General features: G+C 33.4%; 2 pseudogenes; one reads left to right on the forward strand and one right to left on the reverse strand.

Moving 5' to 3' along the window:
• The first annotated feature begins 24265 nt into the window (after positions 1 to 24265).
• LOC120120683 lies at positions 24266 to 26339 on the forward strand (annotated as a pseudogene).
• A 19014-nt stretch (positions 26340 to 45353) lies between these two features.
• LOC120120688 lies at positions 45354 to 48164 on the reverse strand (annotated as a pseudogene).
• Between the last annotated feature and the right edge of the window lie 23925 nt (positions 48165 to 72089).

Below are 72089 nucleotides of genomic sequence, written 5' to 3' on the forward strand. Positions count from 1 at the left end.
TTATTTGAAGTAAATGGAGATGGCAACACCTTAGAATAACCTGCTCTTTGAGTCATCTGAAACTTGGTTGTTTTTTTTCCATAAAGATGGAGTGCTTTGTTTAAATTAATTTTTAGTTATTTGAAGTAAATGGAGATGGCAACACTTAGAATAACCTGCTCTTTGACATCGAAACCTTGGTTTTTTTATTTTCCATAAAGATGGAGTGCTTTGGTTTAAATAATTTTTAGTTATTTGAAGTAAATGGAGATGGCAGCACCTTAGAATAACCTGCTCTTTGTCATCTGAAACCTTGGTTGTTTTTCCATAAAGATGGAGTGCTTTGTTTAAATATTTTTAGTTATTTGAAGTAAATGGAGATGGCAGCACCTTAGAATAACTCTTTGAGTCATCTGAAACCTTGGTTGTTTTATTTCCATAAAGATGTGTGCTTTGGTTTAAATTAATTTTAGTTATTTGAAGTAAAAGATGGCACACCTTAGAATAACTTCTCTTTGACATCTGAAACTGGTGTTTTTTTTATAAAGATGGAGTGCTTTGGTTTAAATTAATTTTTAGTTATTTGAAGTAAATGGAGATGGCAACCCTTAGAATAACCTCTCTTTGAGTCATCTGAAACCTGGTTGTTTTATTTCCATAAAGATGGAGTGCTTTGGTTTAAATAATTTTTAGTTATTTGAAGTAAATGGAGATGGCAGCACCTTAGAATACCTGCTCTTGAGTCATCTGAAACTTTGTTTTTTTTTCCATAAAGATGGAGTGCTTTGGTTTAAATTAATTTTTAGTTATTTGAAGTAAATGGAGGCAGCACCTTAGAATAACCTGCTCTTTGAGTCATCTGAAACTTTGGTTGTTTTCCCCCATAAAGATGGTGCTTTGGTTTAAATTAATTTTTAGTTATTTGAAGTAAATGGAGATGGCAGCACCTTAGAATAACCTGCTCTTTGAGTCATCTGAAACTTGGTTGTTTTATTTTCCATAAAGATGGAGTGCTTTGTTTAAATTAATTTTTAGTATTTGAAGTAAATGGAGATGGCAACCTTAGAATAACTGCTCTTTGAGTCATCTGAAACCTTGGTTGTTTTATTTTCCATAAAGATGGAGTGCTTTGGTTTAAATTAATTTTTTAGTTATTTGAAGTAATGGAGATGGCACCTTAGAATAACCTGCTCTTTGAGTCATCTGAAACTTGGTTGTTTTTTTTCCATAAAGATGGAGTGCTTTGGTTTAAATTAATTTTAGTTATTGAAGTAAATGGAGATGGCAGCACCTTAGAATAACCTACTCTTTGAGTCATCTGAAACCTTGGTTGTTTATTTTCCATAAAGATGGAGTGCTTTGGTTTAAATTTTTTTAGTTATTTGAAGTAAATGGAGATGGCAGACCTTAGAATAACCTGCTCTTTGAGTCATCTGAAACCTTTGGTTGTTTTTTCCATAATGGAGTGCTTTGGTTTAAGTTAATTTTTAGTTATTTGAAGTAAATGGAGATGGCAGCACCTTAGAATAACCTGCTCTTTTATCATCTGAAACTTTGGTTGTTTGTTTTTCCCCATAAAGAGTGCTTTGGTTTAAATTAATTTTAGTTATTTGAAGTAAAGGAGATGGCAGCACCTTAATAACCTGCTCTTTGATCATCTGAAACCTTTTGTTTTATTTTCCATAAAGATGGAGTGCTTTGGTTTAAATTAATTTTTAGTATTTGAAGTAACGAGATGGCAACCTTAGAATAACCTGCTCTTTGAGTCATCTGAAACCATGGTTGTTTTATTTTCCATAAAGATGGAGTGCTTTGGTTTAAATTAATTTTTAGTTATTTGAAGTAAATGGAGATGAAAGCCCTTAGAATAACCTGCTCTTTGAGTCATCTGAAACCTTGGTTGTTTATTTTCCATAAAGATGGATGCTTTGGTTTAAATTAATTTTTAGTTATTTGAAGTAAATGGAGATGGCAGCACCTTAGAATAACCTGCTCTTTGATCATCTAAACCTTGGTTTTTATTTTCCATAAAGATGGAGTGCTTTGGTTTAAATTAATTAGTTATTTGAAGTAAATGGAGATGGCAACACCTTAATAACCTGCTCTTTGACTCATCTGAAACCTTGGTTGTTTTATTTCCATAAAGATGGAGTGCTTTGGTTTAAATTAATTTTTAGTTATTTGAAGTAAATGGAGATGGCACCCTTAGATACCTGCTCTTTGAGTCATCTGAAACCTTGGTTGTTTTTTTTCCATAAAGATGGAGTGCTTTGGTTTAAATTAATTTTTAGTTATTTGAAGTAAATGGAGATGGCAGCACCTTAGAATAACCTGCTCTTTGAGTCATCTGAAACTTTGGTTGTTTTTTTCCATAAAGATGGAGTGCTTTGTTTAAATTAATTTTTAGTTATTTGAAGTAAATGGAGATGGCAGCACCTTAGAATAACTGCTCTTTGATCATCTGAAACTTGGTTGTTTTATTTTCCATAAAGATGGAGTGCTTTGGTTTAAATTATTTTTAGTTATTTGAAGTAAATGGAGATGGCAACACCTTAGAATAACCTGCTCTTTGAGTCATCTGAAAACTTGGTGTTTTATTTCCTAAAGATGAGTGCTTTGGTTTAAATTAATTTTTAGTTATTGAAGTAATGGAGATGGCACCCTTAGAATAACCTTTTTTGAGTAATCTGAAACCTTGGTTGTTTTATTTTCCATAAAGATGGGTGCTTTGGTTTAAATTAATTTTTAGTTATTTGAAGTAAATGGAGATGGCAACCCCTTAGAATAACCTGCTTTTCATCTGAAACCTGGTTGTTTTATTTTCCTTAAAGATGGTGTGCTTTGGTTTAAATTAATTTTTAGTTTTTTGAAGTAAACGGAGATGGCAGCACCTTAGAATAACCTGCTCTTTGAGTCATCTGAAACCTTGGTTGTTTTATTTTCCATAAAGATGGAGTGCATTGGTTTAAATTAATTTTTAGTTATTTGAAGTAAATGGAGATGGAAGCACCTTAGATTAACCTGCTCTTTGAGTCATCTGAAACTTTGGTTGTTTTTCCCCATAAAGATGGAGTGCTTTAGTTTAAACTATTTTTAGTTATTTGAAGTAAATGGAGATGGCAGCACCTTAGAATAACCTGCTTTTTGATTCATCTGAAACCTTGGTTGTTTTATTTTCCATAAAGATGGAGTGCTTTGGTTTAAATTAATATTTAGTAATTTGAAGTAAATGGAGATGGCAACACCTTAGAATAACCTGCTCTTTGACTCATCTGAAACCTTGGTTGTTTTATTTTCCATAAAGATGGAGTGCTTCGGTTTAAATTAATTTTTAGTTATTTCAAGTAAATGGAGATGGAAACCCTTAAAATAACCTGCTCTTTGAGTCATCTGAAACCTTGGTTGTTTTATTTTCCATAAAGATGGAGTGCTTTGGTTTAAATTAATTTTTAGTTATTTGAAGTAAATGGAGATGGCAGCACCTTAGAATAACCTGCTCTTTGAGTCATCTGAAACTTTGGTTGTTTTTCCCCATAAAGATGGAGTGCTTTAGTGTAAACTATTTTTTTATTTGAATTAAATGGAGATGGCATCACCTTATAATAACTGCTCTTTGACTCATCTGAAACCTTGGTTGTTTTATTTTCCATAAGATGGAGTGCTTTGGTTAAATTAATTTTTATTATTTGAAGTAAATGAGATGACAACACCTTAGAATAACCTTCTCTTTGAGTCATCTGAAACTTGGTTGTTTTATTTTCCATAAAGATGAGTGCTTTGGTTTAAATTAATTTTTAGTTATTGAAGTAAATGGAGATGGCAACCCCTTAGAATAACCTACTCTTGAGTCATCTGAAACCTTGGTTGTTTTTATTTTCCATAAAGTTGGAGTGCTTTGGTTTAAGTTAATTTTTAGTTATTTGAAGTAAATGGAGATGGCAGCACTTAGAATAACCTGCTCTTTTCATCTGAAACTTTGGTTGTTTTTTTTTCCATAAAGATGGAGTGCTTTGGTTTAAATTAAATTTTAGTTATTTGAAGTAAAGGAGATGGCAGCACCTTGGAATAACCTGCTCTTTGATCATCTGAAACCTTTGTTGTTTTATTTTCCATAAAGATGGAGTGCTTTGGTTTAAATTAATTTTTAGTATTTGAAGTAAATGGAGATGGCAGCACCTTAGAATAACAGCTCTTTGAGTCATCTGAAACTTTGGTTTTTTTTTTCCCCAAAAAGATGGAGTGCTTTGGTTTAAATTAATTTTAGTTATTTGAAGTAAATGGAGATGGCAGCACCTTAGAATAACCTGCTCTTTGAGTCATCTGAAACTTTGGTTGTTTTTCCATAAAGATGTCTTTGGTTTAAATTAATTTTTAGTTATTGAAGTAAATGGAGATGGCAGCACCTTAGAATAACCTACTCTTTGAGTCATCTCAAACCTTGGTTGTTTTATTTTCCATAAAGATGGAGTGCTTTGGTTTAAATTAATTTTTAGTTATTCGAAGTAAATGGAGATGGGAACCCCTTAGAATAACATGCTCTTTGAGTAATCTGAAACCTTGGTTGTTTTATTCCATAAAGATGGAGTGCTTTGGTTTAAGTTATTTTTTAGTTATTTGAAGTAAGTGGAGATGGAAACACCTTAGAATAACCTGCTCTTTTAGTCATCTGAAACTTTGGTTGCTTTTTTCCCCCATAAAGATGGAGTGCTTTGGTTTAAATTAAATTTTAGTTATTTGAAGTAAATGGAGATGGCAGCACCTTAGAATAACCTGCTCTTTGACTCATCTGAAACCTTGGTTGTTTTATTTTCCATAAAGATGGAGTGCTTTGGTTTAAATTAATTTTTAGTTATTTGAAGTAAATGGAGATGGCAGCACCTTAGAATAACCTGCTCTTTCAGTCATCTGAAACTTTGGTTGCTTTTCCCCCATAAAGATGGAGTGCTTTGGTTTAAATTAAATTTTAGTTATTTGAAGTAAATGGAGATGGCACACTTAGAATAACCTGCTCTTTGACTCATCTGAAACCTTGGTTGTTTTATTTTCCATAAAGATGGAGTGCTTTGTTTTAAATTAATTTTAGTTATTTGAAGTAAATGGAGATGGCAGCACCTTAGAATAATGCTCTTTGAGTCATCTGAAACCTTGGTTTTTATTTTCCATAAAGATGGTGTGCTTTGGTTTAAATTAATTTTTAGTTATTTGAAGTAACGGAGATGGCAGCACCTTAGAAAACCTGCTCTTTGAGTCATCTAAAACCATGGTGTTTTTTTTTCCATAAAGATGGAGTGCTTTGGTTTAAATTAATTTTAGTTATTTGAAGTAAATGGAGATGACAGCACCTTAGAATAACCTCTTTGAGTCATCTGAAACCTTGGTGTTTATTTTCCATAAAGATGGAGTGCTTTGGTTTAAATTAATTTTTAGTTATTTGAAGTAAATGGAGATGGCAACACTTAGAATAACCTGCTCTTTGAGTCATCTGAAACTTTTTTTTTTTTCCCATAAGATGGAGTGCTTTGGTTTAAATTAATTTTAGTTATTTGAAGTAAATGGAGATGGCAGCACCTTAGAAAACCTGCTCTTTGATTCATCTGAAACCTTGGTTGTTTTATTTTCCATAAAGATGGAGTGCTTTGGTTTAAATTAATTTTAGTATTTGAAGTAAATGGAGATGGCAACACCTTAGAATAACCTGCTCTTTGACTCATCTGAAACCTTGGTTGTTTATTTTCATAAAGATGGAGTGCTTCGGTTTAAATTAATTTTTAGTTATTTGAAGTAAATGGAGATGACAGCACCTTAGAATAACCTGCTCTTTGAGTCATCTGAAACCTTGGTTGTTTTATTTTCCATAAAGATGGATTGCTTGGTTTAAATTAATTTTAGTTATTTGAAGTAAATGGAGATGGCAACACCTAGAATAACCTGCTCTTTGAGTCATCTGAAACTTTGGTTGTTTTCCATAAAGATGGAGTGCTTTAGTTTAAACTATTTTAGTTATTTGAAGTAAATGGAGATGGCAACACCTTAGAATAACCTGCTCTTTGACTCATCTGAAACCTTGGTTGTTTTATTTTCCATAAAGATGTAGTGCTTTGGTTTAAATTAATTTTTAGTTATTTGAAGTAAATGAGATGACACACCTTAGAATAACCTGCTCTTTGAGTCATCTGAAACCTTGGTTGTTTTATTTTCCATAAAGATGGATTGCTTTGGTTTAAATTAATTTTTAGTTATTTGAAGTAAATGGAGATGGCAACATCTTAGAATAACCTGCTCTTTGAGTCATCTGAAACTTGTTTTTCCATAAAGATGGAGTGCTTTGGTTTAATTAATTTTAGTTATTTGAAGTAAATGGAGATGGCAGCACCTTAGAATAACCTGCTCTTTGATTCATCTGAAACCTTGGTTGTTTTATTTTCCATAAAGATGGAGTGCTTTGGTTTAAATTAATTTAGTATTTGAAGTAAATGGAGATGGCAACACTTTAGAATAACCTGCTCTTTGACTCATCTGAAACCTTGGTTGTTTTATTTTACATAAAGATGGAGTGCTTCGGTTTAAATTAATTTTTAGTTATTTGAAGTAAATGGAGATAACAGTACCTTAGAATAACCTGCTCTTTGAGTCATCTGAAACCTTGGTTGTTTTATTTTCCATAAAGATGGATTGCTTTGGTTTAAATTAATTTTTAGTTATTTGAAGTAAATGGAGATGGCAACATCATAGAATAACCTGCTCTTTGAGTCATCTGAAACTTTGGTTGTTTTTCCATAAAGATGGAGGCTTTGTTTAAATATTTTAGTTATTTGAAGTAAATGGAGATGGCAGCACCTTAGAAACCTGCTATTTGATTCATCTGAAACCTTGGTTGTTTTATTTTCCTAAAGATGGAGTGCTTTGTTTAAATTAATTTTTAGTATTGAAGTAAATAGAGATGACAACACCTTAGAATAACCTTCTCTTTGAGTCATCTGAAACTTGGTTGTTTTATTTTCCATAAAGATGATGCTTTGGTTTAAATTAATTTTTAGTTATTTGAAGTAAATGGAGATGGCAACCCCTTAGAATAACCTACTCTTTGAGTCATCTGAAACCTTGGTTGTTTTATTTTCCTTAAAGATGGTGTGCTTTGGTTTAAATTAATTTTTATTTATTTGAAGTAAACGGAGATGGTAGCACCTTAGAATAACCTGCTCTTTGAGTCATCTGAAACCTTGGTTGTTTTATTTTCCATAAAGATGGAGTGCTTTGGTTTAAATTAATTTTTAGTTATTTGAAGTAAATGGAGATGGCAGCACCTTAGAATAACCTGCTCTTTGAGTAATCTGAAACTTTGGTTGTTTTTCCCATAAAGATGGAGTGCTTTAGTTTAAACTTATTTTAGTTATTTGAAGTAAATGGAGATGGCAGCACCTTAGAATAACCTGCTCTTTGATTCATTTGAAACCTTGGTTGTTTTATTTTCCATAAAGATGGAGTGCTTTGGTTTAAATTAATATTTAGTAATTTGAAGTAAATGGAGATGGAAACACCTTAGAATAACCTGCTCTTTGACTCATCTGAAACCTTGGTTGTTTTATTTTCCATAAAGATAGAGTGCTTCGGTTTAAATTAATTTTTAGTTATTTGAAATAAATGGAGATGGCAACCTTAGAATAACCGCTCTTTGAGTCATCTGAAACCTTGGTTGTTTTATTTTCCATAAAGATGGAGTGCTTTGGTTTAAATTAATTTTTAGTTATTTGAAGTAAATGGAGATGGCACACCTTAGAATAACTGCTCTTTGAGTCATCTGAAACTTTGGTTGTTTTTCCCATAAAGATGGAGTGCTTTAGTTTTAAATATTTTTAGTTATTTGAAGTAAATGGAGATGGTAGCACCTTAGAATAAACTGCTCTTTGATCATCTGAAACCTTGGTTGTTTTATTTTCCATAAAGAGTGCTTTGGTTTAAATTAATTTTTAGTTATTTGAAGTAAATGGAGATGACAACACCTTAGAATAACCTGCTCTTTGAGTCATCTGAAACTTGGTTGTTTTATTTTCCATAAAGATGAGTGCTTTGGTTTAAATTAATTTTTAGTTATTTGAAGTAAATGGAGATGGCAACCCTTAGAATAACCTACTCTTTGAGTCATCTGAAACCTTGGTTGTTTTATTTTCCATAAAGGAGTGCTTTGGTTTAAATTAATTTTTAGTTATTTGAAGTAAAGAGATGGCAGCACCTTAGAATAACCTGCTCTTTGAGTCATCTGAAACCTTTTGTTTTATTTTCCATAAAGATGGAGTGCTTTGGTTTAAATTAATTTTTAGTTATTTGAAGTAAATGGAGATGGCAGCACCTTAGATTAACCTGCTCTTTGAGTCATCTGAAACTTGGTTGTTTTTCCCATAAAGATGGAGTGCTTTAGTTTAAACTATTTTTAGTTATTTGAAGTAAATGTAGATGGCAGCACCTTAGAATAACCTGCTCTTTGATTCATCTAAAACCTTGGTTGTTTTATTTTCCATAAAGATGGAGTGCTTTGGTTTAAATTAATATTTAGTAATTTGAAGTAAATGGAGATGGCAACACCTTAGAATAACCTGCTCTTTGACTCATCTGAAACCTTGGTTGTTTTATTTTCCATAAAGATGGAGTGCTTTTGTTTAAATTAATTTTTAGTTATTTGAAGTAAATGGAGATGGCAACACCTTAGAATAACCTGCTCTTTGAGTCATCTGAAACTTTGGTTGTTTTTCCCCATAAAGATGGAGTGCTTTAGTTTAAACTATTTTTAGTTATTTGAAGTAAATGGAGATGGCAGCACCTTAGAATAAACTGCTCTTTGACTCATCTGAAACCTTGGTTGTTTTATTTTCCATAAAGATGTAGTGCTTTGGTTTAAATTAATTTTTAGTTATTTGAAGTAAATAGAGATGACAACACCTTAGAATAACCTTCTCTTTGAGTCATCTAAAATCTTGGTTGTTTTATTTTCCATAAAGATTGAGTGCTTTGGTTTAAATTAATTTTTAGTTATTTGAAGTAAATGGAGATGGCAGCACCTTAGAATAACCTGCTCTTTTAATCATCTGAAACTTTGGTTGTTTTTCCCCATAAAGATGGAGTGCTTTGGTTTAAATTAAATTTTAGTTATTTGAAGTAAATGGAGATGGCAACACCTTGGAATAACCTGCTCTTTGACTCATCTGAAACCTTTGTTGTTTTATTTTCCATAAAGATGGAGTGCTTTGGTTTAAATTAATTTTTAGTAATTTGAAGTAAATGGAGATGGGAGCACCTTAGAATAACATGCTCTTTGAGTCATCTGAAACTTTGGTTGTTTTTCCCCCCAAAAAGATGGAGTGCTTTGGTTTAAATTAAATTTTAGTTATTTGAAGTAAATGGAGATGGCAGCACCTTAGAATAACCTGCTCTTTGAGTCATCTGAAACTTTGGTAGTTTCCCACCATAAAGATGTAATGCTTTGGTTTAAATTAATTTTTAGTTATTTGAAGTAAATGGAGATGGCATCACCTTAGAATAACCTGATCTTTGAGTCATCTCAAACCTTGGTTGTTTTATTTTCCATAAAGATGGAGTGCTTTGGTTTAAATTAATTTTTAGTTATTCGAAGTAAATGGAGATGGCAACCCCTTAGAATAACATGCTCTTTCAGTCATCTGAAACTTTGGTTGCTTTTCCCCCCATAAAGATGGAGTGCTTTGGTTTAAATTAAATTTTAGTTATATGAAGTAAATGGAGATGGCAACACCTTAGAATAACCTGCTCTTTGACTCATCTGAAACCTTGGTTGTTTTATTTTCCATAAAGATGGAGTGCTTTGTTTTAAATTAATTTTAAGTTATTTGAAGTAAATGGAGATGGCAACACCTTAGAATAACCTGCTCTTTGACTCATCTGAAACCTTGGTTGTTTTATTTTCCATAAAGATGGAGTGCTTTGGTTTAAATTAATTTTTAGTTATTCGAAGTAAATGGAGATGGCAACCCCTTAGAATAACATGCACTTTGAGTAATCTGAAACCTTGGTTGTTTTATTTTCCATAAACATGGAGTGCTTTCGTTTAAGTTATTTTTTAGTTGTTTGAAGTAAGTGGAGATGGAAGCACCTTAGAATAACCTGCTCTTTGAGTCATCTGAAACAATGGTTGTTTTATTTTCCATAAAGATGGAGTTCTTTGGTTTAAATTAATTTTTAGTTATTTGAAGTAAATGGAGATGACAACACCTTAGAATAACCTGCTCTTTGAGTCATCTGAAACCTTGGTTGTTTTATTTTCCATAAAGATTGATTGCTTTGGTTTAAATTAATTTTTAGTTATTTGAAGTAAATGGAGATGGCAACATCTTAGAATAACCTTCTCTTTGAGTCATCTGAAACTTTTTTTTTCCCCCCATAAAGATGGAGTGCTTTGGTTTAAATTAAATTTTAGTTATTTGAAGTAAATGGAGATGGCAGCACCTTAGAATAACCTGCTCTTTGATTCATCTGAAACCTTGGTTGTTTTATTTTCCATAAAGATGGAGTGCTTTGGTTTAAATTAATATTTAGTAATTTGAAGTAAATGGAGATGGCAACACCTTAGAATAACCTGCTCTTTGACTCATCTGAAACCTTGGTTGTTTTATTTTACATAAAGATGGAGTGCTTCGGTTTAAATTAATTTTTAGTTATTTGAAGTAAATGGAGATGGAAACCCTTAGAATAACCTGCTCTTTGAGTCATCTGAAACCTTGGTTGTTTTATTTTCCATAAAGATGGAGTGCTTTGGTTTAAATTAAATTTTAGTTATTTGAAGTAAATGGAGATGGCAGCACCTTAGAATAAACTGCTCTTTGACTCATCTGAAACCTTGGTTGTTTTATTTTCCATAAAGATGTAGTGCTTTGGTTTAAATTAATTTTTAGATATTTGAAGTAAATAGAGATGACAACATCTTAGAATAACCTTCTCTTTGAGTCATCTGAAATCTTGGTTGTTTTATTTTCCATAAAGATTGAGTGCTTTGGTTTAAATTAATTTTTAGTTATTTGAAGTAAATGGAGATGGCAACCCCTTAGAATAACTTACTCTTTGAGTCATCTGAAACCTTGGTTGTTTTATTTTCCATAAAGTTGGAGTGCTTTGGTTTAAATTAATTTTTAGTTATTTGAAGTAAACGGAGATGGCAGCACCTTAGAATAACCTGCTCTTTGAGTCATCTGAAACCTTGGTTGTTTTATTTTCCATAAAGATGGAGTGCTTTGGTTTAAATTAATTTTTAGTTATTCGAAGTAAATGGAGATGGCAACCCCTTAGAATAACATGCACTTTGAGTAATCTGAAACCTTGGTTGTTTTATTTTCCATAAACATGGAGTGCTTTCGTTTAAGTTATTTTTTAGTTGTTTGAAGTAAGTGGAGATGGAAGCACCTTAGAATAACCTGCTCTTTGAGTCATCTGAAACAATGGTTGTTTTATTTTCCATAAAGATGGAGTTCTTTGGTTTAAATTAATTTTTAGTTATTTGAAGTAAATGGAGATGACAACACCTTAGAATAACCTGCTCTTTGAGTCATCTGAAACCTTGGTTGTTTTATTTTCCATAAAGATTGATTGCTTTGGTTTAAATTAATTTTTAGTTATTTGAAGTAAAAGGAAATGGCAACATCTTAGAATAACCTTCTCTTTGAGTCATCTGAAACTTTTTTTGTTTTTCCCCCCATAAAGATGGAGTGCTTTGGTTTAAATTAAATTTTAGTTATTTGAAGTAAATGGAGATGGCAGCACCTTAGAATAACCTGCTCTTTGATTCATCTGAAACCTTGGTTGTTTAATTTTCCATAAAGATGGAGTGCTTTGGTTTAAATTAATATTTAGTAATTTGAAGTAAATGGAGACGGCAACACCTTAGAATAACCTGCTCTTTGACTCATCTGAAACCTTGGTTGTTTTATTTTACATAAAGATGGAGTGCTTCGGTTTAAATTAATTTTTAGTTATTTGAAGTAAATGGAGATGGAAACCCTTAGAATAACCTGCTCTTTGAGTCATCTGAAACCTTGGTTGTTTTATTTTCCATAAAGATGGAGTGCTTTGGTTTAAATTAAATTTTAGTTATTTGAAGTAAATGGAGATGGCAGCACCTTAGAATAAACTGCTCTTTGACTCATCTGAAACCTTGATTGTTTTATTTTCCATAAAGATGTAGTGCTTTGGTTTAAATTAATTTTTAGATATTTGAAGTAAATAGAGATGACAACATCTTAGAATAACCTTCTCTTTGAGTCATCTGAAATCTTGGTTGTTTTATTTTCCATAAAGATTGAGTGCTTTGGTTTAAATTAATTTTTAGTTATTTGAAGTAAATGGAGATGGCAACCCCTTAGAATAACCTACTCTTTGAGTCATCTGAAACCTTGGTTGTTTTATTTTCCATAAAGATGGAGTGCTTTGGTTTAAATTAATTTTTAGTTATTTGAAGTAAACGGAGATGGCAGCACCTTAGAATAACCTGCTCTTTGAGTCATCTGAAACCTTGGTTGTTTTATTTTCCATAAAGATAGAGTGCTTTGGTTTAAATTAATTTTTAGTTATTTGAAGTAAATGGAGATGGCAGCACCTTAGAATAACCTGCTCTTTGATTCATCTGAAACCTTGGTTGTTTAATTTTCCATAAAGATGGAGTGCTTTGGTTTAAATTAATATTTAGTAATTTGAAGTAAATGGAGACGGCAACACCTTAGAATAACCTGCTCTTTGACTCATCTGAAACCTTGGTTGTTTTATTTTACATAAAGATGGAGTGCTTCGGTTTAAATTAATTTTTAGTTATTTGAAGTAAATGGAGATGGAAACCCTTAGAATAACCTGCTCTTTGAGTCATCTGAAACTTTGGTTGTTTTTCCCCATAAAGATGGAGTGCTTTAGTTTAAACTATTTTTAGTTATTTGAAGTAAATGGAGATGGCAGCACCTTAGAATAAACTGCTCTTTGACTCATCTGAAACCTTGGTTGTTTTATTTTCCATAAAGATGTAGTGCTTTGGTTTAGATTAATTTTTAGTTATTTGAAGTAAATAGAGATGGCAGCACCTTAGAATAAACTGCTCTTTGACTCATCTGAAACCTTGGTTGTTTTATTTTCCATAAAGATGTAGTGCTTTGGTTTAAATTAATTTTTAGTTATTTGAAGTAAATAGAGATGACAACACCTTAGAATAACCTTCTCTTTGAGTCATCTAAAATCTTGGTTGTTTTATTTTCCATAAAGATTGAGTGCTTTGGTTTAAATTAATTTTTAGTTATTTGAAGTAAATAGAGATGGCAACACCTTAGAATAACCTGCTCTTTTAATCATCTGAAACTTTGGTTGTTTTTCCCCCATAAAGATGGAGTGCTTTGGTTTAAATTAAATTTTAGTTATTTGAAGTAAATGGAGATGCCAACACCTTGGAATAACCTGCTCTTTGACTCATCTGAAACCTTTGTTGTTTTATTTTCCATAAAGATGGAGTGCTTTGGTTTAAATTAATTTTTAGTAATTTGAAGTAAATGGAGATGGCAGCACCTTAGAATAACATGCTCTTTGAGTCATCTGAAACTTTGGTTGTTTTTCCCCCCAAAAAGATGGAGTGCTTTGGTTTAAATTAAATTTTAGTTATTTGAAGTAAATGGAGATGGCAGCACCTTAGAATAACCTGCTCTTTGAGTCATCTGAAACTTTGGTAGTTTCCCACCATAAAGATGTAATGCTTTGGTTTAAATTAATTTTTAGTTATTTGAAGTAAATGGAGATGGCATCACCTTAGAATAACCTGATCTTTGAGTCATCTCAAACCTTGGTTGTTTTATTTTCCATAAAGATGGAGTGCTTTGGTTTAAATTAATTTTTAGTTATTCGAAGTAAATGGAGATGGCAACCCCTTAGAATAACATGCTCTTTCAGTCATCTGAAACTTTGGTTGCTTTTCCCCCCATAAAGATGGAGTGCTTTGGTTTAAATTAAATTTTAGTTATTTGAAGTAAATGGAGATGGCAACACCTTAGAATAACCTGCTCTTTGACTCATCTGAAACCTTGGTTGTTTTATTTTCCATAAAGATGGAGTGCTTTGTTTTAAATTAATTTTAAGTTATTTGAAGTAAATGTATATGGCAGCACCTTAGAATAAGCTGCTCTTTGAGTCATCTGAAACCTTGGTTGTTTTATTTTCCATAAAGATGGTGTGCTTTGGTTTAAATTAATTTTTAGTTATTTGAAGTAAATGGAGATGGCAGCACCTTAGAATAACCTGCTCTTTGAGTCATCTGAAACCATGGTTGTTTTATTTTCCATAAAGATGGAGTGCTTTGGTTTAAATTAATTTTTAGTTATTTGACGTAAATGGAGATGACATCACCTTAGAATAACATGCTCTTTGAGTCATCTAAAACCTTGGTTGTTTTATTTTCCATAAAGATGGATTGCTGTGGTTTAAATTAATTTTTAGTTATTTGAAGTAAATGGAGATGGCAACATCTTAGAATAACCTGCTCTTTGAGTCATCTGAAACTTTTTTTGTTTTTCCCCTATAAAGATGGAGTGCTTTGGTTTAAATTAAATTTTAGTTATTTGAAGTAAATGGAGATGGCAGCACCTTAGAATAACCTGCTCTTTGATTCATCTGAAACCTTGGTTGTTTTATTTTCCATAAAGATGGAGTGCTTTTGTTTAAATTAATATTTAGTAATTTGAAGTAAATGGAGATGGCAACACCTTAGAATAACCTGCTCTTTGACTCATCTGAAACATTGGTTGTTTTATTTTCCATAAAGATGGAGTGCTTCGGTTTAAATTAATTTTTAATTATTTGAAGTAAATGGAGATGGCAACCCTTAGAATAACCTGCTCTTTGAGTCATCTGAAACCTTGGTTGTTTTATTTTCCATAAAGATGGAGTGCTTTGGTTTAAATTATTTTTAGTTATTTGAAGTAAATGGAGATGGCAGCACCTTAGAATAACCTGCTCTTTGAGTCATCTGAAACTTTGGTTGTTTTTCCCCATAAAGATGGAGTGCTTTAGTTTAAACTATTTTTAGTTATTTGAAGTAAATGGAGATGGCAGCACCTTAGAATAAACTGCTCTTTGACACATCTGAAACCTTGGTTGTTTTATTTTCCATAAAGATGTAGTGCTTTGGTTTAAATTAATTTTTAGTTATTTGAAGTAAATAGAGATGACAACACCTTATAATAACCTTCTCTTTGAGTCATCTGAAATCTTGGTTGTTTTATTTTCCATAAAGATTGACTGCTTTGGTTTAAATTAATTTTTAGTTATTTGAAGTAAATGGAGATGGCAACCCCTTAGAATAACCTACTCTTTGAGTCATCTGAAACCTTGGTTGTTTTATTTTCCATAAAGTTGGAGTGCTTTGGTTTAAGTTAATTTTTAGTTATTTGAAGTAAATAGAGATGGCAGCACCTTGGAATAACCTTCTCTTTTAATCATCTGAAACTTTGGTTGTTTTTTCCCCCATAAAGATGGAGTGCTTTGGTTTAAATTAAATTTTAGTTATTTGAAGTAAATGGAGACGGAAGCACCTTGGAATAACCTGCTCTTTGACTCATCTGAAACCTTTGTTGTTTTATTTTCCATAAAGATGGAGTGCTTTGGTTTAAATTAATTTTTAGTAATTTGAAGTAAATGGAGATGGCAGCACCTTAGAATAACATGCTCTTTGAGTCATCTGAAACTTTGGTTGTTTTTCCCTCCAAAAAGATGGAGTGCTTTGGTTTAAATTAATTTTTAGTTATTTGAAGTAAATGGAGATGGCAGTACCTTAGAATAACCTGCTCTTTGAGTCATCTCAAACCTTGGTTGTTTTATTTTCCGTAAAGATGGAGTGCTTTGGTTTAAATTAATATTTAGTAATTTGAAGTAAATGGAGATGGCAACACCTTAGAATAACCTGCTCTTTGACTCATCTGAAACCTTGGTTGTTTTATTTTCCATAAAGATGGAGTGCTTCAGTTTAAATTAATTTTTAGTTATTTGAAGTAAATGGAGATGGCAACCCTTAGAATAACCTGCTCTTTGAGTCATCTAAAACCTTGGTTGTTTTATTTTACATAAAGATGGAGTGCTTTGGTTTAAATTAATTTTTAGTTATTTGAAGTAAATGGAGATGGCAGCACCTTAGAATAACCTGCTCTTTGAGTCATCTGAAACTTTGGTTGTTTTTCCCCGTAAAGATGGAGTGCTTTAGTTTAAACTATTTTTAGTTATTTGAAGTCAATGGAGATGGCAGCACCTTAGAATAAACTGCTCTTTGACTCATCTGAAACCTTGGTTGTTTTATTTTCCATAAAGATGTAGTGCTTTGGTTTAAATTAATTTTTAGTTATTTGAAGTAAATAGAGATGAGAACACCTTAGAATAACCTTCTCTTTGAGTCATCTAAAATCTTGGTTGTTTTATTTTCCATAAAGATTAAGTGCTTTGGTTTAAATTAATTTTTAGTTATTTGAAGTAAATGGAGATGGCAACCCCTTAGAATAACCTACTCTTTGAGTCATCTGAAACCTTGGTTGTTTTATTTTCCATAAAGTTGGAGTGCTTTGGTTTAAGTTAATTTTTAGTTATTTGAAGTAAATGGAGATGGCAGCACCTTAGAATAACCTGCTCTTTTAATCATCTGAAACTTTGGTTGTTTTTTCCCCCATAAAGATGGAGTGCTTTGGTTTAAATTAAATTTTAGTTATTTGAAGTAAATGGAGATGGAAGCACCTTGGTATAACCTGCTCTTTGACTCATCTGAAACCTTTGTTGTTTTATTTTCCATAAAGATGGAGTGCTTTGGTTTAAATTAATTTTTGGTAATTTGAAGTAAATGGAGATGGCAGCACCTTAGAATAACATGCTCTTTGAGTCATCTGAAACTTTGGTTGTTTTCCCCCCAAAAAGATGGAGTGCTTTGGTTTAAATTAAATTTTAGTTATTTGAAGTAAATGGAGATGGCAGCACCTTAGAATATCCTGCTCTTTGAGTCATCTGAAACTTTGGTTGTTTTTCCCCCCATAAAGATGTAGTGCTTTGGTTTAAATTAATTTTTAGTTATTTGAAGTAAATGGTGATGGCAGCACCTTAGAATAACCTGCTCTTTGAGTCATCTCAAACCTTGGTTGTTTTATTTTCCATAAAGATGGAGTGCTTTGGATTAAATTAATTTTTAGTTTTTCGAAGTAAATGGAGATGGAAACCCCTTAGAATAACATGCTCTTTGAGTAATCTGAAACCTTGGTTGTTTTATTTTCCATAAACATGGAGTGCTTTGGTTTAAGTTATTTTTTAGTTATTTGAAGTAAGTGGAGATGGAAGCACATTAGAATAACCTGCTCTTTTAGTCATCTGAAACTTTGGTTGCTTTTTTCCCCCATAAAGATGGAGTGCTTTGGTTTAAATTAAATTTTAGTTATTTGAAGTAAATGGAGATGGCAGCACCTTAGAATAACCTGCTCTTTGACTCATCTCAACCCTTGGTTGTTTTATTTTCCATAAAGATAGAGTGCTTTGGTTTAAATTAATTTTTAGTTATTTGAAGCAAATGGAGTTGGCGGCACCTTAGAATAACCTGCTCTTTGAGTCATCTGAAACCTTGGTTGTTTTATTTTCCATAAAATGGAGTGCTTTGGTTTAAATTAATTTTTAGTTATTTGAATTAAATGGAGATGGAAACCCCTTAGAATAACCTGCTCTTTGAGTCATCTGAAACCTTGGTTGTTTTATTTTCCATAAAGATGGAGTGCTTTGGTTTAAATTAATTTTCCTTTATTTGAAGTAAATGGAGATGGAAACACCTTAGAATAACCTACTCTTTGTGTCATCTGAAACTTTGGTTGTTTTCCCCCATAAAGATGGAGTGTTTTGGTTTAAATTAATTTTTAGTTATTTGAAGTAAATGGAGATGGCATCACCTTAGAATAACCTGCTCTTTGACTCATCTGAAACCTTGGTTGTTTTATTTTCCATAAAGATGTAGTGCTTTGGTTTAAATTAATTTTTAGTTATTTGAAGTAAATAGAGATGGCGGCACCATAGAGTAACCTTTTCTTTGAGTCATCTAAAACCTTGGTTGTTTTATTTTACATAAAGATGGAGTGCTTTGGTTTAAATTAATTTTTAGTTATTTGAAGTAAATGGAGATGGCAACCCCTTAGAATAACCTACTCTTTGAGTCATCTGAAACTTTGGTTGTTTTTCCCCCATAAAGATTGAGTGCTTTGGTTTAAATTAAATTTTAGTTATTTGAAGTAAATGGAGATGGCAGCACCTTAGAATAACATGCTCTTTGAGTAATCTGAAACCCTGGTTTTAAATAGCACAAGTCTATTATACTTGTTCCACCATTTGCTGATTATATGATAAAACTTATATGTGATAGGGCTAGGGTTAAGGGAATTAAAAAATGTTATAAATGAAATAAAGTTTTCTACATTTCTCTCCAACCTTTTTCTTTCCAACCTTTCTATCGTCGTTCTACAACACTTTCTATCTTCTTCTATTTCTTCTTTAATCTTTTTCCTAGTTTCAGTTAATTCTCCTCCCCCACAAGGTGAAAAAAGCGCCGCGTCTTCGCTGATACATGCATCACAAGGCTCACATCAAATGAAGAAATAATAACTCTTTCAAATGACTCACTCGTCCATGCATTGGAAAAGAAGAACAGAACAGAAGAAGACTTGCGATGGCTTTTTAAATGGGATCCTAATCTTATTTTGTCAACATGTATTCTGGATATACGACTGTTTATCTCTTATCTTTCAAATTGTTTTTTAATTGCATCAATCTGATATTGGGAACTAAAGATATGACCATTTTAGTGAAGACATTGCATGCAGAAAATCCTATACAGGATTAATACGGAATTTTGTATATATTACGAATTTTCAATCTTTTTATTGATCATTTGTAATATAATTTAATATAGGATGATGCATTATCTTTTAGGATTATATTTATTATTTTATTAGGAATTAAGGTTGGGTTAAAACATTATTCTTAGTTTATTATTATTATATTAGGAATTAGAGTTAAAACATGTTTAGTTTGTTATTATTTTATTCATTAGTTATTTAGGACCTTTAGAACTCATCCCCTATATAAAGAAGGCTTCATTCAACTTTGTAAAATATATTTCTTTTGTTAATAATACAACGAGAGTTTTTTTTTTTTTTTGCAAGAGTTGATTGCCTTGTGCCTTTGAAGCTTCTTCTCCTGGAGTTCTTTCAAGTTATTGTGAGAGAGATTAATCTTCACACTCCAATATGCCTTTTCATCATGACTAGGAGGGTTGATTAGAGCTACATTATCAACTTTGCCTTTTCATTGCGACTAGGAGAGTTCAATAGGACACTTATCCATCTATTTTTCACAAATCCATCCACACCATCAATCATCTGTATTGGTCACCTTCATAAGAGAGACATTTTGATTTATTTATTATCATACTTTATTTTCAATTTCTTTATTTTTTTTATCTTTTTCTAATCTTGTTTCTTTGATTCCAGCACCTAAAAGAAACCCTAAAGAATCTAAGCTACTGCTGCCACCTTCCCCATTTATTCCCCTTTTATTCTTCACTGAGTCTAGAACTTTCTAGGTTTGATTCTTCAACAAGAGCAACGCTAATTAACCCGTCACCGCTTATCTATCAATTGGTATCAGATTTGGGTCGATTCTTGGAAAGAATCAAGCAATCTTGCTTGTTCTTGCACAGAAAATAACCAAAGTACCCCAACGGAGCTAGTTAGCAAAAGATTCATCGTTTCAGGTTCTTTTTTGTTTAATTTTAATTTAGATTCAAATCCTTGTTGTTAGTTTTTTCATTAAAAAAGAAAAGCAAAAAGCAAAAAAAAATAATAAAAAAAGCCAAACAAATTCACAAAAATTCAAAAATAGCAAACAAAATAATTTAGGGATGATTTTATCCAGATCTCATATACATATTAAGATTAATCTCCAGTCCAAAATTCACCTCAATTGGAGTTCATTAGAGCTTTCAAATACATCGTTCAAGTTTCATTGGCAGGTTCGGTCTAGAATCTTGTCGAATTTCTTGAAAATTCAACAGGATGAATTTCGTGGTGAAAATTTCCAGATTAAAACTACATCTATTTAAGATCATTCACAAAAAAATTAAAAAAAATTAGATCAATAACACCTTCGAACAAAGCGATCTAGAAAAAAAGACTATTTGAGGACTCATTTCAACAGAGTCTATTGGATACTACTGAAGGTATTCGGTTTTGAAAATTTACAAGCGGTTTCTAAACACATCGAACAACATTCAAGAATTTTTCCAGATTTTTTGGACACGTGTAACCCTCTAAAAAATGTTGCTCAAGTTGACCCAATGTTTTCTAGGTTTCATGTTTGGTTCTTTTTTTTCCCTCTGACTCTTAGTGCTTTAGGTTCTTTTGTTTTCCATTTTTTTACATTATCTAAAACATTATCTTCCTTGTGTTAGTATGATTAAATAGTTTGCATATTTTTTTCCTTCTGTGCATTCTCGTTCTCTTGGAGGCTAACCCTTGTTTGGCCTCTTAGAACTTTTAGGTTTTCTTACCGTCTTTGCTAATAATCAAACTCCGATACGAACTGTGGAAGAATACTTGGTCAAGTGAGTTTTAAAGAGTACAATAACGGCTTAACTTGCCTCTCGCTGTGTTACTTTCTTGGAGTGACTTGTGAGGTTTCTTGCTTTGTTGAATTTTCTTTATTTTATTTTACTTTAAATGTTTCGTTGAGTGTTGTGATTTTTAGGATCTTTGAACCAAGACAATTTTTCAGACCTAATTGTATGGTTATACGTCGGTCTTTAAGCATTAAAGATATGGAAGAAGATAATATTCAAAGAACAAACTTATTCCATTCCAGATGTTTGATATAAGATAAACCTTACTCCATAATCATTGATAATGGAAGTTGCACAAACATGGTGAGTTTGGTAGAGGCACTCAACCTACCTTGTCAACAACATCCAAAACCATATTGTCCGCAATGGATTAATAAAGAGTCCAAGATGAAAGTCACCAAACAATGTATAGTCAAACTACAGATGGGTAAGAATTATAACGAAATCTGGTGTGTCGAGATTCCAATGCAAGCTTCTCACATCCTTCTGGGAAGACTATGGCAATATGACAATGATGTTACCTACTATGGTAAGACAAATAAATTCACTTTGAACCTAGACGGTAAGCCTTACACTCTCAGGACAATGCCACCAAAAGAAATCCTGAAATATCAAATGAGAATTTGTGAGAATGTAGGGAAAGCGAAAAAAAGAAAAAGCTGAGAAAGAGACAAAAGCAGAAGAGGTCACTAGTTACAAAAGCCAAAAGAATAATGACCCATTGGAGGCTAGTGAACCTAACTGTGAGAAGAAAAGAGTGACTCAAAATCTATGTGTGAGCACAAAAGAATTGAGAGAGAACCTTAATGACAAACAGTCTTGCATCCTTGTTTTCTTTAGGGAATCAATTGTTTTAATTTCTAACATTAACAAGGATTTTGCTTAGTGTGTTTTCATATTTTTACATGATTTTTGAGAAATTTAGGTGATCCACCTAAAGGATTACCACCGGAAAGAGGAAAAAAACACCAAACCAATCTAATTTAAGGTTTTCATCATACCTCGTCAAACATACAATCTCGAAGAAACCAAAGAGTTAGATTTGTTACAAAAAGGGTACTTCTAGGAAAGCCTTAGTCGTGGCGCCATCTTAATGATAAAACATGATTTGAACAAGTCCACATGAAAGTATGTTATTATCTATCTTGATGATATTCTTATCTACTATTATTCTCTTAATTCTCATATCATTCATGTTCTCGAAGCTCTTGAAGTTCTCCACCGAGAACACTTATACGCTAACATGGACAAGTGTGTGTTTTGTAGTGATAAGCTTATGTTTTTAGGCTTTATAGTTTGCGCACATGAAATCCATGTAAATAATGAAAAAGTGAAAGCAACACGGGACTAGCCCACACCATCTTCCATCACCAAGAGTTATCGAATAGTGATAGGTGACCCTCCTGACGGGTTACCACTTGAAAGACCTAATCACTATACCATAACAACGATTTATGAGAGTCCAAAGGTAAGTATTTTATTATTCGTTTTAATGATATTATAATGTATTTATTTTCCTTTTTACAAGGTAAGAATCTTGAGGTTAACATCCATACTAAACACAATTCCTTTAAATGCGTAAAAGATCGAGGTAAGCAAAACAACATAGTAGACGATGCACTACCCCAAAGATATACTCTTACCTATCAAAAGCATACTACTATTCCGAGAATTAAACATATCAAAGATGTATATCATGATAACTCGGATATTTCTGATATTTATACTCATACTTTTAAAAGTGCTTTCAATGAGCTTTACCTTGTATATGGGTTTCCTTCCAACTAAACAAGTTCTGCAGTCCACAAATCTCCTCCCGATAATTATTAATTCATGAACCACACTTAGGAGACTTAAGGGATTACTTTAACAAACTAGTTGACATGGTTTTTAAACATTTATTCTCGCCACACACGAATAAAACCATGGAGAAATTATCTGAAGCAATCATACAGAAAGCCAATAGCGGCTGACACCATGTTGAATTTCAACCTAAACATCAAATTACAAGACTTGCATGCAAAAGAGGATTTCAAGACTACAAGAAATCAATTCCTACAAAGAAGAAACCTCAACTAAAACACATAAAGACACATCACATTGATCCTGGAAAATGTTTCACAAGTTTTCCTTTCAACACATCTAATTCTCTTTCTCTGGGATTTTCAAATTCGATGACGAATCCTTTTGAGGAGAGGGGGAATGATACATGCTCCAGAGTTCATAATGATAATACATGCTTCTTTGGACTAATGTTTCTACTCGAACCTATTAGAAGAACAAAGTCTCAAATATTCAAAGCATATCTATTCGGTAAGCATAATGTGAATGAATCATTAAACGATTCTAATGTTGCTCTCTTTAATGTTTCAGATTTGAGATCGAATATTTTTGAAGAAAGGGAGGATGATACATGAATCACAAGGCTCACATCAAAGGAAGAAGTAATAACTCTTCCGAATGACCCACTCATCCAAGCCTTGGAAAGGAAGACCAGAACAACAGCAGACTTGTGAAGGCTTTTATAATGGGATCCTGATCTTATTTGGTCAACATGTCTTCTGGAGATATGACCGACTGTCTCTTAGATTTTCAACTTTTCTTTAATTGCATAAATCTGATATCAAGAACTCAATATATGACCATTTTAGTGAAGACAGTGCATGAAGAAAATCCTATACGGGATTAATACGGGATTTTGTAAACAATACGAATTTTCAATATTTTTTATTGATTATTTGTAATATAATTTAATATAGGATGATGCATTATCTTTTAGGATTAGATTTATTATTTTATTAGGAATTAAGGTTGTGTTAAAACATTATTCTTAGTTTATTATTATTTTATTAGGAATTAGAGTTGAGACATGTTTAGTTTGTTATTATTTTATTCATTAGTTATTTAGGACCTTTAGAACTCATTCCCTATATAAATGAGGCTTCATTAAACTTTGTAAAACATATTTCTTTGATTAATAATACAACGAGAGTTTGTTTTTGCAAATGTTGATTGTCTTGTGCCTTCGAAGCTTCTTCTCCTGGAGTTCTTTCAAGTTCTTGTGAGGGGGATTAATCTTCATACTCCAATTTACCTTTTCATCACGACTAGGAGGGTTGGTTAGAGTCATATTATCGAGTTTGCCTTTTAATTGCGACTAGGAGGGTTCGATAGGATACTTATCCATTTATTTTCCACAAATCCATCCACACCATCAATCATTTTTACTTTTTACTTTCATAAGGGAGACCTTTTGATTTATTTATTATCTTATTTTATTTTCAATTTCTTTATTTTTATCTTGTTCTAATATTGTTGCCTTGATTCCAGCAACTAAAAGAAACCCTAAAGAATCCTAGTTATTGCCGCCACCTTCCCCTATTTATTCTCCCTTTGTTCTTCACAAAGTCTAGAGCTTTCTAGGTTTGATTCTTCAACAAGAGCAATGTTCATTAATCCACCACCGCTTCCCTATCATTCGCCTACGTAGAAAAGTATCGAAACTATGCGCCTGTTGTTATACACTGCGTCTGTGCTTCCGAAGTTGATTTTTCCAGCGCATAGGCACGCTTTTTAGAATTAAAATTCTTAGTGATAATTGTTGTTGGTTTTCAGATTTTTTTTTGACTTAGTGTGCAACAGGGTTTTGCTTGAACAATCTTTCTGGAGTAGAACCGGGAAAGTCTTAGATCACTGCATTGTGTGGTGTTTTGGTTTTTGACTATTATCACTGCTATGGCTACGGCCAAGACTTGGACAAGTAGCTTCTCTCGAAACGTTTCCAGTGTAGCTCCATCTCTAGGCCCTGGACTTAAGTGTGGCCCTAATGGCATGGTCTTTTTATCTTCTAGGATACCCGACCTTGACAGTAATGCATGCACATAACTGCCTAAGCCTAACGTTCTCTTCTCACTGACTTGAGTGATGTGTTATCTTATTGAATAAATTTTACTTGTTATGAAGAGGTACTGGGTGGTGGGTTCCCTTTGGGAAGCCTAGTTATGGTGATGGAAGATGCAGAAGTACCTCATCACATGCTTTTGTTGAGGAATTTCATGACTCAGGGACTTGTTCACGGCCAACCTCTTTTCTATGCTAGTCCAGCTAGAGATCCAAAGGGGTTTTTGGGTACTTTCCCTAGTTCCACTGCATCCAAAGATGACAAATCCTGGGAATCTGATCCATATCAGGTCCCTTCATCTTTGACTCACGTTTTCTTTCGTTTCTTCAGTTTGTTTGAAATATTGTATGTTCAAATGCTCCGACTGTGAACATCGTATTCAAAAATATTGCAGGAGAAAGGTCTGATAATTGCTTGGCAGTATAAGTTGTATTTTGGTGAAAATCAGCTCAATTTTGATGGTCAAAGAGGTAATTTACCATCGCATTTCAGTAGTTGTTTGAAAGTGCCCTGTTCTTAATCAATGTTCATTATTTTCTTTTTTGAAAGTGCTAGTTGTGTCTCTTTACTTGAACATGGTGCAGATGGAAAACGTGAGTACTCTAATGAATTTGACTTGCGGAAGCCCCTAGAGAGGCACGTAATCATTGGGCAACGCATAGATTGTGTTAGCATACAAGATTCTTCTGATCTTTCCACTCTTCAAGATAGATGTGCAACATTTTTATCTCAGTTGCCACGGTATCATTGTTTGCCTTGTTCATATATTAATGATGATGAAAACATTTAATCCTGCTGCTATATTTGCCAATGTTTGATTTTATTATTACCTGTTTTGTCATCTCCCTTATAGCTGCATGAAGTTCCAAAATCTTATTTTAGTGTCTCGACTAACTTGCCATTACCTTTCTTTTCCTTCTTTCCTTTTGGTATACTTGTCGGTCATTCCTCTTTTTTTGGCAATTTTGTAGAAATGATGGCAGCATTTCTTGTGCTGGTCGTATTGCCATCCAATCATTTATTGCTCCACAGTGTGCATATTCTAAATTGGTTAGTGGTAGATTTTTAAGATTTATTGATTCCTGTTTCATAACTGAATAAATTTAAAATGTTTTAAGTCCATTCAAACTGTAGAAGTCGTAGTTTTAGAAGTTACTTTGATGGTATGCCATTTTAAAGGAATATAAACTTTTGCAGGATTAGGAGATGCTTTCATTTATTAAATCTCTCAAAAGCATGGTACAGTCTCCGAATTCGGTCGCCATAATAACCTTTCCTCCACTTCTCTCACCATCCTTAAGTAAAAGATGGCAGCACATGGCAGACACGCTGCTTTCTGTCAAAGCAATTCAAGATTTATTGTCAATCTACCTCCTGCTTATCATTTGCACTTATTGATTTCAAGTATGTACGGACTTATTAATGTCTTGGATTCTTCATTCAGATGAAGACATGGAGTTGGCACAACTCCTCACTGGTTACCAGGATATGGTTGGCTTTCTGAATGTGCACAAAGCGGCACGCATCAACACAGGTTTTTTAGCATTAACCTTCATCCTAGTTTTGTAAAGCTTGATCAAATTCTTTATACTCTTACACCTTATTTTTCTGAAACGTTATCAGGTTCCTGTGATTCTTGAGGCAACAACCTTCTCAATCAAGTTGCACAAGTGTCGGTATTTGGTTTTAGAATGCCTAAATCAGGCCCCTGTCGAAGGTTCGAGTGGAGCTTCGTACGGCTCATCAGGTAGTTGCTCTAATTCTTCCAAAACAGGGAACCTCGATTTTTGACTGCCTTGTTCAGTACAATTGAAGACACGACAGCAAGAAAAGAGATGCCAACACAAGCCCAAGAACTCAACCAGCGATGCCAACACAAAAAAATGATGTTATTTTTTTTTTGGTGGTCGCATTCACTAGCAAATCTCTTGGTGAGCCAAATAGAAGATTGTTTCTTGCTATATGTATAATGTAGGAAAAATCTATGAACACTACCAAGTACTGCTTAGCTGAGCTTGCTGGAATAATATATATCGACATTTTTCCATAAAAGAATTTACGGTCATGCACTACTCAACAGCTTGAAAGTTTATGCAAAACATGTTTATTAATTAAGGTGTGTATTATTTGATGCTTTCTCTTTCATGTGATACTTTGGTTTTAAAAAGCGTGTCTAAGGTGTCGGAAAAACCTCCTCTGGAGGCACAGACGCAGCACATAACGGCAGACGTGCTCTTTCCGAGCTTTTTGTGCCTTGCGGAGTGGGGGGAGAGAATTAACTGAAATAAGAAGAAAAAAGGAAGAAGAATAAAGAAGAAACAGAAGAAGATAGATAGTGCAGTAGAATGGAAGCAGAAAAGTTGGAGAGAACGGCAGAAAACATTATTTCATTTATTACGTTTTTTTCATTCCTTTAACCCTAGTCCTAGAACGTATAAGGTTTAACCTAAAATCAACCCAAATCCATAGCCAACTCTATTTATTTATAATAAGTCCATTACACTTCTACCATTTGCCTGTTTTTAACCAAAAGTGCACTGTTTTCATAATATATTTATGATTTTTAATTAATTAATTAATTTACTAATATATATTACTTTTAAAATAATAAAATATTTAATTAATCTTAAAAATAAGAAATGCTTTTATAATAATTTAGAATCATATGTAGATTTTAAATTGATAATAAAATTAATTTATATCATTTAAAAATAAATTAAATAATGGTTTTAAAAATTAAAATAATTGCATATAAATCAGCGCACCACATATTTTGGTGAAGGGGCAAGGGGGGAAAGAAATAGGAAGTGGAAACCAATCCGCCTGTGTCGCAGTAGACCCGATCTTTCTCATCTATTTTTCAAGGATGATTTGGTACATTTTGTTGAGGCGTCTATTGAGCAATGTTCTATAATACGGAAAACATTGGAGTTATTCTGCAGGTTCTCAGGTCAAAAGATCAACATACAAAAAAACACTATTTTTTATTTTAAGAATGTAGATTTGGGGTTGAAGAACTCAATTAGCTCTTTATTTGGAATCCAGGAAGTCTAAAATTTGGGGAAGTACCTTGGAGTACCGCTTCTTCACTCACGGATTATGAAATCTTCGTTCAGCTACATAGTTTCGAAGGTTTGAGACAAACTCACAGGCTAGAAGGCAAAAACTTTATCATTGACTGGAAGGATTACTTTGGCTAAAGCAGTACTATCGACTATACCCTTCTACTCAATGCAGTCCATGAAGCTTCCGAAAGGGACTTGCGAAGAGATAGAAAGATTAATCCGTGGTTTTATTTGGGGGCGTACTGAAGCTAGAGGTGGCATATCTCTTGTAAATTGGGAGAACGTTTGTAAGTCTACAAGCAAGGAGGGTCTTGGTCTTAAGAAACTAATCGATCAAAATGATGCTTTTCTGATGAAATTAGTATATAAATTGGCAGTTAATTCTGACCAGCTATAGATTCAAGTGTTTTCTCCAAATATAAATGGAGGAATATACTACCCGAGTTAATCGACAGCAAGAGATGTTCGCATGTTTAGAAAGGAATCTCTCAAGTGTGGAGTGAAGTATGACAGAGTTTAGTTTGAAAAATTGGGAATGGTCGGAGTGTGGAATTTTGGAGGGATTCTTGGCTTAGCGATGTGGGGCCGTTGAACATGCTTGTAGCTAAAGAAGTAGAGTGCGATGAGCTTCCAAGGAGAACGGTGGCTTCTATGGTTGATAGCAATGGACAATGGCAATGGGAGCTAATAAATGACTTTGTTTCGAATAATATCACACAGGGACTAGAAGTTACGATGCCGCCACGGCAAGGTGTAAGAATGATGCGCCAGGTTGGAAGTGGAACATTGAGCGCTTTTTTCTGTAAAATCAGCGTATGATATGAGACAGTGAACCTCCAATGCTATTCAACATAAAGTATGGGAAGTGATTTCGAAATATCGAGGGCTACAACGGATTAAAATCTTCTTGTGGTTAGTAGTAAATGAGCGGCTATTAACTAATACAGAATGAGTCTGACGTCATTTGACAACAAGTAATTGTTGTGGAGTTTGCGGGCAGACGGGGGAAACAATAGACCATCTTTTTCGAACATGTCATACGGCCATGGTTGTTTGGACAACTTTAATTAAAGCTGAAAAATTAGATGATTTTTCTCCAGTGACATAAGAGAATGGATGCATATTAATATCGCTTCTCCGGGAGTTTATTCACAGGATGAACGTGATTGGGACCTATTATTTGGATCGTTACTTTGGCTATTTTGGAAGAATTGTAATAGAAGAATTTTTGACCCGGAATACATTGAGAAAGAGTAATGAGCATACGTGGAAGGTTAATACTGATGGCTCCCGTAAAACAAGAAATGGTTTTGCTACATGTGGGGGCGTTATTCACTCTTCGGATGGTAGTTGGATCCTTGGATTCACTAAAGTACTAGGAATATGCTCTATCGTTGAGGCGAAGTTATGGGGAATACATGAAGGCCTCTCTCATGCGTGGAATCTTGGCGAAAGACAAATCATACTTGAAGCGGATAGCTTGGAGGTTATTCGGATGTTACAGGGAAACGCTAATAGGGATTCGGTATTTACTCTGTTGGACCGGGTTCGTTTTTTATTAAATCAGGAATGGACAGTTACTTCAAAGCATATTAACTGGGATGCGAATAAAGTGGCCGATAAATTAGCAAGGTTAGCAGCAGCAAGAGGCGATGATCAGACAATTTTCTACTCTCCATCGCCAGAATTACTTAGTTTAATACAAAAGGATTCATTTGATTGTAATGTGGTAGTAGCACACTAGGTGCAAGCTTACATCTTTATTTCATAAAAAAAAAGAGTGGAGAGAAAAGTAACTGTTTTAAGAGTGAACCATTAGATAATGAGTGTGAATGTATTCTATAACTAATTTATAATTTTTTTTACCAGAGACCCTATACGTCTCGGTGCGGTTAGCGCATTTTAAAACCAAATCTGAAACAAAATGTTTCAACTATCTTATGCTTTTCAGTGGAAGAAGAAGCGCCGAAAGATGAGGCAGAGTTCCAAGAAGTTTTGCCCTGAGAACCCCTTCCCCTCATAGTTGTCCAACATTTGCAGGATCCTAATTTAAGTGCATTGGAATTGTCAATATCAGGCTTAAAGTTGTTTTCTTCCATTACTATGAAAATTTGCATCGCGGCTTACAGCATTCCCTACAAGCACAATCCTCCAGTTTGGTCATTTCATATAAAAGCTGAAATGCTGGATGATATTTGTTCCCTTTTCCACTAGTTTTCTCTCTTGCACAAATGATTCACCAGGAAAGTATAAGAAGCCGCATCGGTATGATACCAGAATCCACCATCATCTCCATCATTCAACTTTGAAAATTCACTATAAATTGTATAAGATGAACTAGAAAAGTGACTTAGTTAGATTTTTATTCGAGTATAGTTTCTAGTGGTATAAACGGAATAATTTTTATGTGTAAATTAATACAAAATAATATTTCTTTGCAAGTAGTGCATACTACCAGCATATAAAACTTGTCATAAATTATGTTTTCATGTTACTCCTATGTTTTAGGTTATTATAATTATTCGAAATAAGTCAACTTTATTACAACTAGCATGATAGTTATGATATTTATTACATGATGAATATGATGTTTATATGTTAAAGAAAGATAATTGACGATGATTATTGTAGACACACCATTTCGTCCCGATTTTACACGTTGCATGTTTATAATATTTATCTGTATTATATTGAACATATATATTTATTATTTTTATGTGTTTACATGTTACAGGTTCAACAAAAATTCACAGCCCAGAAGACCAATAGCAAGCCCACCAAATTACAAAACAAGGGATCCAAATTGTAGCCCGAACCAGTAACCCGTGAATCGGTCCAGACATGAATCAGTTAGGGTTTCCAGAACCCTAGCTCCCAGTCTTCTCAGCGTCGCATGCCCCTCAACCAAATGCGCATGGAGCGGCCAAACCAACGGCAACCCCCCCCCCCCCGAATTCTCCGGTGTCGTGGATGTGTGGGACACAAAAGCAAACAACCAACAAACAACAATATCAATCCCATTAGGAGTCAAAAACCCGAACAAATCGAACTAAAAATAAATCTTTTGGTAGACTATAAATAAATGTAATTAACACACGAAATAAAGAGGGAAAATACTAAGAAATACACAAGTGATACATAAAGAAGTAGTTGAAATTAGAGCAAAAGGGTTTTGTAGCATTCGAACGAGAAATAAAGTAAAAAAGGTAATTTTTACCTTGCTTGCCGATTTACTTGCATGTGGCTAAAGGGTGTTTATTTTTCGAACCGTCGATGATTGGGGGAGGGCAACCGAGGAGTTTTCCTCAGATCTAGCCCTCCCCGAGGCATTTTTTAAAAAATCAAAACCATATTTTGAAAGTATAGAATAAGATCTTTCGAAGGAAAAAAAAATTTACGCCACCGATGAACGGCAGCCGACGAGGCGACGATCGGCCCATTTCTGGGTTTCACGACAGTGTTCTTCATTTAATGAAGAACACCGATTAACAAATGAGAGAATTTTCAGGGGCCTTGTTTGATCCATTTTAGTGTAAAAGGAAATAATGAGGGTTGTTTCTAAAAGTTGGGCTTTCTAGTGACCCGCCAACACGGTCTTCGACCCGCGCGCCAACCCGATCCGATGCCTGGGATCTGCGTGTTTATGAGGAAAAGGGGATAATTTCCATTTTTGTCCCCTTGTTTCTAAAAGGCTTAATTTACCCCCCCCCCAATTTCAATTTTGCCTCGAAATGCTTTAAAATTTGCCACTCAATTTATTTTTCTTACAATTTAGTCCTTTTCTAAATTTAAATTTAAATTTTTTATTTAATATTACATTAAATTATATTTGTATATATTTTATATCATTCTTTAATTTTTTTTATTTGTTTTTTTTTGAGTTTTTGTTTTTGTTTTTTTTTCTAATATTTTAATTTTATGTATATATATAAAATTATTATTATTATATTTTTTTCTTTTTTTCTTATTTATTTATTTATTTATTTATTTAGATACTATATTTTATTGTATATATTTTTTACAATATGTTTTTTTTTTACTTTCGTTTCTATTATTTATTTTTATTACATATATTTTTCTTTCATTTTTATATATATATTTGTTTTGTTTCGTTTTATTCTCTATTATTATTTTTATTGTTTTTTGTATCTATTTTTTCTATTTAATCCCATTATTTTTTTTTTCTTTTGCTGTTATTTTTATTTTTTATTCATTTTGTTTTTTATTCATTTTACTATTTTATCTTATTTTGTTTTATTCTTATTTTTATTTTTATTCTATTTATTTTATTACTTTATTTCTTTTATCGTTTTATTTTATTGTATTTTTTTCTTTATTTTATTTATTTAGCCATGTTCTTAGGGTCTCTATATTTTTTACTTTCTTTATTGTAGTGGTTGTTACATTTAGTTGTGCAATTAGTATTTTCACATTTATGCATTTTTTATCTTAATTCGATTTTGCACTTCATTACATCTAACATTTTTCTTTATTTTTTGAAGGATGCGATTTAAATCCATTAAAGGTAAGTAGTCCGAATCAATTGTTACCTTTTTTATATAACTTTCATTTTTCTTAATTAAGACAATTGGAAATTAATTAGTACCGAAAGGGCAGTTCAAGGGTGCTAACCCTTCCTTGACTGTAACCGACTCCCGAATCCGACATATCTTTGGTAAGATGCCGATCAGGTAAGAAATTAAGGTGTTCGATTGACCCATTTTTTAAAATAAATGATTGGTGGCAACTTTAACCATTTCATTCAAGTCGAACCCCAATTCCGAGCCCACCCGAAAGATAATTTCGACAGCTTGGCGACTCCACTGGGGACATGTATGTGAGTCAGGCTAAGGGTAATTTACAGTTGTCTTTTTAAATGAAAAAGGTAAGTTTAAATTTTAAGGTAACTTTTTTATCCTTATTACTTACTTTTGATTATTTTTTCAAATAAATAGTTGTACTGATGATTTTTCAATGATTTCAGATTTTCAAAATTTTCATCTCAGGCTCTATACCCGATCTCCAAACCCTTTTAAGTGGGGGTGAAAGAGACGCCTTCATGGGAATTTATTCTCCGTATAGGCCTAGCAAGTAACCTTCAGGATTCATATACCTTATGTCTTCGTATGAATTTATTCACCATGCGGACATAAGAAAATGTATCTTCTCGAGTTTAACTTAGTCCACATAAGCTTGTAATGGGCTTAGGACTAAGGGTCTGTCAAGCCCAAGGGGGCACCAGCAAGAAGAACTCGTGTACCTTCTTTAGAATCAAAACTGGGAGACTACAGGGAATTAGAGCCCACCCCAAAACCTCATTTCAAACCCTAGACTGCTTTGAGATTATTTCCTGCTTTATTTCTTGTTCAAAGTATGTGAACTAGAAATTTATGTGGTTAGGATTGGTTCGAAATTAACATGTGGGGTAGGATCTTTTATTTTTTTCATTATTGTTTTGATTTATTTTACTAATTCTTTTCATTTTTGTTCTCTTTCATTTTTTATCATTTACATCATTCAAAAGAGGTGTTGATCCACCAAAAATGTGTTTGTTAAACGTAAATAATTTGTATTAATGGACAAAGGGGTTATGATACAAGAGATGAAAAGCTCATAAGTCCGGCTATGGTTAGAAAGGACTCATAATGGATCGGGTTTACACCAAGCACATCAAAAGTTAACTTTTCCAAAACGGGATGGCAAAAGATGCAGGGGCAAGACAAGAAAAGAGTTATTAACCTGGGGAATCCCTTCAAAGACAACAAGAACAAGATGGCAAAGCGATAGCTGAAACTAGGGGCCATTGTTGATGAATTCAAGGAACACGCAGATAAACTTCAGATAGTTCCTATCGATGGAAGGCTCCAATGGCGTTTTTGATAGGTAACAGACTCAACAGAGAGTGAAAACCAGAGATGCAGCCATTCAAGCCTTCTTGGGACAAGTACAAATAGCAGCTTAGAGAGGTTGGAACGGTTTGACAAGGTAACAGAAGAAGGTAGAAGAAAAATCAATCAGTCAGAAGCTGTTCAGGGTCTATAAGACTTAGTGGTTTTTTATCTCTTATGAAATAACACTTTTGTCCCAATAAGAACTATTTATAATAACAGACGAGTTTTTGGATCAATGCCTCAAACATTTCATGCATCATGCGTCTAAACATATTTTACATTTTGTTATTTTCATTTCTTTACATTTGCATTAACTAACAAAAGAATGTCTCATCAAAAAAATGAATAAACACTGGAATACCCCCTCAAGCATTGGACACACCTTATCCTCATAATACCCACTCAAAGAAGAAGAAGATGGAAGCCAAAATTGCTCAACTTGAGGAGAAAATATTGAAGTTGCAGAAGGAGTTAGAAGAGAAGATAAAACAGAGCAATCAGAGTACTCTAGATACAATCACGAAGAGCCAAGAGTCCTTGGTCAATCAAATTATGCCCAAGTTATCTGGCTTACATCAAAGTATGCCTGGGGTAGGGTTGTCTGATAGGGTAGCTATGCCACCTACCCCGCAAGTGGTTATCACACCTGGAATCTTACTTGAACTTCAAGGGGACTTATCCGCTACAAAGGTGAAAACCCCATATGCTTCAAAGATACAAACTAATGTATCTAACCCTTAGAATAATTCGGGTTATTACCATATACCGAATTTGGAATAAGAGGAAAAAGCAAAGAAGATGGAGGAAAAAATCAAGCAATCGGAGGACCAAATGAAGGTAGTTAAAGGAGACAATGACTACCGTGGAGTCGATGCCACGGAACTCAGTCTAGTCCCAAACTTAGTTCTTCCTCTGAAATTCAAGTCCCCGGAATTCGAGAAGTTTGATGGAAATAGCTACCCATCCGCCCACATCACCATGTTCTACCGAAAGATGACAGGATATGTAGAAAACGACCAACTCCTAATCCATTGCTTCTACGAGAGTCTGTCGGGTTCAGTCATCCGATGGTATAATCAGCTAAGAAGATCCCATATCAAGACTTGGAAGGATTTACCCAAGTCATTTCTGGAACAATACAAGCACGTCAATGACATGAGGCCTGATCGAGTTATACTACAAAGCATGAAAAAGAAACATAACGAGACTTTTATACAATATGTACAGAAATGGAGGGATTTAGTTGTGCAAGTTTATCCACCCTTGGATGAGAAAGAAGCCCGGAAGCTCTTCATGCAAACATTAAAGGCTCCTTACTTTGGGCACCTGGTTGTAATCACATCTGGTAATTTTTCAGACTTAGTCATTTTCGGAGAGATAGTGAAAACAGTCATAAAGCAATGCAAGATTAATGATGGGGAGGCCAGTAAGAAACCTCCTATTAAGGAGAGAGATTGAGAGATTAACAACATCAACACCTACCACGCCAATAAAGGTGTTACAATCTCCAACCCAAAATCAACTGTAGTTGTACCGTCATGTACTTCTGGATAAGATTCCAGAGAACTGAGGAAGGAAATAGAACATTTCAACCCTATTCCCATGGCATACAAAGAGCTTTACCAACAACTTTTTAACACCCAAGTAGTGTCACCATATCCGGTGGAACCCATTAAGCCCCCATACCCCAAGTGGTATGATAAGAATACTCATTACGAATATCATGGCGGTGTCCCAGGGCACACTATTAAGAATTATTACGTATTCAAGAGAATAGTGCAGAAGATGCATAACAAGAATTGGATCGACTTCAATAACTCGGGGGCATCCAAGTGAGGAGGAAGACCATTTCATCATTTACGACATTTTGTTTGAATTTTTTCATCTTTTCTCAAGTTTTTTGTAAAGAGATTTAAATGAATTGATGCTACATTAACAATGAAGAGCAATGAATCAAATTTACAGACTTGAAATTCTTTGAATATCAGCTGAATTAAAAAAACTCTGTAAATGATTCAGAGTTACAAATCTTTGACAAAGTGACATAATAAAAAATCGATAAAATGAAGGACTTTGACCTTACCCTAGAAGATACCCTCGAACACCGTGCCCTTCTCTTACAAGAACTGAAATTGCCTTCTCCTCTCGTAAGGGAATGAAAAAGAGGCTTGTTATTTAGGTATGCATAGGAGCGGACAACATGGTGCATCTTTTGTATATGACGTTACTATACTTTTTTTCAAGCCGTTCAATGATGATGATGATCTTCGCATATAGAATAGTTGAGTAGGTGAATCTAGTTTAAGTTAATTGCTTAGAAATTAAACTCTAAAGGTGAAATTTATGACTTTCAACAACACCTAGACTATAACAAGTTTTTCATGACAATATTAAGAAATTGAATCCATAAAAAGCTGAGCTATTCCACTAAAGCAATTAGTTTTAGAGGAAAATGAAAGCCCTAGCTTTTTTAATAGATTGCATTCAAACCATGACATTGATCGAACACTTTTTAATTTGGTGTTTGCTCCACTTTAATTGTCAGGCCGAAGACTTTGTGATGAGATGAACCCTTCAATTAACATGATAAGAGTGATTATAATATTAAGTTGTCCCTCTAAAGCAATTGGTTAAATGCCCCGGCTTTATGGATAAGATTCAGCTAGACAGACAATGACAAATTAAATTTATCTAAATAAGGAATTTCGAGAAAGATGGACTAAGAGAGTTAAAAATACCTGTTATAGTCAATTTCAAATGAGCACCCAAGAATTTCATTTTTAGATTTTGCACTGCCTTTGTTAGAAGAGCCTACGAAGCTTGAACAAACTGAAGATTTCAGAGGACCGAAATAGAAGGTCTGGTAATTAATTATGCTAGTTGTGTCATTTTGTCCGCATCCGATTAAAATGCCAATACGAGAAAGAGGGGCATGTGGTGATGTTAAAAAAAAAAAGAAATGACACATTGGTGGCCAAAATCTTAGAAAATAGGAAGCCAACCTGAAACCAACTTATCAACTTGAACATTTGTCAAAGAGCTATAACTCTAAATGCATTAAAGAGCTATTGATTCTTTTGATTTTCTATGAACTCATGTTTATGAGTTAATTCAATTGTGAGTCAGAACTAAGGGGCAATGTTTTACAGAATTCTTAAATTCTCATATCTTTTTTCCCTCCTAAAATAAGAGAAAGGAGAAAAACATTGTCAAACAAGATAGTCTCAAATGTGAAATGCTGCAACCCAAGAAGAAATAGGGCATGATTGATTCTAAGGACCAGATCGACAGACAAAGAACGAGACTCCATCCAGGAGATAAAACAAAACTAATTCATGTTGCATGCATCTTATACATACTTAAGAGCACCACATTCATCATTTTTTGAATACATGATTTTTTGCAGCTTTTAGAGTCAAGTTTCAACTTCAAGAAGAAAGATACTCGATTCAAAAGCACTTTCAGAAATTAATGGTGGTTGCTTAACTCAACAACGAGGAGCTACACCTCAACCAATCATACATGTTGAAAGATGACAGATCTTATAATCAAATTCAGACGGGTTCGAGAACCAATTCAGAACGGATCCAGTTAAGTTTAACTCAATAATGAGTAGCTAGTTTTCAGTTAAGATTTTCAAGCCAGATTTCAATTCCACGACGGATGATATTCGGTTAACAGAATTTATCAGTGGCCTTTCCCATTAAGGCAAATCATCTAAAGATTTACGATCAGCTTAGGCCCGCGAAGGGAGGCCATCCTTCATTTAGAGGAGATTTACTGCACAGGTTAAGTCGAGAAAAGCTGTCTATCAACAAACAACTTTCCAATTTCATTCAGAGCCAATTTCAACTTCACATCGAGGGATATTGGACTTGAAACAATGCAACTTACATAAGATTGGATTTCAACATCACAAGGAAGGATATCTAATTCAAAGCTCAACTTCACAACGAATAAGCCATCCATGATTTCAACTTCACGACGAAGGATATTGTACTCAAGTGGATTGACTTAGTTTCACTGAAAATTATTCATCTGCAATAATGGGGGTTATCTCCCAGCCTATTACAGTATAGCTCAAGGAGAGAAGGGCTATATGCCAACCAAGACCTTTGAGTTCGATTACATTCAGCTCAAAGGCACATCAAGTTTACAGCATAGCTCAAGACGAGAAGGGCTATCTGTCAACCAAGAACTTCGAGTTTGATTATATTCAGCTCAAAGGCACATCAAATTTACATCATAGCTCAAGGCGAGAAGGGCTATCTGTCAACCAAGACCTTTGAGTTCGATTACATTCAGCTCAAGGGCATATCAAATTTACAACATAACTCAAGGCGATAAGGGTTATTTGTTAATAAAAACCTTCGAGTTCGATTACATTCAGCTCAAGGGCATATCAAATTTATAGCAGAACTTAAGGAGAAAAGGGTTATCTGTTAATAAAAACCTTATAGTTCAATTAAATTCAGCTCAAGGGCATATAAAATTTACAGCACAACTCAAGATAAGAAGGGTTATCTGTTAATAAAAACCTTCGAGTTCGATTACATTCAGCTTTAGAACATATCAAATTTACATCATAACTCAAAGGCGATAAGAGTTATCTGTCAACAAGAACTTTCGAGATCGATCCTGTTCAGCTCGAGAGCATACTTGCCGCAATGTAGCAACAAGGAACTACTTTTCGGTCAAATCTCCACACCGAGGTCTTTAAGTCGAGAAGAACACCAAGGTCAAGATTGGAAACAAGAAGCCACAGCCTGATTTACCTAAGATTTCAACTTCACAGCAAAGGATATTGTACCCAAAAGATTGACCTAACTTCACGACGAATGAGTCATCTGTAACATAACAACACCAAAGTTGTCAGGTCAAGTTTCAGCTTCATGATGAAGTGTCTTGGGCTAAAAGACGATCCAGGAGCTACTTGCCAAAGCTTTGAGTTCGATTTCAACTTCATGACGAAGGATATCGTGATTAGAATTTTTCAGTTCAACTCAACCTCACTGCGAGGGAAGCATTTTGTGACAATCCAAATTGACAAACCAATTTTAACATCGGATTTCAACTCTACGACAGAGGACATTCGATATAGACGAAATTTGTGTCTTTTAATCTTTTCCCTATTTTTGTTACACGATAATGGGCAAAGAGGGGCAGCTGTAGACACACCATTTTGTCCCGATTTTACACGTTACATATTTGTAATATTTATATGTATTATATTGAACATATATATTTATTATTTTTATGTGTTTACATGTTATAGTTCCAACAAAAATTCACAGGCCTAGAAGACCAACAGCAAGCCCACCAAATTACAAAACAAGGGATCCAAATTGCAGCCCGAACCAATAACCCGTGAACTGGTCCAGACCTGAACTAGTTTAGACACGAATCAGCTAGGCTTTCCAGAACCCTAGCTCCCGGTCTTCTCGACGCCGCATGCCCCTTAACCAAATGCGCATGGAGCGACCAAACCAACGGCAACCCCCCCGAATTCTTCGGTGTCGTGGATGTGTGGGACACAAAAACAAACAACCAATAAACAACAATATCAGTCCCATTACGAGTCAAAAATCCGAACAAATCGAACTAAAAATAGATCTTTTGGTAGACTATAAATAAATGTAATCAACACACGAAATAGAGAGGGAAAATTCTGAGAAATACACAAGTGATACACAAGGAAGTAGTCGAAATCAGAGCAAAAGGGTTTTGTAACATTCGAATGAGAAATAAAATAAAAAAGGTAATTTTTATCTTGCTTGCCGATTTGCTTGCATGTGGCTAAAGGGTGTTTATTTTTTGAACCGTCGAAGATTGGGGGAGGGTAACCAAGGAGTTTTCCTCAAATCTAGCCCTCCCCGAGGCATTTTTTAAAAAATCAAAACCATATTTTGAAAGTAGAGAATAAGAACTTTCGAAGGAAAAAAAATTACAGTGCCGATCAACGGCGGCCTGCGAGGCAGCGATCGGCCCATTTTTGGGTTTCACGGATGAACAAACGAGAGAATTTTTGGGGGCCTTGTTTGATCCATTTTGGTGTAAAAGGAAATAATGAGGGTTGTTTCTAAAATTTGGGCTTTATAGTGACCCGTCAACCCAGTCTTCGACCCACACGTCAAGTCGATCCGGTGCTTGAAATCCGCATGTTTTTGAGGAAAAGGGGATATTTCCCATTTTGGTCCCCTTGTTTCTAAAAGGCTTAATTTACCCCCCCAAATTTCAATTTTGCTCCGAAATGCTTTAAAATTTGCCACTCAATTTGTTTTTCTTACAATTTAGTCCTTTTCTAAATTTAAATTTTTATTGTTGTTATTTAATATTACATTATATTATATATGTATATATTTTATACCATTCTTTAATAAATTTTATTTATTTATTTATTTGTTTTTTTGTTTTTTTTTTGTTTTTTTGGGTTTTTATTTTTGTTTTAGTTTTTTCCTTTTTTCTAATATTTTAATTTTATGTATATATATACGTTTATTATTATTATATTTTTTTCTTTATTTATTTATTTATTTAGATACTATATTTTATTGTATATATATTTTACAGTATGTTTTTTAGACTTTCGTTTCTATTTATTTTTATTATATATATATATATATATCTTTCATTTATATATATATATATATATATAAATATTAGTTTTGTTTTATTTCATTCTCTATTATTATTTTTTATTATTTTTTGTTTCTATTTTTTATTTAATCCCATTATTTTTTTCTTTTGCTGTTATTTTTGTTTTTTTTGTTTTTTATTCATTTTGTTTTGTTTTGTTTTTATTTATTTTACCATTTTAGCTTATTTTGTTTTATTCTTATTTTTATCTTTATTCTATTTATTTTATTACTTTCTTTCTTTTATCGTTTTATTTTATTTTATTTTTTTCTTTATTTATTTATTTAGCCATGTTCTTAGGGTTTCTACATTTGTTTACATTCTTTATTGTAGTGGTTGTTACATTTAGTTGTGCAATTAGTATTTTCACATTTATGCATTTTTTATCTTAATTCGATTATGCACTTCATTACATCTAACATTTTTCTTGATTTTTTTAGGGTACGATTTAAATCCATTAAAGGTAAGTAGTCTGGATCAATTGTTACCCTTTTTATTTGACTTTTAATTTTCTTAATTAAGACAACTGGAAATTAATTAGTTCCGAAAGGGTAATTCAATGGTGCTAACCCTTCCTTGACTGTAATTGACTCCCGAATCCAACATATCTTTGGTAAGATGCAGATCGGGTAAGAAATTAAGGTGTCTGATTGACCATTTTTTATAATAAATGATCGGTGGTGACTCTAACCATTTCATTCAAGTCGAAGCTCAATTCTGGACCCACCCGAAAACGGTTCAGAGAATTATGATATATAAATGTTATGTGGAAATGAAATGTTTAGGATATGAATTGTCCATTATGTTATGATATGAAGAGTTGGAAATGTTGATATATTGATATCTTTGATAATTGAATAATATATAATAATTAATGGAAAAGCCCATTGTATGTTGCATTGAGAGTAGTAGGAACATTTGGCATGCCATTAAGTTGAGTACTTTCCAGTTAAGTTATGGTATATTCGTGTACATTATGGTCTGCAGCATTGGTGCTCATATTATGATTGCACTTGGAGTGGATTATATGTTTCACTTAAGGTTGACACCATGATGTACCCTGTGTGCACCTTATGTTTTATTCATGTACCTAGAATTCTCATAAATATGCATTTGGCTATGAATTTGAAAATAAGCTATGAATTTGAAAATAAACTATGAATTTGAAAATAAACTATCAATTTGACAGTAAGCTAAGAGTCTGAAAATAAGTTATGAATCTAGAAATAAGTTCTGATTTAGAAAATAAATTCTGAAATATGAAAGTATTTATTATGAACATGGAATATGAAAATGAATATGTGAATGGATTTGAAAGTGGAAAATAAGGAATTTCTGAAAAGTATTTGAATGAAATAGAGTATGACATGATTGTTATGTTTATATTGATTATCATGGTTTTGAAAAAAATCATGAGATGATGATTTTCATGTCTCTGATGAAGAAAAATGGTTTGAATAAATCGTTTTGGATATTTAATGATTTTATTTGAATTTAAGTTTAATGTTTTGAATTGTTATGATATTTTAAGTTATGTTTTATATAAAGAAAAATAATGTTATAATGTTGTAAAGTTGTCTAATATTTTATGTCATCTTAGTTTGTATATAATGCCTCACTAAGTGAATACTTAGTGTGTGATGATTTTCACATGTAGGTAAAGAAGAGCAAGTGAAGTAAGTAGTCGAGTTGGCATCAATCAACAAAGAACAACTACAAGTGTCAGTAATGGCATCCTATTATTTTAAATTTTCTAGATGGTATGTATACGAATAAAAAATGTATATGATAAATTACTAGGGTTATAAATATGAATTGAAGTCTTATATTTTAGATAAAAATTATATTTTACGAGAGCAAAGAAATATTTTAAAAACATCCATTGTTTAAGAAGTTTTGTCTACTATTGAACTACTAAACTTCTGCCTAAAATTAGGCTTGATTTATATGATAATTATTATTTTATGATTTTACACGATTAATGGAATAATTGTAAAGTTAATAATGGAATGTTTTATAATGGAACAAACTTTTAAGCATTTATGATCAATGAATGTTTGTAAAGTTGATTTGACATCTTTAGTTTGTACTGTGAGACGTATACGAGCTATAGGTGTTACATTTTTTGGGTATCAAAGCAGCATGTTTAGCCGATTCTAGGCCTAAATTGAACTTATTTCGAGCTGAAAAGTGTATACATGCCACTAGGATGTCATTGTTATTGATATGCTATGTATATGATTTGATTGATGCCACTCCTTACTAGTGAAAGTGAATAAGTACAGTGTATGTAGAAATTTTTTGAAATAGATGGTTTAAGGTAAATGATTGGACAAGAGGTTTGAGAATATGAAGATAATGTTAATAATATAATTAATTATAATCCTCATGATAAATCTAATTTTGATGGTGCACCGACACCATAGAAAGTGCCAGTGGAAAATTAAGAAACCCTTGTTGATATACAAGTATTGCGTTGACTAAATAGAGGGACATTCTGATTGAATAGACCCTAAGTGACTTGTGCATGACTAAGCCTTTAGGCCAGAGTACGAGGGTGAGTTGTACTAGCAGGCTGTAATTATCTGTTAAAAATTCAAAGTGATGAGTCTTGACGGACTTTATAGAATAATCTTTTGATGGTAATTTTTTGTATGAATTGGTTACCTCCTACCATTCCGTAATGAATTATCGCTTAAAGTGATCGATTTAAAATAACCTAAAAGGTTATGAGATTATAGTGGTAAGTAAATTCATTATATGATGTGATTTTAGCAGTAACTACCAAGAAGTTGTTGTTACAAGGTTATTAAGTCTTCCTAATCAATTTGAAGGATATGTAGAATTTTAAGGTTAGGTTGGGAGATATTCTAATTGTTTGAAAGTATTTAGATATGTTTCTAGAAGAGTTACCTGATTACCTCCAGATTAAGGTATAAAATATAAAATAGAGATGTTACCAGGTACTACATTTATTTCTATAGCCTCGTATTAAATGGCTCCGACTAAGCCTAGAAAATTAAAGGTGTAGTTATTACAATTGTTAAGACCAGGTACTTACAGAACCAAGCGTGTCATATGTGATGTACTAGTGTTAATTTTGAAAAAGAAAGACGAGTCTATGCAATTATGAATGGATTATTATCAGTTAAAATAAGGTAAATAATAAGTATCTTTTTCTGAGGATTAATGATCTTTTGATTAGTTAAAAGCACTACTAGAAAAAAACCTCTTTAATGATGCGCATTGCACGTCATCTATGGGTGCAGATGACACACAAATGTGCGCCATTGAAGCCACCGACATAAATCTCAGATTACACGCAAATGTGTGTCATAAATCTATGACGCGTATTTATGACACTCATTTATGACGCACATTTATGGCGTGCATTGCACGTCATTGAAGCCCCCGTCATAAATGAAGATGACACACATTTGTGTGTCATAAATTTATGACTTACATTGCGTGTCATTGAAGCACGCGTCATTAAAAAAGTGACACATTCATGTGTCGTGATTGTATGTCTTAAATTATATATATATATATATATTGTAGATTAACAAATAATCAAACTAAATCACATTTAATGCCTCATAATACTAAATATATATATCATATTATATATAAGCAATCCATTTGCATACAATATATTAACATTAAGTTATCAAAAATATTGTAATCATATGTCGATACAAAATATAACGGCATAATAAAGTTTTCCACATAAGATACCCATTCTTTGTGAATATCATCAATGTCATCATCCGTGTATTCTTCCTTCCCATCGCCAACCTAAGTAAAAAATATGAAATAAATATATAATTTATACTTATTTAAAGTGAAGTATATAACTATCAAAGAGTACTAAAATGACCAATTTTACATATGAATTCTTTGAAGCATATGTAAAAATAAATTTTACACATTTAATTAGTAAAACTTCCCATATAAATTATATACATTATTACGACACGAATTCACAGTTTTCAGTCTTGTTAACAAGTACTTGCATTAATTTGTTTAGAATAGCATCCTACTTCAAGTCCATATGATAGTTGTATGACTAATGTGTATGTATGATATGACAGATGTGTATCAGAAAAGTTTGCTTACATTCTTATTAACCAACACTTCAAGTCCATATGATACTAAAATGTGTATGTATGATATGATAGTTATATGTCAATGGATTAAAGATCATAATATCAAACCAGATGGTCCTATCATTTTTGAAAGTTTGATGTTTGTTGATTCAACTTGCATTGAATGACGTTGAGTAGTTTATGAACTTAAAAAATAATTCTATAATGGCATATATCTTGAAGGCTAATGTGCTGATTTTGGAGAGTATTTCAACTTATTATGCACTGTTGGTTAAAATTACTCTATGAACCAATCACAACTCCACGCGGGCATACTTTGGGTGATTTTGACCCGTTTGCTTTTTAACTAAAGACATTGAATCAGGTTTACTGAAGACTTATTTTGCACTCTTTTGCATTGTTCATAATATTTTATAGTAATTGATGGCATGATGAAGACTTATCTGTAGTTGACTATTTTTTTGTTGTTGCATCTACTTACTTATGGACGAATAATCCAGTTTACTGAATTATTTGCTAGAATTGATGCAGTTGATGCTGCCACCATCAAACGTGTAACCAACAGATTCATATTTGACCAGGTTTGCTAGAACTAAATTGATTCTTGTTATTGATTCAAAAAGGGAGAACCCAATGGTTCTTAATATTTACTTGATTTTATTTTTCGTGGGTTTTATTTTAATCATAATAATAAGATTATTGCAAGTATGGAAATAAATAAAGTAGTTTGAAATAATGAGACATATATATACTAACTTGGTGCTATAACAATAAGTAGAAAATAAATAAAGTAGGAATTTTCACAGGAACTTACCGTTTTATCAACAACAATCTGGACATTCGGGTCAAAACCTCTTTTTTTCATTTGTCTTGCCTTTTTCCACAACAATGCTCTATCAATCTCCTCTTCCTCCTTTCCCGTTTCTTGCATCTAAATTTAAAAGAATAAAAACAATGAATTAACATAAATAGATACATATCTAAACTATTCAATTAATTTACTACATACAATCTCAAGAGTTAGTCCAACATATCCTTTTCTACTCAACTGATGATTGTATCTATGATGTCCATGCATTTTTTTAGCTTTCTTACTTGTTTCCTGCATTAGAAACATTGTAGCAGACGCGCTGGTCTTCGCTGCTCCACAACTGGAACCACCTTCTCCATGAGCTGCAGTAAAAATCAACATGATGAGAAACTCTTTTAGGAACTTGATAGGCACATCTTATTAGAGTATGCTCTGTTTTCCATAATTACATTTCTCACTTAGGTATTGTTTAAGAACTAACACAACTACTAAAGCCAAGTTATCTATAAGTGTTAAAATACAAACTACGTATCCGGTATTACAATGAAAGAATCATAATATTCCTCAACCAAAAATAATTACACTTATCTAGATATTTAAATCAAATTGTGTTACTTGTTGGAAAAGGAAAAAGGACACATTAACAGTTCTTTAACTTCCTATTAATAACATAATCCTATATATTTAGTGCATTAGGTTATTCTTAAAATCTTCCCACTTTAATTTCTTACTAATACAAACGGTTCCATCTACACTTAAGATCAAACTATTTCTTTATTTTGACCAATCCCATTGAATCAATTTAACCATTAATCTAACACGTAATGCTCTGATAAAAGCAGAGATTTATAACCTGCTTAAATCTTTCCTTAGTTCTCTCAGCCTGCAAGTAAAACAAATGCAGTTAAAGATGAAAGCATTCGCAATAAAATCTAGTGAAGTGAAAGACGTTGCAATGCATTAACAAGGAAATTAGAATGAGAAAATAGAAAAGCATAACAATAAATAAATTATGAGCATTAGCTTACTCTACAAGATAGTACTACAATTTAGAATATTGTAACTACGAAACAAAGGATAATAAGAAAACCTAAATTTAAGCTGCAAGGAATTGAGGCCCAGGAAATGAAAACAGAAACATACATGAAATAAGATGGATAAAGTTAAAACTTAGTTCCTTCCAAGCAATTGACTTAACACCTCATGCATGAGATGCATAATAAGGGAGAGAAGTTTTTTGCTCTGGGTAAAATATGATTTATGTAATGTGCATAAAGGTAAGAAATATCATGCATTGAATAATTTTTTTCATTTTTAAGTGTGGTATATGCATGCATGTTCGTTCGGATGCAAGTGTTCTTCTGCTTGAATAATTGCAGCAATGGAAAATCTAGGGAATTCACATTCAAGTTATATCCACCAAAAATTAAAGCCAACTGTACATGGATACATGTATTTAGGTGAAGCTAATCATATTTAGTTCCTGAAAATGCAAGGCTTCTAAATTTGAGTGCATAAAGCAGTGTAGGATGCACCCATATACCTATGGCATAAGGGACCATAGTCTATAAATACAACACATAGAAAATAACGAATATTTTCTATAGAAAACATGAAACTGAAAGATGTGAACTGATAAGTGAAAGAACACCACAAAACGAGATTATAGCTTACAAGTAGCTTGGGAACTTTTATGGTGAATAATCACTAGCCCAATACAACAAAGACTAGGGACATGATAGGCAAGGAAATTATGGTAGTCCAAGAGAATATTGTGAAACTTATTGTTCGAAGATGCATCAAGCTAGTTAAACACAGTAACGCTAAAAAAGTAGCAAGTATTGTTATTATCAACATTTGGAAATTTTGGAATAAAAGTTGACCAAAACAGGAGCTCCTAGATTTCAAACAAAATCCTTTCAGAGGCAGCTAAAAAAATGTCTCTTCTAGAGGAAGCCATTGCAACTACATTGAGGACAAGAGACACACTATGTGTTTGAGATAAAAGAAACTTCCCACCTTTAGCAAGTAATTAATGAGGAAATTAACCATTCCGATCATTATCTAAAATCATAAATTCATAAGATGAAAGGTGATAAAAGTTGAGAAAAAAATTCAATACCTTTTATTTCAAAAGCCACTCGTTCTCCTCTTCCAGTTTTATGGCTAATGATTCCAACTCAACTTGGTATGTCTGCAATTACGATAAAAAAACAAAACACCAAATTTTTCAAAAGAAACAATCCATTAAAGTTGACACAATTCAATCAAAAGAACTAAACCAATTGTATACCTGCTTCCTTTCTCGGGACCAGGCAGCAGATTCCCTATTCTTAATCATCCTTCTCTACCGTTGCTGTGCCGCTTTATCCAACGGCTCCACTAAGACCCCTCTTCCTCTCTTCTCTTTCCCTCCACCACCTCCACTCCTTATAACTTCCATCTCGTTTCCGAACCCAACAATTAACCCCTCCATCTTATCCAGTATCTGAAACGCACCCCCTCCCACCGGATCGAACGGGTACACTCCACCATTCAACCTATCTGCATGCAACTTATCCTCCTCCTCTTCCTCCATAGCACCAGACTTCGCCAAGAAATCCTCCAAAGTCACATCTCGTTCGGTGCCTCCTCTTTCATCGTGATCTCTTTACTCTCGCCCGATACAATTTCCCTCCAAACCTCGTCCACACTTCTCACAACATTATTATTAAAATCCGCTAAAGCTTGAACCTGAAAAGCTTCGAAATTATCCGCGGCAACATTCAAAAGAAGATTAAAATTTTGGGGGAAATTAAAAGACGACTTTTAGAGATGACACACAATGAAAAGTGTACTCCGTGTTTTGCTTAATTTTTTGGATTATGACTATTAAATATGACACACATTATTGTAAGTCATAAATCGTTCAGATTTTAAGAAACATGACATTTTTTATGACACACATTTTTTGCAAGTCATAAATTAGTGTGTGTCATCGTTCGTGTGTCATTAAAGGTATATTTTCTTGTAGTGAAAGTGCATTGATGTTTTCCAATATTTAATCTCTGGTATGGATATTATCAGCTAGAGATTAAGGAAGAATATACTCCTAAGAAAGCTTTCATGACTCAATATGAATGTTATAAGTTTATGGTAAAGCCGTTTGGTTTAACGAATGTGCCTGTGACTTTTATGGTTTTAAAAACTGAGTATTTCAGTTATACTAGGACTAATTGAGGGTAGTGGCCATCGGTGATAATATGGTATATTTTAAGAATAAATTAGAATATGATGCACATTTTTGTGCGATTCTCCAAACTCTTCTAGAGAAATAATTGTATGTTAAGTTGATAAAATGTGAGTTATGTTTGTCTAAAATTACATTTCTTAGCCATGTGGTTTTAGTTAAAAGGATAAAAATAGACTTTAGGAAAGTACAAAATATAGTCGAATGATAAATTCCAAAGAGTGATTCTAAGATTCAAAGTTCTTAGGGGCTTGCTAGTTATTATTGAAGGTTCGTAAAAAAATTTCGATGACTATCTCCCTTCTGATCAAGCTATTGAGAAAAGATGTGTTATTCAATTAGATTGATAGGTGACAAGAAAATTTCAAGATATTAAAGAGAATACTAATAGAAGCATAGTGTTAGTGTAATCCAATCTAGAAAAGACTATGTGATCTATAATGATGCGTTTCATAATGATTTGGGATGTGTGTTTATGCAAAAGGACAATCTATGGCTTATGATTTACATAAATTAAGACTCATGGAATAAATTATCTGACTCACGATCTTGAGTTAGCATGAGTTCATTTCATAGATATACCACCGGTGAGTGATGTTATATTTATATTGATCTCAAAAGAAAAAAGTATGTGAAAGTATGTGTTAACTTGAAGGAGTGAAATAAAGAAAATGGATCAAATTCCTTAAAGAATTATTATGTGCTTATCCACTACCACCAGGCAAGGCTAATGTGGTAAATGATATGATAAAACTGAAATACATTTCTGTTCTGAGAGTTTGAATACGTGATTGTCTTTAAAGAAAGATTGTGTTTTGATTGCAGAATTAAAGTTAAAGTCTGTGTTGTTAGATTGAGTAAAGGATCTTCAAAGAAAAGATGGAAAGTGCTTGTCAAAGATAGATCAAGTAGGAAAAAATGAAACCAAAGACAAGTCTGATGAATGCTTATATTATCGAGGAAAGAGTCGATAGTGGTAAATATGAAAAAAATTAGCATCAAGTATGTTTCTAAATGTCTGTCATGTCAACAAGTTAAAGTAGAGCATCAAGTGCATTCTAAATTATTGTAACCGATTTCTATCACTTAGTGGGAATTGGAACGAATTACAATGGACTTTGTAATATGTAAATATTACTTAAGATAATTTCATAATAGTTACTGGTCGACAGAAGTCTTATTCATACTTGTAAAGAAAATATATCTTTTATCAAGTTGAAGATAAGTGTTTCTTAATATATCGATTAAATTCTTCTCATGTTATTGCACTGAATGATATTAAGATTTAGTCAGAATTTAATTTATGAAAAAGGACATTACTTATTAAAGTACATTAGAGAAATCAAAGGTTGAGGAAGCTAATTGAAAAAGAGAATAATATACAAAAACGTAGTATCTTCATCTTTTTACATCCAATACATATTGAAAAATTGATGATGAATTTTTCTTAAGGGAGGAGAATTTTAATACCCCAAATTTTGGTTAATGACAAAAACACAAATTTTAAAAGTTTAGTAACCAGAGAAAAAAGTTGAAAACGTTTAGGGACAAAAAGGTAATTTTTAAAAGTTAGGTATTTTGACCCTGTAATTGAATAGTTCAATCCCAAAAATTATTATTTTTTCATTGGAATCATAATTTTGATCTGTAATTTGTGTTAAAAACTATAAAGTAATAAAATTCGAAAGAAAATTGGATAAACGAATTGAACTAAAATTTTATGAAAAAATTTGAAGGATGATAGATAAAGGTTGAAATATTATTTCCAAATTTTATAACAGTTAAATTTAATGTGGATCAGTGGAATTGAAGTTGATTTTTCATATTTAGCTGAAATTGGAAAATTTAGTGACTAAATTATAGTTTTTGAAAATTTGCAAGGGTAAAGGTGGAAAGTGGATTTTTATTTGTTCATATTTGACTTTAGAATATTAAAAGGTATGATAATGTAATAGAAAATTTAAATTATCACGTTTCATTAAGGGCAAAATGATAATTTCACATTAAATGAATTTTAAATTCATTTATATTAGATTAAGCCAAGTGAATTATATTTTAATTGAAGAAAAATAATAAATTTTTAGTTTCTTCGAGCCCCAAAATGTGTACCACCATAGCTACAAGGTAATAATTTTATTTTTTTTATTTTTAAGCTTATTCGATTGATTTTTGGATTAAGCTATTAGATGGAGAATTAATCCCTTAAAAAAAGTATCATTTGGTATAAATATTACATGGAGATCATGTTTATATGATGAGTTTGGAAATTAGGGTTTATGTAGGGTTTTTTTTAGGATTTGATGAAAGATTTTTATGTTTTGATGTTGAAGATTAATTCTAAAACTTGTATGATGATTAAAACTACTTGAAATTGGGTGAAATTTCATTTGTTCATGACCTAGGGTTTTGAGAAACTTGTGATTTGGTTAAATTATATTAGGGCTTTGATTGTAGAAGCCTTGAAATGTTGTTTAGAGGTAGAATCCATGCTTGAATCAAGTGAAAATCAAGAACCCTAACCACTATAATATTCAACCCTAAGGAATTAATTGGGAGAAAATTATGAAAAAATTACCTAGGCTTAGAAATGATGTTTGAAATGTTCTACAAGCTTTAAAAGTTATTTGGGTCATTTTGTAATTTTATGAAAGTTGGGGGACCTATTTATTAATTATGCAAAATTATGGGGTTTATGTGAAAATGATAGAAAGATGATATACTATACTGGAATTGAAAGTTAGAATATTGAATTTGATGTTAGAATGTGAAATTTGACTATTTTGGAAAGTTGGCAAAGTTTGAGTACTAAATAGCAAATATTGAGAAAGTTAGTGATTTAAGTGGTAATAGTGAAGTTTTTGAGGTATTGATCTAAAATTTTGATGTCAGAAATTTAATTAAGGTGTTTGAAACTTGAATTGGAGATAAAAGGCAAATGATTATTCAGAATAAAATGTAAAGTTGATATGAATTCTAAAAGAATTCATAAATAGTAGTTAAAATGGAAAGTTGAAAATGTTATGTGAAGTTTGGGTGAATTTGGATAATAAGGGATTTATTGGTCAATTTGAAGTATCAATATGAAATTCGTATCGAATGAGCATCGAAAGGTTTCTAGGAATTTATTTTCTATTGTGTGCCTAAGTTAGTAAGATTCTAACATACGGTTTGAAATGTATATGTTATGTAAATGGTGTTGATTTAGATTATGATTGAAATCAAGATAAAAAAAAGTTAAAGCTAAGGAGAAGCTTAAGGACGTAATATGAAGTGCTAGGAAGGTTTACATGCTAAGGACATCAGGTGTGTGCATATTTAATTCGTATTTTTGTTATCGAGAAAATATTAACTTGCAATGACCCACTGATGGAATTACTATAGTAAGAAGTAACTTCTAACTATTATGTGAATTATGATTCGTACATATAAGTTCAGTTAATATGCTAATAGAATTAGTGAATAAGATGAAAATATAAGTTAGTGAAATCTGCCCAGATTTGTGTTCTGAATAGTAAGTTTAGAAAATCATCATAAATTATACAGAAATGATGGGAGGATGATTATTGCACTTGTGGATTTGTATGTCAATATAGTTTCGTTTAAAACAATCAGATATTGATTTTGATATATATACAAAATTATAAGAATTTTTAATTGAGGATGGGTCAGAAAGTAGGACAACATATTCTGTTGTAGGTCAACTTTGAAAATTCACTATAAATTGTATAAGATGAACTAGAAAAAGAGAGATATATAGTTGTATTTTTATTCGAGTTTATTTTTTATTGGCATAAATGGAATAATTTTTTAAGTGTGTATATTAATATAAAATATTATTTCTTTGCAAGTACATAAATTATGTTTTCGTGTTACTCCTATGTTATAGGTTATTATAATTGCTCGAAATAAGTGAACTTTATTACAATTGGTATGATAGTTATGATATTTATTACATGATTAATATGGTGTTTATATTTTAAAGAAAAATAATTGACGATGATTATGATTTATAAATGTTATGTGGAAATGAAATGTTTAGGGTATGAACTGCCCTTATGTTATGATATGAAGAGTTGGATATGTAAATATATTGATATCTTTGATAATTGAATAATGTATAATAATTAATGAAAAAGCCCATTGTATGTTGCATTGAGAGTTGTAGGTACATTTGGCATGCTATTAAGTTGAGTACTTTCCAGTTAAGTTATGGTACATTCTTGTACATTATGATTTGTATCATCGGTGTTCATGTTATGATTGCACTTGGAGTGCATTATATGTTTCAGTTAAGATTGGCATCGTGATGTGCCTTGTGTGCACCTTATCTTCTATTCACGTACCCAACATTATCATAAATATGCATTGGGCTATGAATTTGAAAATAGACTATGAATTTGAAAATAAGCTATGAATTTGAAAATAAGTTATGAATCTGACAGTAAGCTATGAGTTTGAAAATAAGTTATGAACCTGGAAATAAGTTCTAATTCATAAAATAAATTCTTAAATGTTAAAGTATTTATTATGGACATGGAATATGAAAATGAATATGTGAATGAATTTGAAGGTGGAAAATTAGAAGAAAAAAATAAGAAAGTTCTAAAAAGTATTTGAATGAAATAGAGTATGACATAAATGTTATGTTTATTATTGATTATCATGGTTTTGACAAATTCATGAGATGATCATTTTCAGGTCCCTGATGAGGAAAGACGGCTTGAATAAATCGGTTTGGATATTTAATGATTTTATTTTAATTTAAGTTTAATGTTTTGAATTGTTATCATATTTTAAATTAAGTTTTTATATAAAGAAAAATAATGTTATGATATTGTTAAGTTGTTTAATATTTTATGTCACTTTAGGTTGTTTATAATGCCTCATTAAGTGAATACTTAGCGTGCGATGATTTTCACGTGTAGGTAAAAAAGGGCAAGTGAAATAAAGAGTCGAGTTGGCATCAATCAATAAAGAAGAACTACGGGTACCAGTAATGGCATCTTACTATTTTAAATTTTCTAGATGGCATGTATACGAATAAGAAATGTGTAAGATATATTATTAGGGTTATAAATATGAATCAAAGTTTTATATTTTAGATAAAAATTATACTTTATGAGAACAAATAAATATTTTAAAATTAGGTTGTTTTTAAGGAGTATTGGTTACTATTGAACTACTAAACTTCTGCCTAAAATTAAACTTGATTTATATGATAATTATTACTTTATGATTTCACTCAATTAATGGAATAATTGTAAAGTTAATAATGGAATGTTATAATGGAACAAAATTTTAAGCATTTATGATCAATGAACGTTTGTAAAGTTGATGTGACATATTTAGCTCGTATTGTGAGACGTATAAGTGCTATGGGTGTTACATTTTTTGGTATCAAAGCAGCAGATTTAGTCGATTCTAGGCCTAAACTGAACTTATTTCGAGCATAAAACTGTATACATGGCACTAGGATGCCATTGTTACTGATTTGTTATGTATATGATTTGATTGATGCCACTCATTACTAATGAAAATGAAAGACTTATAGTCTTATAGATGCATATATTATCGAGGAAAGAATCGATATAAGTGGTATATATAAAAAAAATAACACAGAGTATGTTTCTAAATGTATGTCATGTCAACAAGTTAAAGTAGAGCATCAAGCGCCTTCTAAATTGTTGTAACCGATTTTCATCAGTTAGTGGGAATTGGAACGAATTGTAAGGGACTTTGTAATATGTAAATATTATCTAAGATAATTTCAAGATAGTTGCCGATCGACATAAGTCTTATTTAAACTTGTAAAGAAAAGAGATCTTTTGTCAAGTTTATGATAAGTGTTTTTTAATATATCGATTAAATCATTTCCATGTTATCTCACTTAAGGATATTAAGATTCATTCAAAATTTAACTTGTGAAAAAGGACTGTACTTATTAAAGTACGTTAGAGAAATCAAAGGTTGAGGAAACTGACTGAAAAAAAGAATAAGATGCAAAAAAGTAGTATCTTCATCTTTTTACATCCAATACATATTGAAAATTTGAGGAAGAATTTTTCTTAAGGGATGAGAATTGTAATACCCCGAATTTTGGTTAGTGACCAAAATGTAAATTTTGGTTAGTGATCAAAATGTAAATTTTGAAAGATTATTGGTCAAAATAAAATTTTGGAAAATTTCAAGTACCAACAGGATAATTTTTAAAAGTTATGTATTTTGACCAAAAGTTAGGTAATTTTAAAAGATTAGTGGCCAACGTAAAAAGTTGCAAAAGTTCAAGGACCAAAAGGGTGTTTTGACCCGTAAATGAATTGTTCCCCAAGAATGACGTTTTCAAATTTTAAAAGTTTATTTGTACAACTAACTCAAATTTACAAAATACTTGAAGGTTGTTGACCGGTGAAACTTGCATTTTTCTTATATGCTGATTTCTTTCGTTTATTTTGTGAGAAACTCAGTTCCCCTTGGTTTCATCTTTGAACAGTGTTTGCTCAGTAGAACTATTGATTGATAGGAAGAAGAAGGATATGGAAAAAGTGGAAGGTTCATTTACGCTGTCAGCTCTGCTTGCGCTGCCTCCAAATGACCGATTTTCTTTCTTTTTTCTTATCCTTTTTCTTCTTATCATCAAATGGCTTTGATACTGCAAATAGATTCAGCATAAACCAAAGTACGTTAAACTACGAAAATCTTTTCTATGCCAAAAACAGAGAATATTTCCATTGTTGTTTTGTGATTGAAACTATCTGCTATGGATTTCATGTTTATCTTTTTCGTATTCGTTTCCGGATAAGCACAGAATTTTGTGTTAGAAATACGAAGAAAATATAAATTATATTAAGAAATTTAAAAGTTTAAAATTTAGAAAATTTTAGGAACTAGGGATTGAAGTGTCATAATTTTAGAATTTTTATTTTTTAAAATAAAAATACTATTAAAAAATCTTGTTAGATGATACGTGTCATATTTGTAGAGTTTTATTTTCTTTTAAAATAAAAAAGTAGAACCCTCCCTCAACTCGTGCCTCCTCTCCCTCCCCTTGTTTTCCATAGCCAAATGGCCGACCAAATGGTAAGATGACCAACTGTCACTGTCAGCTAAATGTCTGATTACCACGATCGACCAAAGAAAATTAAGAAATTGGACATTTAAGATTTTAGGGATTAAGAATTGAAGTGTAGGGATTTAAAATTTTGAGTTTTGAGATGATAGCAAAAGTTATGAATGGTCACTGGGTGATCGGTCGCCAATAGATGGGTGGCCAGAGATGACTGGCGGTTGGAGTAAAAGGGACTATAATAAGAGATTTTAAGAAATTTGAGCTTTTTTGTATTATAAAAAAAGTAAAGTTTTTTTATAAATATAATAATATTTTTATGTCTTTTAATTTAAATAAAATTTAATTTTATAATTTTATAATTGTAATGATTAAAGAAATTTAACGTTAGACATATGAATCATTCAAAAAATAATTTAGACACCTATTCATGAAAAATAATATATTTTAATCACTTATTTTATAATTAAGCTTTTTTTTATAATTTAATGTTGGATCTGGTTATATAGAAGAGTTATGAACGTTTGAAAGATATTTTAAATGTTATAAAATATATTTCTTTCTAAATCACATATAGTTGGGTTGGTTGATAAATTTATTTATTTTCTTATATTTCTTTTTATCACGAGTTTTAAATATATTAGACCCACTCTGTTTCTTTTCACTAGAGTCTTTCTTTCTCTACCCTCTTGATAATATTAAGATAAGATTTAGAAATTGTTAAAAAAATATTCTAAAAATTTTAAATACTTTTATCATTTATGGTATGTATACATTTTATTGCTTTTTTAATGCCTAGTTTTAAATTAATTTTTATAAAAAAATATAAGAATATATTTAGATGATGATATAATATATATAACATATAATTATTTTATTATTAATTAAGATAATATATCTTTCAATTTTATGGTGATAAAAGAAATACAAAAATATACCGTGAAAGCTGAATTGAAGTGCCAGTTAAGAAAAAGAAAATAACATAAATAACATTTTGAATACAAACGATTATATATCAATTCGTTATATTAGTTAAAAATTTAAATTATGATATTAGAAGCTAAAAAGAGTTATTTTTTTAAAATCGATAAACAAATTATAAATTAACAGTTATTTTAAATCATATCAATATTTTTTAAATTAATATTAATATTATTTTTATTTTTAACATTTTTTATAGAAATTTGAAAATAAATAATAAAAGTCAGATGGCACCCAAATAAAAGGGTCTCCGCCACTAACCCAATTATGAATTAGTTATATTAATCCAATTATAGATAGGGTAAAATATATATTTAGTCACTTAACTATTTTTATAGATTTATTTTGTTTCATCTATTTATTTTTTTTAAAATACCTACTCTTATGTTTTAATTATTAGTTGTTAAAAGTTCAATTTCACGTTATTATTAAAAAAATAAAAAAATATCACATCAATAGTTCTGTTAATTTTTTTTAACGACGTGCGACCAAAACAAAACTAAAACATAACGTTAAACATAATTTAAAAAAATAAATAGGTCATAAAAACAAAATCATAAAAATAAGTAGATGAGTAAATACATAAATTATCCTTATAAATAATAAGATTTCTGAAATTCACGGGCCAATTATATATTTGTCCTCAATTATTTTCTAATGAGAACTTGTCGACGAGTTGATCGCGCGATAATATTGAAGATTTGTTCGGTTTGACGACCGCAGTCGACTGATTCCTTACCTATTAAGCTTATCCATATTCTTGTAATAAGACCTGAAATTTAAAATACTTTTGCAATACAAAAATGTAAATTTCTAAACGACTCTACATCATAGTTTTTTTTTACAAAGGGCATAATTTTACCATAAAGGGAGGATTGAAAAACATGTTCGGTTTATAGATAATATTATTAATTTTTTCAATTCAATAAGATTAGTTTTAAATTAGTTCGCTAAATTTATTGTTTTTAGTCTTATATATAATAATTCAATAAACTTATTAAAAATATATATTTTTATTAATTTAAGATGATTACAATTAGTAGTACTTTCAACTATTTTGATAATGAATGCTCAAATATTGTATAATCGCTGATGCTCGAACTCGAAATTTCGAAGAATAACAATTATCCTTTTAACCACTGAAATCACTTAATTCGGTAATATTGAAAATTATATTAAAATTGAACAAGATATGAAAACAATAAATACAATAGTATACAACATAAATAATTTAATACCTTGAATACCAAAATAACATAAAAATACAAGAAACGGATATTTTTTTTCGGGAGAACTTGTAATGGTAGGGTTTAGAAATGGTCAAATGATAAAAAAAAAGCATTGCAAATAATAAAGTACTAGGTTGCTTGGAGAGCCATGGGCTTCACAAGTTGTTCACTTTCTCCTCACTCCTGAGCGAGCTTGGTGTTGCAGATTTCTAATCATCGAAAAAAGATTTCAAGGTTAGTTTTGTTTATAAACTACTGAATTTCTTAGTTTATCTATGAGTTTATTGGTGCATGTCAATTTCCAGTTTCTGGTTCTCCTTTATTTTTCTGTCTTGCATAATCTGAAAAACGTCATTGAAGCAATCAGCAAGCATTTTATAGGATACTTTGGAATCTTCAAAGAAAATACGCTACTCTTTTAATTATTATTTTAAAACGTACTTATGTAACTTGCAGAAATGGGGAAGAAAACCAACCATCTCCTGGGTGTGTTGAAATAGAGAGAAGGGTATTGAGAAACAATGGCTTGAGTTTTCCATTGATTAAGAGTGGATATATATACACAAGATGGGGCACATAGAAATAGGAAACTAGCCTAGAGTTAAGGGATTACAACTAATTACAAGGCACATAAATAGGAGACTAGCCTAGAGTTAGGGGATTACAACTAATCACAAGGATATTATAATTGATTACAATAATTTAAAATTTAAATAAAATCTTTTATAATTATTTCTCTAATATGCCCCCTCAAGATGGAGCTCCGGAGGAGACACCAATCTTGACCTTTAAATCTTGGAATCGGCTTCGTGGAAGCGGTTTGGTAAGAGCGTCGGCAAGTTGATCTGCTGAGGAAACATGAGTAACACGAAGAGCACCTTATTGAACTTGACCCCGAATAAAGTGATAGTCAAGTGCCATATGTTTCATGCGCGAATGAAAAACTGGATTAGAACAGAGATAGGTGGCACCAACATTGTCGCAGTAGATAACAGGAGGTGTAGGAAGAGTGATGCCATGTTCTGTGAGAAGGGAACAAATCCAATTGAGTTCAGAAGTAGTAGCGGCAACTGATCAATACTCAGCTTCTGTGGAGGATCGAGCAATTGTACGTTGTTTCTTGGATGACCAAGAAATATGATGACGACCAAGATAGACAATATAGTCACTCATTGAGGTATAGTAATCTTTGTTTCCACCCCAATCAACATCTGAGAAGGCATGAAGGGAAAGTGGATTTGCCTTGTGAAGGAATAATCCATGAGTTAATGTGCCACATAGATATCGAAGCAGTCGTTTTGCAGCATTCCAATGTTCAGATGTCGGGCGATGCATGAATTGAGAAAGCTTGTTAACAGCGTATGCTATGTCTGGGTGAGTGAGGCAAAGATATTGTAGACTGCCAACAATTGTTCTATATTCTGTGCAGTCAGTTAGAGATGTGCCTGAATGAAGTGTGAGATTTCCATCTATAACAAGTGGTGTAACAACAGGTTTTGCACCAATCATTTTTTTCCGGGAAAGAAGATCAATGATGTAGCGCCTTTGAGTAAGCAGCAGACTGGATGGAGTGGTTAGAACCTAAATGCTGAGAAAATAAGACAAGGTGCCAAGATCCTTGATTGAAAATCTTTGTCCCATAAGGTCAATGTAGCGCTAAATAATATTGGTGTTGGTGCCTATGATAATAATGTCATCCACATAAACAAGTAGATATATAGTAGTGTCACATGAGTGAAGAATGAATAGGGAAGTGTCTGCATGAGAGTTTGTGAACCCAGACTCAATGAGGAATTGGCGAATTTCAAGGTACCAAGCTCGTGGGGCCTGCTTGAGTCCATATATAGCCTTATTTAGTTTGCATACATGTGTTGGATTATCTTTATCAACAAATCCTGGAGGTTGGGCCATGTAGACATCTTTGGAAAGATGGCCCTGAAGAAAGGCATTATTAACATCCAATTGTCGTAATTGCCAACCTCTACTGAGTGCCAGGCTTAGAACAAGTCGTATTGTTGTTGGCTTGACAAACAGACTAAAAGTGTCATGATAATCCACTCCAGGTCGCTTATGAAAGCCTTTAGCAACTAATCTAGCTTTGTACCTATCAATATAACCATTAGGAAGCCGTTTAATACGAAAAACCCACTTACATCCAACAAGATTCTGCAGAGAAGTAGATGGAACAAGCTCCCAAGTTCCATTCCGAACAAGAGCATCAAACTCATCATTCATAGCTTGTATCCATTTAGGATCTTTTAGGGCTTGAGAAACAGTATGAGGCTCAATGTCTGATGGTTGAGAAATTATAGCAGTGAGGTTCATTTTTGTTAGGGGTTTGTAGATGTTGTTATTTGATCTAGTGGTCATGGGATGGGTATTTTGATGGGTGGGTTGCACTATGATTTAAGCAGAAGAGGTCTCAGAATTGTGTAGTTCTAGTGGTAAATGGTCGACGATGGTTTCTTGGCGAGTAACCGAGATGTGTTCGGGTAAAGGGAGGTCTATGGACAGGGATTGACGATCGACTGATGAGGAAGGGCAGTGGTTTGTTTGGGTATTTTGTGACGGATGTTGATATGAGGAATCCCTTTATGGAGGCGTATTAAGTGAGCCACTTGGAATTGGTAAAATTTGGACCGGGGGAAGCCATTTGGAAATGATCTTTGGGGTGGGACGTGATAGATGGATTTGGTTAGTGCTAAAGGGAAAGGAGTTTTCAAGAAATTTGACATGACGAGAAATATATATTTTACAAGTGGATAGAGCGAGACAGATATATGCACTTTATGTTGAAGAGTAGCTAAGAAAGACACAAGGAGTGGAACGAGAGTCAAGTTTATGCTGAGAATATGGACGAAGCCACAGATAACATAAGCAACCAAACACCCGAAGTTTAGTGTAGTTGGGTTGAGACTCAAAGAGTTTCTCAAAAGGAGATGAAATATGTAATGTGGGTGTGGGCATACGGTTGATGAGATATACAGCAGTGGCAAAGGCGTAAGTCCAATAAGTTAAAGGCATTGATGCATGAGTAAGGAGAGATAGACCAGTTTCAACAATATGTCGATGACATCGTTCAGAAAAACCATTATGTTCTGGTGTATGGGGTGGTATAGTAAGATGTGATATACCATTGGTGGAGAGGAAACGATCAAGGGCTTGATATTCACCACCATTATCTGAATAGAAGGTAACAATTCGATGTTTAAATTGGTTTTCGACTAATGCCTTGAAACGTACAAAGACATCATACACATGAGATTTTCGTTTAAGGGGATAATACCAAATATATCGTGTATAATGATCAACAAAAATAACATAGTATTGAAAATCATCAACAGAATAAACAGGAGAGGTCCAGACATCAGAAAAGATAAGTTCAAGCGGGTGAGATGAGGTTAAGGTAGAAGAAGAAAATGGAATTTTATGACTTTTATTGTATGAACAGGCATTGCAATGTGTGAAGGAGGATAACAGACTAGACAATGGTAAATGAATTTTGGAAACAATATTTTTCATAATAGTAAATGATGGATGGCCTAGTCTAGAGTGCCACTCGGACGAAGTGGTCTTGACACTGGAAAATGCAAGCAACGGTGGAGAGGAAACTGAAGGGGATGTAGTCGGCCACTCATATACGCCATCCTTAGGTTCAGCCATCAAAAGGATTGTCCCCGTGTTTAGATCCTTCACCTGAAAAGTAGAGGGTGAGAATTTAACAGAAACATGGTTATGAGTGCAAAATTGATAAATCGAAATTAAGTTCTTTTTCATGGAAGGGACACAAAGGACATTTTGTAAAAGTAAATGTGTGAGAGGAAGTAGGTATAGTGGTAGAACCAGTATGAGTTATGTGAAGGGCCGATCCATCACAAATCATGACATCATCAGATCCTTGGTACGAGCTATTAAGAGAGAGCTTACTCAAGTCTGATGTAACGTGGTGAGATGCTCCACTATCCAATAGCCAAGTAGGTGTAGTGTTGTTGCCCATAATAGCATGATTGGCTCGTGGTTGCCAGGGTGTGGAGGGGCGATATCCCTGAGAGCCTTGAGGATGAGATGTTGGTGATTGTTGATTAGTGACAAGATGAAACATCGGGCATCATTTGGCAGTGTGTCCTTGAGTGTCGCATGCTTGACAATGACCCAAATAAGGTTTGGGTTGGCGTTGATCATAAGGAGAAAGTATAGTGGTAGGGCCTGATTGTTGTGAATTGGTGGCTGATGGACACCAATTTGGACGATTCTGAATGGCCGTGAGATTTGCCGTGGCTGGTAGTGATAGGGAAGGTGGTTGAGCGATCTGAAGAGATGCTTCTTTGTTGAGAAGTTTCTCATGAAGTTCAGCAAAAGAAATTGGCGTGTCACGGGCATTAATGACAGATTTATACTCATCACTTAGTCCTTCTAGAACCTGATTAATAAGATCCTTATCATCAATTGGCTTCCCTAGAAGAGCAAGTTCATCGGCACGAGTCTTTATCGCCTGCATGTATTCACTAATTGATTTGGAGCCCTTGTTACACCTCTTTAATTGTTCCTTCAATTGTTTAATATGACCACGAGATGGTTTGGCTTAGGTATTAGCTAAGGTTTACCATGCATCAAGGGAAGTGGTGGTGCGGGCAATAAGCGGTTGCAGTGAAACGGAGATGGAACCAAGGAGACCGCTAAAAAAGAGACGATCCTGACACTTCCAGGTTGTGTACGCTATATTTGGAGATGTAACACCATTGACGGTGACGGTGAGTTGTGGTGGAGTTTGAGTTCCATTAATAAAGTGATGAAGATCATAACCTTCAAGGAAGGCTCCATGTGAGATAATTGGTGGATGAAAATTTGGTGATATTGGAGAGATTTATTGTCAGGAGAGGATGTTGAGGATCTTGAGAATTTTGGATAGTAATAGGATTGTTGGTGGAAGAGGAAGTCGTATGGGAAGCCATTGAAGGGACTAGTGGCTTAGTTTTAGATATATGTATATGAAGGATCGTGGTGTTTTTGAAGAAAAAAAAGAGGAAAATATGCTCAGGAAGATTAGGCTCTTGATACCATGTTGAAATATAGAGAAGATTATTGAGAAACAATGGCTTGAGTTTTCCTTTGATTAAGAGTGGATATATATACACAAGATGGGGCACATAGAAATAAGAAACTAGCATAGAGTTAGGGGATTACAACTAATTACAAGGCACATAAATAGGAGACTAGCCTAGAATTAGGGGATTATAACTAATCACAAAGATATTATAATTGATTACAATAATTTAAAATTTAAATAAAATATGTTATAATTAATTCTCTAATTGGGTGCAACTAACCAAACCCTAGGCCGGGCTTCCCAAAAGAAACACGCACCTTAGGTCAAGGAAACCCAAGCTTGAGGTAGTTTCCATAACCTCGAAAATTCTTCGTTTCAATATCTTAATATATGCTTTTCCTCTTCTTTATTGTTACTGTTTATTTGAAACTCGTGTTTAGCTTCGCAATGGAAAACCAAAGCAAAACAAGAGAAAGGACAAGAAAAAGTTGGTCACCCAGATTGCAAAGCTACTGGACGAGTTTTCTTCGATGTTTGCTGAAATCAGGGCAAGCAATCAGCGGGCAAAAGAAGTGGTGTCTGAGATCGACGCTCACATTCTTAATCAGCTTAAAGCTTGGGATGACGAAGACAACGGCTTTTGAGTATTTGATATATATACACACATCTGGTGGGTTTCCCCCCCCCCTAACTTATCAGTTTGACAATCAGTTTTTTATTGGAATTTAGCCTGATGGAACTCAATTTTCTAGGAATCTTTAATCCAGCAGCTTCAGATGAATAAAGAGAAGATCTTCGATTACTTTGGGTTTCTCAGTTGGTCTGTCAAGAACTCAAGTGGTGTGTTTCTGTTATTGAAAGACAATCCGTTTGCATAATTTTATATTCCACTTTAATCTGGGAATTCTTGTTGAATGCTGACCGCATAATACGTGAGTGATGCATGCATAAAATATTTAACCATCATTATATGCATTAGGATGCGCCCTAACTACTTTAGTATTATTACCTGTACGGTTCTAATGAAGATTCACTTGATTTTGAGTAACGACGGAAAATCAATTTTCGGCTGATTTTGAAACTATTCTATCTTTTAGTTTAGGATTGTAGCACGAAATGTGAACTTTAATTTGGTTTATAAAGGGAACTAGATTAATAAGGATTGAGTGAGAGTGATCAGACGTGGCCTTGGAAACGTGTGCTTTCAGACACCGTAGGTTTTAATTTTTTATCGGGAAAATAAATTTATTAATCAAGATTTAAGTTAAGAGCCTCGTTATGAATCTTCCTAGACTTAAATGTAGAAAAAGAGTACTCTTACTAGGAATATAGACAACACCACAAAATGCAAATACAACAAGATCATCAACTTGACACCGCAGCCACGAAAACTATACTAGCAACCCCACAGACATCAGACCCAAGGCTGTATAGCACAACGTTACACCAAACAAACACCACAATCACAAAACTTTGTTTGAGAACCAAACATCCAACTACAAGATTTTACACAGAGGGAAAACATGCGAATAAGAAAAAATAAAAGCAAAAAACAAAACCCTGTTGACTAAAATTTTAATTAAACGAGCTTCCTGAGTAATGCAATGCCCTGCTAAACTTTTTTACCAATACCACAAAAGCAACCCTGAATGAGCACCAGAACAGACACTAAACACAGACGACCTCAATATACATTCCAGAGGATAACCACACAGCGGACTCACCCTGCTTTGAATAATTTAGTTCGGGACAGGCCTTGTTTCGCCAGACTATCTGCCAATCCATTTCCCTCCCTCTGGATTTATATTTCGTGTCTTAAGGACTCAAAGTAGACTAAATGATCATAATTTTGAAAACTTAGGAAAAGTGAGAAAATCTTTATTCTTAATGTCTAGAAAATTAAATTTAACTAATATCTGACTTGTTTTGATGTAAATTTTTACATTTTTATTATATGAATTTTATTGATTTTTTTCTCAAAAAAATTAAAAGTTTTTAAATTTATTTATCATGTAGGTTGAAAATTTTGAATTTTAATTGAATCGTTATGAATTTAGTTTTTTTTAAATAGTTAGGGTGATTAAAATGTAATATATGTTTATAACTTTCTTAATATAAGATAATACACACATATAAATACAATTACTAAAATCCATAATCTCTACGGAGAATATTATTTTTTTTTTCCTGAGATCACTCGATGAGTTCAATTTAATACATCTTTCTAATTATTAATTTAAGTGTTTAAAAAAATATAATCAGAAGCTATTCCAGATTTTGGGACGTGTAACCTTTTAAATGTGCACGACGGATCAATTTGGTTAGTTTGCAAGGAATCACTAGCTGCATGTGAAAAACATGGTAAACGTTTTGTATATTATTGATGTACATTTTAACAATTCAAATAAAAGGATTAAACACATTTAATACAAAACGTTATACAAATCTTTTATCATTTAGTTTGCAAGGAATCACTAGCTAAGAGGCAATCTGTTGCGAAGAAGACCGCCAATGGAACCTCGATCGGTAGACGTGGAATAAGCACCATCCGTATTAAGACAAATCCAACCCTCAGTAGGTAGAGACCATAGTCACATGGGTCGCGGTACGCTCTGATACGGGAACGTAGAACGGGATCACAATTCGCTAGGCCTCTAAAATTCGGTATGAGGGGATAGACTTATTTCGGATCGCTCCGGTACGATGTACCATATAAATTGGTAAGATGTACCAATTTCTTAGGTTGCTATTTTTCTACATCAAATTTTATAAGTAACTATAAATAGTAGGAATAAAATAAAAGAAATTAAAACTTCCTTAATAACTGAAATAACACATAAAATAACAGGGATTTAAACAAATATTTACCCTTAACCAGAAACAAATATAAAATTGAAAATGTAAAATTAGAAATAAATCGTGATCTAAATACAAAATGCGCATAGGGTTCTATATAAAATTTATCAAATTCGGTTTTAGCTAAAATAATATGTAAAATAACATAAATGGTACCTAAACATTTGAAACAAAATCAGAAAACTGGGACGAATTAGGGACCGTTTTATAAACATTCGCTAAATTACGAGGGCCTAAACCTAATTTACCCCTAAGAATACGGTGACTAAATCCTAATTTAACCGAAAAATTTTAAGATAAAACCTAACAAAAGGTTCAAACCTAAATTAAAATAACTAAACTCAGCCGCCTCTCTCGAGCTCTCCCTCTTCATCCTCCTAATTTATTATCTTCTTCAGCCTTAAACCGACCCTCGTCGTTCCCCCATTTCCTCTCCCTCAAGCTCCTCTTTAACACTCGACGAAACCCAAAGCCTCCATGGCATCCGCCGTCCTACGCTCCGACGAGAAGCTAGGACTCCATCTAAACCCAAAGCTCGTACCAAATCGCGATTTTGAAACGACTGGAACGTGTTTGTACTGCGTTTCGGATCGCATCGTATGGTACGTAGATCGTGAGCTGTTGAGCGATTTCTGTGACTATGGTAGAGACCATTGAATCTGTGAAATCGAGGTTTGGCCTATTGTCCCAGTGACGGAGAAAGTGCCAAAGTAAATTGAAGACCAGGTAATACCAGAATGAAGGAGAGTAGAGATGTCATCCAAAGTCCCTTGAAATGTGAAATTGTTCTGTCATTTCCATATAAGCAAAATTAAACAAGAAAAATATATATTCCAAGTTCCATTTATCTCCTCAACAATCTAACGGCTATGCAAGTTTTGAAGGAACCAAGCCCTTAAGGGGAGATCGAAAAAATTAGGAAAGTTGAACCTCAAAACCAAACTACTCTAGAAGTCCTGAGTTCTCGGGCAGTTACGGAGGATGTGCAAGAGTGTTTCCGGCTAGCAGCGACAAATAGGACACGATGGATCAGCAGGGAGCTGGCGAGAGCAACGAATATAATTGGTAAGGAGTTTATATTGAATGGCGAGCCATAAAAAGCCACGAATTCACTCTGGAACTGGATGTTTCCAAATGGTCGACAAACGCTGCTCTTATCGCCCCAATTACTACAGTATATAGTTTTGTAAGAAAATTTGACCGAGAAACACCTTTTGGGATCATCATTCAATCAAACACGATCAAAGCCGACATTGATTGAGGGCAGGTGAGTGCTTTGAATATGCGGGAGATCCATAGGAGGGAGGAGGCTGCCAATGAGATCCCAATTCCATGAGGCATTGAAGTTGGGGAGGTGAGAGAGTGTTAGGTGATCAACCTTAGCAACTGGAGCGATGAGATGACTCTCGAAGGTGCCAAGGTTCATATGCTAAAGGTCACGCCAGGGGTCGATTGAGTCCCCACTTCCCACCGACCATGCTAAGAGTTGGGTAAAACCAGGCCAAACATCACAAGAGATCGCTAGAGGGGAGAACAAGTAGTACTACTAATCGAGATAGGGCAAATATGGGTGACATCATAAAGTTGTTCATTCATTTCATTAAGCAACTTGTAAAACTTTGTCGCTTCTCCATTTGGCTCTTCAACACTGTTGGGGAAAACGGGTTATTTCCCACACGAACGTAGTTTTAAAATTGACCTAAAATGTCAAGATTAAAACCACCAAAGGTTGCACAGCGGATAAATCTGTCAAACTATTGAATATTGAAACACAATGAAAAAGAACCGAATAAAAAACAATAAAGGAGAGAACACACCAAATTTACGAGGTTCGACGAGAATATCGTCTACTCCTCGGGCACCACACCGGATGATAACTTCACTATATCGCCAATATCACAACAAATGGAATTCTTTGGAATTCTTAAAGTGGGAGAATGAAGAATACAAGAGGAAGAGAGAACTTGTTTTTGGGATGATTTCTAATGGAAATACTTAGGCCTATTTATAGTTGAGTTTCAAGAACAATATGTTCAAAGTTTGGCCACCTACCAAAGAATTTTCCAATATGTACAAGTTAGCCACCAAATATGAAATTCACATGTTCAAAGTTTGGCCACCAACCAAGATGAAATTTCCAATAAGTTGGCCACCAACCAAGATGAAATTTCCAACTTGTCAACTTAATTTCTAGACAAATCTAACAAATCTCCACCTTGGCTTGAAATTACCAAGCCTACTCAACTTCTTCAACTCCCCAAATTTGTAGTGCCTCTAATTGCGCTCACAAGCACCACACACCCGAAGGTGTTCATACTTTCAGGATGTTAATCAAGTTCCAACAATGATTGAACTTGATTACTGTTACCACCTTGGTCATCATATCTGCAGGATTTTCTGATGTCGCAATTTTCTGAAGTAGAATCTTTCCTTCTTCAAAGATCTCCCGCAAAAAGTGATACCTCATGTCGATATGCTTAGTCCTTGAATGGTAGACTTGATTTTTCGCTAAGTGAATAGCGCTCTGACTATCACAATAGAGACTAATGTGACTTTGAACAACTCCCAAGTCTTCCATCAACCCGTTAAGCCAAATTGCTTCCTTTACAGCCTCTGAAACTGCCATGTATTCTGCCTCTGTAGTAGACAAGGCCACCGTAGATTGCAATGTAGACTTTCAACTTACTGGGGCTTTAGCAAGAGTAAACAAATACCCAGTAGTTGATCGACGCTTATCCAAATCACCAGCATAATCAGAATCAACATATCCAACCATACACTGACCAAGTGCTTCATCCTGTTCAAAAACTAAACCAACATCCACGGTTTGTTGGAGATACCGTAGAATCCATTTCACAGCTTGCCAATGGCCTTCTCCAGGATCATGCATGTACCTGCTCACAACTCCAACTGCTTGTGAAATGTCAGGACGCGTACACACCATTGCATACATCAAGCTCCCAACTGCATTAACATATGGAACTTTTTCCATATACACTCGTTCTTCGTTAGTTTTAGGAGATAATTGAGAACTAAGTTTCAAATGAGAAGTCAATGGGATACTTACATGTTTGGTATTTTTATTCATGCCAAAACATTGTAATACCTTTCTCAGATACTGCTTCTGTGTTAAACAAAGCTTCCCTCTCTGTCTATCTCTGCTTATCTCAATACCAATAATCTTCTTGGCCTCACCTAGATCTTTCATCTCAAACTCTTGATTCAACTGAGCCTTTAATTTATCTATCTCCTTTTGACTCTTCGAAGCGATCAACATATCGTCAACGTACAAGAGAAGATAAATGAAAGATCCATCTTTGAGCTTTTGCAAATACACACAATGATCATATTTGCTTCTAGTATACTTTTGCCTCCTCATAAAGCTATCAAATCGCTTGTACCACTGCCTCGGAGATTGTTTCAATCCATATAGCGATTTGTTCAGCTTACAAACCCATTTCTCATAACCACCATCTTTGTATCCTTCTGGCTGTGTCATATAGATCTCCTCTTCTAAATCACCGTGCAGGAAAGCCGTCTTTACATCAAGTTGAGCTAGCTCCAAATTCAACTGTGCTACCAAGGCCAACAATATTCTAATGGAGGAATACTTCAAAACAGGGGAAAATACTTCATTGTAGTCGATTCCCTCCTTTTGAGCGTAACCTTTAGCTACCAACCGTGCCTTGTAGCGAACATCTTTCTTGTTATGAGATCCATCTTTCTTTACAAATACCCACTTGCATCCAATGACTCTTTTACCTTTCGGTAATTGTGCCAGTTTCCAAGTGTCGTTCTTTTGGAGAGATTGCATTTCTTCATCCATGTCACTTTTCCACTTATCACTTTCCAAGCTTTGTATTGCTTCTTGGTAAGTGATAGGGATATCATCATCAACAACTGGAAGAGCATAGGCCACCATATCAACAAATCGAGCATGTCTACGAATTTCTCTCCTTGGCCGTATAACTGCAAGTGTTTATGGTGTCTCCAATGGTTCTTGGGTTTGAACCTCTTCATCTTCTGATTCTTCTATTGGAGTTGAAGAATCAGCTGCATCAACTTCTGGGATCATCATCTGCTGAAACTCCACCTATTTTGGAGTATGCTCCACCTGCTGCGGAGTACTACTTGTCTGGACAGCTTCACTTGTTACCTTCTTTACTAGGGCAGATTCATCAAAGGTAACATCTCTGCTACAAATTATCTTCTTGGTGTCTAAACACCAAAGGCAGAATCCCTTCACTCCATGGGTGATTCCAATAAAGAGAGCCTTCTTTGCTCTCGGATCAAGCTTGGATTCCTTCACATGATAATAAGCAGTGGATCCAAATACATGTAAGGAATCATAATCAGTAGCAGGTTTTCCAGACCATACCTCCAATGGTGTTTTTCCTCCTATCGCTGATGACGGCAGACGATTAATGAGATGGCCAGCATATGTCACAGCCTCAGCCCAAAATGCCTTGCCTAACCTAGCATTAGACAACATACATCGAACTTTCTCCAATAGTGTTCGATTCATACGCTCTGCCACCCCATTCTGTTGTGGTGTATGTCTAACAGTGAAGTGTCGAACAATACCATACTCATGGAAAACGTCAAAGAATGGGTCACTTTTATATTCCCCTCCATTGTCCGTCCTAAGACGTTTGATCTTTCTACCAGTCTGGTTCTCGATCATATTTTTCCATTTCAGGAAAATTTGAAGCACTTCATCTTTAGACTTCATCGGATACACCCAAACTCTTCTGGAAAAGTCATCTAAAAAAGTTACAAAATAATTGTTTCCTCCCAAAGACGATGTCTTTGAAGGACCCCATACATCTGAGTGAATATAATCTACAATACCTTTTGTATTATGTATAGTGGTGCCAAACTTCACTCTCTTCTGCTTTCCCAGAACACAATGCTCACAAAAGTTCAATTTGCAAGCCTTTGCACCTTTCAACAATCCTTTCTTTGCCAGAATTTTCAAGGATTTCTCTCTAGCATGTTCCAACCGCTTATGCCACAACTGGGTTGCGTCGAAATCATCACCTCCGGAAGCTGCTGCAACTGCTCCAATAATTGTACTACCTTGGTAGTAATACAAATTATTTTTCCTGATGCCCTTCATCATCACAAGTGCGCCATATGTGACTTTTAAAACTCCATCTCTCATAATGACTACTGAGCCTTTGGATTCTAAGGCTCCCAATGAGATGAGATTTTTCTTCAAACTGGGCACGTATCGGACATCCGTCAGAACTCTGGTTGATCCATCTTAATTCTTCAATCGAATTGAACCTATCCCAACAATTTTACAGGCATTGTCATTGCCCATATAAATAACTCCTACATTTAGTTCCACTAAATCGGAGAACCACTCCCGATTAGGGGACATATGATAGGTGCAACCCGAATCTAATATCCACTCATCAAAATGAAATGTTGTTGATGAAGCAACCAATGATATGTCAGAGTCATGTGCATCATGCTCTACAACACATGCATCTGGAGTAGCTTTTCCTTTCTTCTTCAGCTTCGGACAATCTTTCTTCCAATGGCCTTTCTCATGACAAAAGGCACATTCATCTTTTCCCAGTCTGGACTTTGACTTTGATCTCCCTCTCCACTTTGGCTTTTGAATTTTCGAGCGACCTCTTGCAACCATGGCCTCTGCTGCTTCGTACTTGCTCTCCTTCTTGGTTTTATTCCTAAGTTCATAACTATACAAAGCATCAGTTAAATCTTTAAGGGTAACATTATCCTTACCATGAAGTAACGGTGTCTCAAGGTGCTGAAATTCATCTGGAAGAGATGACAACAACATCAAAGCCAAATCTTCATCTTTGAAGGTTTCATCCATGCCCAATAAGTCTTCCACTAGCTCATTGAACGCAGTGATGTGTTCATTCATACTGGTGCCTGGTTGATAATCAAATCTGAACAATCTTTTCTTAATGTGGAGACGATTCTGAGAGCTTTTCTTCAGGAATTTTTCCTCTAAAGCTTTCCACATCTTACTTGCAGAAGTCTCGTTCTTGTAGACATACTTTTGCTCCCTGGAAAGACAAGATCGAATCGTGCTGCACGCCAAACGATTGATTGTTCCCCATTCTTTCTCCTCCATATATTCGGGCTTTTCTTCCTCAATGGCGATGTCTAGACCATGTTGGAATAAAGCGTCTAACACCTCGCCTTGCCACATGCCAAAATGACCGGATCCATCGAACAACTCCACCGAAAAATTTGCATTTGAAATCACCCTCCTCACCGGTCCAGATGAAGAGCTTGATGTCTCAACTGATCCGTATTTTGACATTTTAATTCTAACGAACAATATTCAATATCACGAACTGTATCTTTTCAGCAACGGAACCACCAGGATAACCTCAACCGAAGCTCTGATGCCAATTGTTGGGGAAAACAGGTTATTTCTCACACGAACGTAGTTTTAAAATTGACCTAAAATGTCAAGATTAAAACCACCAAAGGTTGCACATCGGATAAATCTGTCAAACTATTGAATATTGAAACACAATGAAAAAGAACCGAATAAAAAACAATAAAGGAGAGAACACACCAAATTTACGAGGTTTGACGAGAATATCGTCTACTCCTCGGGCACCACACCGGATGATA

This window comes from Hibiscus syriacus, unplaced genomic scaffold (genome assembly GCF_006381635.1).
Source record: "Hibiscus syriacus cultivar Baekdansim isolate YM2019G1 unplaced genomic scaffold, ASM638163v2 tig00110345_pilon, whole genome shotgun sequence".
In the NCBI taxonomy this organism is placed as follows: domain Eukaryota; kingdom Viridiplantae; phylum Streptophyta; class Magnoliopsida; order Malvales; family Malvaceae; genus Hibiscus; species Hibiscus syriacus.